The sequence below is a fragment of the Ursus arctos genome, unplaced genomic scaffold (assembly GCF_023065955.2).
Source record: "Ursus arctos isolate Adak ecotype North America unplaced genomic scaffold, UrsArc2.0 scaffold_5, whole genome shotgun sequence".
Lineage (NCBI taxonomy): Eukaryota > Metazoa > Chordata > Mammalia > Carnivora > Ursidae > Ursus > Ursus arctos.
In genome coordinates, this window is record NW_026623067.1 from 20,599,767 (window position 1) to 20,671,855 (window position 72,089).

Below are 72,089 nucleotides of genomic sequence, written 5' to 3' on the forward strand. Positions count from 1 at the left end.
TTTAGATTTTATTTATTTATTCGACAGAGATAGACAGCGAGAGAGGGAACACAAGCAGGGGGAGTGGGAGAGGAAGAAACAGGCTCCCAGTGGAGGAGCCTGATGTGGGGCTCGATCCCGTAACGCCGGGACCACGCCCTGAGCCGAAGGCAGACGCCTAACCACTGTGCCACCCAGGCGCCCCTTTCTTTTTCTTTTTTATCATTATGTTTAAGGTGGGTGACAGTTGTTGGATTTTTGGTTTTTATTTCAGTCTGAATACATTTGTTTTTAAATGAAGCATTTCCTTCATTTACATTTATTATTATAATTACTCTTATTTTAGATATTTTTCTGCCATCTTATTTCATATTTCCTATTCATTCTGCCTTTTGTATGTTTTCTTTGCTTTTTTTTTCTTTTTCTTCTTGCACTGCAATTTGGTTTGTGTGGTTTTTTTTCTTTCAATTTTTATGATGCTCTTTATGTAAAAGCTATATATTCTGTGTGCTTTTTAGTTATAGTCATCCTAGACATTTTAACATCCATACTGAATATTTCAAAATCAAGTCAGTTAACAATTTTACACTCTTCCTGAACAATTTGAAGATCTTAGAACATATTAATACTCAACACACTTCTCCCCCCACATATGACTTTTATTTGTACCCCATTTGTGTTTAACTCCACATAACAGTGTTATTTATGTTTTATACGGTCAGTGTTTGCTTTGATTAACCTGTGTCTTTATCTTGTTTTCAGTTTAGTACTCCTTCATGTAGTTCAGATATGCATTTTGGAATACTTTCCCTATGCTTGAAAAAATTTAAATTTCCTGGTTCTGTTGGTGGCAAACTCTTAAGGTTTTGTGTGACTGAAAATGCTTATATTTTACCCTAGTGCTTAGAAGTTATTTTCTCTGGGAATATAATTCAAGGTTGACACTTACTGTTTCTAAGCACATTGATTTTTTGTCTGGGTTTCATCCCTGCTGTCGAGAAGCCAGCTTTTAGTCTCATTGTTATTCCTGCATTGGGAATCTGTCTTTTTTTTTTTTTTTCTTCCTGTTCTTAAATTCTTCTCCTTATTTTTATTGCACTGAAGTTTTTCACTATGTTAAGTCATAGTATGGATTTTTATTTATTTGTTTATTCTGATTCACCTGAATCAGCAGAATAGCACCCTTTCATATTTGTGGAAAAGTCTTCAGTAATTATTTTTTCAAATCCATTCCATCTTTTCTCCCATTCTAGAAATTTAATGTTGCAGAATCTTCTCTGTTCTTCATGTCTGTTAAAGTGTTTTTTGTATCTTCATTTCTTTGTCTCTGTTTGCATTATACACAGACATACACACACACATACACATACACACACACTAGTGAAATATATAGAGAGCTGATAATGTAGATCAGTGATTTAATTCAGCCATCAGTTTTAAAATTTAATTTATTATATTTTTATTTCTGTAAGGCACATCTGGTTATTTTTATAATTTATTTCTTATTTATGTTGCCAGTTCTGCCTTTTATTCTTAATGTTTATTTTATGTTCTTATTTTTCATGTTTGAATATTTTACACTTCATATTTTAAAATATATTTTAAAACATATTAGACTTGCCTGTGTTAATACAAAGTCCTTGATGGCAGGGGTTTTGATTATTTTCCTTATTACTGTATTTCCAGAGCAAAGAAGACTGCCAAAATTGAAGACACCCAGTAATCCTTTGTTGAATAAATTAATGATAAAATATATTCGGTCTGATATTTTCAATCTTGAAGTCTTTACGTGTCTGACTCCCTGCCTGCTTTTTCTCTTGGTTTTGCTCATAGTGCTTTGTTTCCAGTTAAGTTCTGTTATTTTTTATTCAAGCTTGTTTTTCTTGAAACTTTGTTTGTAAAAGATGTTTTCCTCCAGAGAGGACTTGGGTTAATTTTTGCCAGCTTCTTGGATTCACTACCAATTTGGAACAACTATAAACTAAATTACTGGCTTTATGTTTTTCAGACTACCTATGTCATATGAATTCAGGTTGCAGAATCTATATGCAGTAGGTTTATATTGATTATTTTCTTTTTCCCTTCTCTTCCCATCATCAAAGTTCAAGGCAGACAACTTCCTTAGTAGTGGTTTTGGGAAGACATATTTTTTTCAGTCTATTTCTACATTGGCAGTTAATTTTCTAGATTAGTCTTGTTCGGCGGAAATGTAATGTGAGCTGTAATACATAATGTAAAATATTCTAGTAGCAACATTAAAAAATAAAAACAAGCAAGTGAAATTGTTTAGTCATATTTTATTTAATGTTATTCTAATAGGCAATACAGAAAACATTAGTGAGACTTTTACGTTCTTTTTTTTCACACCAAGTCTTTGAAATGTGAACACATCAATTAGAACCCTTCAATTCAGACAAGGGTTTTCTTGAAAAAACTTCACGTGTGTTTATGTTTTTAGAAATTTTCACTCATATATGGAATTTAGAAACAAAACAGATGAACAGATGGGAAGGGGCAGGGGGAAGAGAGAGGGAAACAAACCATGAGAGACTCCTGAAGACAGAGAACAAACTGAGGGTTGATGGAGGGAGGTGGGTGGGGGATGGGCTTAAATGGGTGGTGAATATTAAGGAGGGCACTTGGTGTGATGAGCACTGGGTGTTGTACGTAAGTGACGAATCACTAAATTCCACTCCTGAAACCAGTATTACACTATAGGTTAACTAGAATTTAAATAAAAATTTGAAAAAATAATTAGGTTGTTGTTATAATTAAAAACCAAAGAGATAAAGACAAAATCCTGGCAAGTTTCTTCTGCACCTGCCCCCCAAATCAAAAAAGTAAATTTGAATACACAAGTTTCCCAACAAAACTGTATGTTTTCAGATAACTGAATTATCAGAGGCCCCTGCATGGTTCAGTCAGTTAAGTGACCGACTCTTGATTTCCGCTCCGGTCAGATCTCTGGGGTCATGACATCAAGCCCTGTTTTGGTTTCTGTGCTCAGCCTGGAGTCAGCTTGTAATTCTCTGTCTCTCTCTGCCCCTCCCCCTGCTTGCCCCCACACACTGTCTCTCAAATAAATACATAAATAAAATCTTAAAAATAAAATAAAAACAAGAAAGGGGGAGTCCCTGGGTGGCTCAGTCGGTTAAGCTTAAGACTCATGATTTTGGCTCAGGTCCTGGTTTCGAGGTGGTGGGATCCAGCCCCTCGACAGGCTCCGCGCTCAGTGTGGCATCTGCTGGGGATTCTGTCTCCCTCTCCCTCTGCCCCTCGCCCCAACTCCCCCCTAAAATAAGTAATTAAATCTTAAAACAAAAACAACGGAATTACCAGTTTTTAAAATAAACTAAAATTAAGTACAAATAAAAATTCAGTTTCTCAGTCTCCCTAGACAGATTTCAAGTACTCCATAACCACATTGGGCTAGTGGCTAATGTATGGATAGCACAGCTTTATGGCCTTCATTTATGGGTCCTCTTATTTTTTTTATTATTATTTTTTTATAATAATATTTTTTTTATTATATTATGTTAGTCACCATACAGTACATCCCTGGTTTTTGATGTAAAGTTCCATGATTCATTAGTTGCGTATAACACCCAGTGCTCCATGCAATACGTGCCCTCCTTACTATATGGGTCCTCTTAAATGGGACATCCACCTGGTGGGCAGCCGCTACTTTTTTTCTTGTATCCCTGAACACCATGTGATTGATAACCAGATTTCAAAGCCAACCAGTTTATGACAGTTGCCCTTGTAGAATATTTGCATTTATTTTTCTTCTTTCCTATTCATATTCAGGCTTTTCTTTTTTTTAGAAGGTAAGACGGGTTGAACTATATGAAAATTTTTTTTGGTTAGGTTATTAATATTAAATAATATGCTGCATTAAAAATACATTATTTCACACCCACACAAAAACCATTGTTTTGGTGGGATAGTCCATGATAGTACCTGGTCTTCAATTTTCCCTGAAAAGGAAGTTTGTTTGAGTCGTTTGATCCTCGAGTATTCCTCAAAAATACTTAACTGTAGGGGAGCAGTTGGATGGCTCAGTCAGTTAAGCATCTGATTCTTGATTTTGGCTCCAGTCATGATCTCAGGGTTGTGAGATGGAGACCCCGCCTTGGGGCTGTGCTCTCAGCAGGGAGCCTCCTGGGGATTCTCTCTCTCCCTCTGCCCCTCCACCTGATTGTGTGCTCTCCCTCTCTCTCTTATAAATAAATAAATAAATAAATAAATAAATAAATAAATAAATCTGTCTTTAAAAGAGCACTTGACTGTAACCTCTCAAGTAATTCTAGGGCTAAAGGGGGAAAAGGTGATTTAATTAATAAAAAGAAAAAAGGACATACCATTTAAATGGGTATTTCATACCGAAGTTTACTGTAAGATATGATAGTTCTCCTCTTATTGTTAAGGTTAATAATGGGTATCCTATTTGCTACACTTGAAATACTGAACAAGTGGGAAATTGTAAATGCTTTAAAATAAAAATAGCCTCCACCATGAAAGGTTTATCTAGACTCTTTGAGAAATAGTACAGCAGTCTTTCTTAAGGGCGACTTTGGTAGACTTTCTGTTTCATGGAAGTAATAAATGTGATTGAGGATAAGTTTTTTATAATCTCTTGTATAGCTCTCAGACTGATTGGTGTTGCTCTTTATGTTTTAATGCTAACATTCTTTCATTTCTCATACGCACAACTCTTCTTTATTTGTGGCTCATGGTACACAGGGAGGCAGGGAAGTTTCTGTTTCTAAAATGAGGTTAATTGTCTATTTACCCAAATGGAAAAAAGTTGACAGCTTCATTATAAAACTCCGTGTAACGTAAAATGTACAATGCCTGAGCTCTTGGACATCCAGTGTTCTTAATAAATACATGGAGTTTTTATAGGTTGAAAAACTAGCAATAGAGTATCATAAAGCATTTGACAGTTAATTTATTTGCCTAACGTATAACTTAGTATAAGTAAACTGATGTTTATTGTGGAAGTATCCAGTCTCTCGGTACAGTTTGTCTCATTTATTTATGCCATTCAAAATTGTTCCATGAAGTAGGTTTACATTAAATAATCCATTTGTTTAGCAGTAATTTATTGAGCAGCTACTGTACAAGGTGCATATTTGTAAGAGACACATAAATGAAAAGACATATTTTTTTTGTTTTTTTTTTTCCCCTTATGGAGCAAAGTGAAAATGTGCATTTTATGGTTTCCTAAATGCAAGAAAGGCCATAAACACTTTTTTATAACCTGTGTCAGGAAGGAAGACCTTCCATCGCCTTAAGGTTCTTCTAGCTGGACTTAGAATCAGGTTGACATGAGACAGATGAACAAAAGAAAACCAAATTTAGTGGGTGTACGTACAGGGAATCCACACAGACGTGAAATTCCACACACAGTGAGGCAACATGAAGCTTATATGAGCTTAGGAGAGGGCTAGGAGCCCAAGGATTCAGAGGGGATAAAAGTCTTTAACAAGAAGGTGGAAGGAGATGTTTGGAAAAACAAGATGGTTCTATTATGCAGATTAGTTCCTTCTTAGGTAAAGGGGAGTCTCTGTTGGTACTGCTCTTCCTGGTAGAGGGTCTCTTTTCCAGTATAAATTGAGACATTTATGGGGGAGGCGGAGTGCCTTTCCTGCACCTGCTGGATTTTTATTTTAACCCGAAATAATCTGTATGCCAAAGTGGCACATTTTAGGGCAGCCTGCCTGGGACCCCTACACTTGAATGTATACTGTGAAGTTTTCTTTTCTTTTTTTCTTCAAATTTGGGTGTCTTTAAGCTTAATATCCAGTTCCTTCCCATCTGCTGAGGCCATATGCAAACAATACTAGTATAAGCATCTTCTGATTTTCTCTGCTTTGCCCCTTAGCCAGAAACCATCTTTTTCTTTTTTCTTTCAATTTCTATAGCACGTACCCATGTCTCTCTTAGGCCATATTTCTTATTTTGTATTATCTTTGTCTGTGTACTCATTTAACTTACTTAGCAGCTTTTGAAGATCTTAAAGTCAAGATCCATTTTCAGCTCTTGACACTGCGACTTTTCTGTCAATGAGAAGTATTCCAACATTGACAAAATGGAAAAGCACCAGGAACATATTTTGTATATTTTCCATTACACGTAGGCAAATATTGCTCTTTCAGTTAAACAGTACAAGTTAGCTTATCTAGCATTTTTATCAGCAGGAAAATTGCAAAAGTTGGCAGTTCTGGTCTCACCCAATACCAGCTTTTAATCCAGTAAAAAATAAGTAGGCTTGTGGAAGCTAGAAGTAAATATGTACGTTATTGTCGTCAGATAACTATTATTTTTTGTTCCTGTATTTCTTCACTAAAATTGCTAGGACAATACCTCATAGAAATGTTAAAAACCAAACTTTTTACATATGGTAAAAATTACTATATGTATGTTTACAGCAATGTTCTTTTATTCATTGAATGATTTCTAAGAAGCAGGAAAAGGAGAATTGCTTAGAAAGGGGTAGTCATTGGAGATAGCAGAAATTAAATCTTGGTAACAAGCTAACACCAATATTTCACTTTGATGAAATAGCTTTTAAAAATATGTAACTTTTTTTCTTATTTATTGGTGCTTAATTTAAACATGCTGCTTCTGTTACAGTTTCAAAAGATACTGATTATCAATATGTATGCAGTAATTCAGTGTCTGTGAGATCTGTGAATAGATCAAAAATATAATAAATTTTAGATATTTTGAGGAATTTGAAGCATCATCAAAATATACAGAGCTGTGAATTACCTTAATGGAAATAATACACATTTATACTTTCAAAACTGGCATTTATAACAAGCTTGTACTTAAAGTTAGGCCCTGGCTACATTGTACTTATCATCAACTTGGTAGTCTTATTCTTAGAGTCATTATTTTATCTAAAACTTCTTTTTAGCCACAAAATATAATTTAAAATCAGAAAATGTACTTTGTATTCTCGTATTCAAATTTCCTAATATTCGTCAGGTTTAAGAAATATTGTGCAAACACTTTAGTCTTGCTCTAAGCAATTTGTCATGGAAAAAGCTACTTTTCTCTGATTATTGGGAGGTATTTTCTGTTAATGTGATGACTAAGCTTTTCACATATTCACTGGGAGGAGGAAAAATTTACATGTTGCTGATAATAGACCTATTCTTCAAAATGCCAAAGGAAGTTGTGGTATCTGATGAACATTTTATTAAAACGTGGAGAGGAATAATATACAACAGCTTTTCTCTGCATCCTGGGTTCAAGTTTTCTGTTTTCCCACTTAAAATTTTCCGGGGGAAGTCCTTAACTTGGATTATCCTTGTATCCCTGAGCCCTTTACATTGTTTAACTGCAGGTACTGAGGCCAATATGTTGTGTCCAAGACTGTTTCAACTCTTGGGTGTCACAACTTTGTATCAGATTAAGGAGTTTAGGCAGAATCTAGACATTTTGGAACATATCACGCATAGCTGTGTGAAAGGTGGAAGGGCTACATGCTATCTGAAATATGGAGCCAGTTTCCAAGTCATTGCAAAAGTAAATATGTTGGTAGGCGTGGCTTTTGGTTTTGGCCAGATCTCTGCTAAATTTTGTTTATTTGAATATTCTTCCGGAGTTCTATATTTATCAGAGAGCATAGACATTGATTGAAAATGTTTGGGAAGGAAATTGACCTGATGTAAGACTAAACTAATCTAATACCACAGGGTCGAAACTAAACAATGTATTGGTCACTGTGAATTTGTATGTACATGTTTTCAGTGAGGTGGTGGAAAAGTTACAAAAATCAGTCTGTATAAACACCGGTCTTCCAAAATTATGTTTCATCAATATGTATTATTAACTATATTTTTCAGTACCGTAAAACATAGAAAAGGAGTTTTATAATGTAGTTTTTTGTAGCATTTTCAGTAATTATTGCATAAAAGCTTAATATGAAATTTGTTCATTATATAAGCTATTATTAAATATACCTGTCACTTGTTGAAATATTCACTGAATTCACACACTGAAGATGAAAAACAGTTTTTAATAATTTGACAGAAGACTAAGTGAATATAATATTTAAGATGATCATAATTTCTCCTTTTTAAATGAATTGTCTCTCATTAATATTGAACAAAAAAGGTCTTATCTTTATCAATCAAAACAGCTTTAAACTTGGAAATTAATTAAATTTGTTTCATAGTGATACAATTCAACATTGAAACAATTTTGGAAATTTTATTTCCAAACTTCCTGTTTTTGACCTTGCTCCAGCAATAGATTCTACAGACAGTACTAGGAAAAAAGTGAGTTTATTGCTTAACCAAATGCACATGTAGGGCTCATTAAAAATAACAGAAGATCTATATTTGATTTTTCTTTCACATAATTTTTAAAAATTGAATTTTATTCATTAAAAAGGAAGGTGGGGGGCAGTAAATGAATTTTTTTGACTGTAAGGGCTTGGTTTCACCATCGTTCACCATAATAATATTCTCCTCTATTCTGTAGGTTAATATGTAATTTAACTTCTTGAAATGTTACCTCTATCTCTAATTTAATTTCAAGTTTCTGTATGCAACCTATTATGAAATTACTTTTTAGTGTTGTAGTAATCAGAATTAAATATACGGCTAATGAAGTGTGAAGAGTTCTATGAACTTGAGACATTTCTTTTATATATTACTTTTATATGCAATTAGGAGTCTTGTGAAGTTTTGGTGCTTAATAAATGATTTCTGTAAATCAAGTGTGTTTCTGAAAGTTAAGTAAATAAATATTACCAAATATTTATTTGGTAGTTAAGGGCACATTTCAATTTGATAAGACTAAAATTTGTTGTCTGAAACACTATATATTGCTATAATATCTTCTCAAATTAGCCTATGTAGTAAAGACATCGTCTATATTAGTGACTTGGTATATGTTTGTTAACTTATGTAGAACTGGATTATTTTCTGTCATATATATATATATATTTTGGAAGATTTATTAATTTATTTTAGAGAGAGAGAGAGCACGGGGGGAGGAGCAGAGGGAGAGAGAAACTCAAGCAGATGACCCTTGCAATCACCACCTGAGAGGAAACCAAGAGTTGGACGTTTAACCGACTGTGCCACCCGGTTACCCCTGGTTTTTGTTTTTGTTTTTGTTTTTCAAATTGCTTGTAATGTTAGTTGAAAAGAGTAGAATTTAGTATTAAATTATACAGTTTCGTCGAATAGCTAGATAGAGCGATTAGATAGACAATAGGTAGATAGAAAAATGGAGAGAGGAATGTACACTGCTTAGCACAATGCCTGGTGTATAGTGTGTCCGCAGTGAATATTAATTAGGTATTGTTTTATAGACGTTTATTAATAATTATTGTATGTACCATGGGGTATATTCATCTTAACAATGAAATAGTTATTGGACAGTTGCAACATTAAACAGAAGATTTTTAAAATGTATGGTATCCTTGTTCACAAAAGAGGACTCAGTCTCAGAAATTTTTAGCAGCTGCAATAGAGTATATTTTAGTTAAAATATATTTGCTACAAAATACTTTGAATTTAGGATTTGGAAAGGTGGTGGCAAAATTATAGTTGTCAAAATGGTGATTTTCAATAAGTACTGTAATTAGCATCCACTGCTTCCAGAATGCATGTGCTTCTCAGAAATGGGCCAGGACTCACTTGTATTTGCACAGAACCAGTGCATGTTAGATATAAATGCCCATTTATCTTCAGAATAAAAAGAAAGAAAATTTGGCTTAAATTGCTCCATTAATTGAAAGACCTTATTAGACTATATATTCTAAATAAAATGTTGGTTTTGGGTTCTGCGGAGAACACAATTCCATGTTAATATTTCTGTTATGTGGCTGTTTCAAACCTAGCTTCTGTCAGTTTGTGAAAACAACTGGAGAGTTCCTCCTTTCCCCTGATTCCTGGAAAAACAGACGAAGGATCCTCTTTAAGCGTTTGGCAAATGTGTGTGACTCCTTTTGGGTCCACCTCCCACAGCCATACCTTTGTAAATAAAGCACCACACTTCTTCACCCACTCGTAAGTGTCCAGAGATGCCCATACTTAGCAGTTCTACTAATCACTCAGGATCTCCACAGCACATCATTTGTGCCGAAGTGCTTTGCCTTTGCTCTCAGCAGCTCGTGCTTAGAAGCTTATTATGGTGCCTGAGCTTTCATATCAACCTTTGGTTTCCTCTAACTTGGGGAGCTTTGCAGGCTCCTCTCATGCCTCTTTGGGTCATGTCTGTCTTGTGTAATTTTTGACAAGCACCTTCTTTGAATTTTAATACATCAGATTTGCTACACCCAGAGAGTACTCCTACCTCTAGATCCGGAAAATAAACTTGTTCTCTGAGAGACCAACGTTTTGTCTTCCCATGATGAGAGTTTGTATGGCTTCCAAATGAATATTGGGCATTTCTCGGCTATCAGAGCTCTTCCAAACCAGTAACTCATCAGTTTATTTGTCCTGCAAAATACACAGTTTTCTAATCTTTGACAAAAGGTCAACACAGGTTTTTTTTTTCCTTTTCTCTTAACATGTTATTGACAATTTCAGTTCATTGAATTTTCTTCCTGAACTCTATTCTGTCGGTCTATTTATCTTTATACCAATCCCACACTATATTGATTACTGTCACTATTGCTGTGTAATAAGTCGTGAGATCAGATAGTGTAAGAAATCCACTTTTGTTCTCCCTTTTCAAAGAAGTTTGGACTATTTTTGGTCTTGCATTTTTGCATGAATATTGGGATCAGCTTGTCAATTTTAACAAAAAAAAGTATGAAATTTCTCATTGGAGTTGGGTTGAATTTACAGATCAATGTGGCAAGAAGTGACAATATGTAGTGGGTTGGTATGTTAACACACCATTTATCTTCGTTTGTTTGGGTCATCTTTAATTTCTCTCAGCAGGATTTTGTACTTTTCAGGCATCAGATCTTGTACATCTTTTGAAGAGTGAGCTTGAACATTACATATTTGGAATTCCACTATAAATGGTATTGTTTTGCAATTTCAGTTTCTGATTGGTTATTGTTAGAATAAAGAAATACAACTGACTTTTGTGTGTTGATCTTGTATCTGCCAGCATTGCTAAATTCCCTTTGTAATTTTACTCTTTGTCGATTCCACAGAACTTTTAGATGATATTCTGTGCAAATATAGCTTTAGTTTTTCCCTTTCTATCATTCTTCTTTGTTCATCTGCATGTAATGTATTTTTTTTCTCTTTTTTTTAAGATTTACTTTTTTATTGGTTTCAATAAATTATTATGTGCTATGGTGCTTTTTTTTCCTTTTTTTTGTACTTAGAGGTTTGTTGAGTTTCTAGGTTCTGTTGGGTTTATAGGTTTCATCAAATATGTAATATTTTTGGCAATTATCTTTTCAATTATTTGTCTTCACGTCACTCCTCTTCTTTGGAAATTATAATCACACTTATGTTGGGCTACTTAGTATTTTCCCATAGCTTAGTAAGGGTCTGATTATTTTTAAAGCATTTCTCCCCTCTCTCATTTTGGATAGTTCCTCCTTCTGTCTATAAGTTTACTAATTTTCGTCTGCATTGTTTCATCTGATGTTAATCCCATCCACTTTATTTTCCTCCTCAGGCATTGTAGTTTTTAATCTTTAGAAATTCAATTTAAATATTCTTACATTTCCCATGTTTCTGCTTAATATGTTTAATCTTGCATTTTAGCTTTTTGAACATATATAATTCAGCAATAATGTCCTTGTCTACTAACTCAATCATCTATGTAATTTTAGGGTCGATTTTGATGGATTGATATTTCTATTCACGGAGTCTTATTTTCCTACTTCTTTGTATGCCTGATAATTTTTTTTATTGGATACCAAAAATTGTGAATTTTACCTTGTTGGGAGATGGTTATTTTTTTATTCTATTTTTTTTTTAAGATTTTATTTATTTATTTGATAGAGAGAGAGACAGCCAGTGAGAGAGGGAACACAAGCAGGGGGAGTGGGAGAGGAAGAAGCAGGCTCCCAGCAGAGGAGCCTGATGTGGGGCTCGATCCCAGAACGCTGGTATCAAGCCCTGAGCCAAAGGCAGCCGCTTAAGGACTAAGCCACCCAGGCGCCCCTATTTTTCTATTCTTATGCATCTTCTTGGCCTTTGTTTTCTGACCTTGTCAAACGTTATTACAGCTAAGTGACTTGGAAGTAGGTTGATTATTTTGGGTCTTGCTTTTAACCTGTTAGGTGGGATGCGTGCAGCATTTATTTGGGGACTGATAGTGCTCCACAATTGAGGCAGTTTCCTTGTGCACTCTCTGTCTGATGACCCATGAATTATTTCTATTTTGGCTGCTAAGAATAGGAAATATTGCTGGCCTTATGTGAATTCCATAGATTTATCTCTTGAATCTTTTTTTGTTGGCTTTTCCTCAAGGAGATCCATCACATGCATGTACTGGTACGTACTCGGCTGGAGATTTGAGGGTAACCTTTTGAAAACCTCCCAAACTCTCTTTCCTTGAAGTTCTCTCCTCTCGTGTACTCTGGCTGTGATTTGTGGCCAGTGTTGCCTCCTCAGACTTCCATATTGATCCCCACAACTCAGGGAGATTCCATGGCCTCTGTGAACCTCTGCCTGGACTCTCTGTCCCTGAACTGTGGCCTGCAAACCATCGGCAGGCAGTAAAACGGAGAGTTGCAGTGTTCTCATGGTTCATTTCCTAGCTTTTGGGATCGCTGGCTTTTTTCTCGCTTGCTACTTCAGTTTTGAAAACCATTGCTCCAGTTATTCTGTGTGGTGCTTTAATTGATTGCTGGCCAACAGGATAACTCTGGCCCTTGTTACTCCGTTTTGGCCAGAAGTAGATTTCCTTGACTTTATACTTGGATTCTGTTGTTGGGTCTTGATAGAGAACCAACGCAACGTCTTTATCCATTACATATATTTCTAGCACCATTGAATCTTCAGGATCATTTGGCCCAAGATACAGGGACGCTTGCACAATAGCCTGGACTTGTTGCAAAACCTTTTCTGAAGCTCCGCTCAAAATGGATGTAGTTCGGATCATCCCAGAAATGAGTCAAAACAACATTCCCATATGCCAGCATATTCTTCCGCAAAAATTGACTCAAGCTCGCCAAATACTTTGCCACTTTCATAGTGGTCAGAGGCATGAATTCAACAATCTACCTTTTTTTTTTTTTTCCCTTTAATTAGGGCCATCCTGGAATTCCTCCGTCGGGTGGACCTATAAATACGTTGCTGATATGACAAGCCCCTGAATCTTCACAGTATTTAGTCTCAGATTCTGTAGCATGTAAACACTAGAGCATATAAGTTACTGCACATCTGCTACTAACCGTGTGCAATTTGCACGATATTATCAGTGTAATGGGTCAACCTGGTGTTATGGGGGCCCATTAAATTAATTAAGGTCCCTGCTGTCTGTATTATGTATTACAGTAAACATGAGAGATCATATAGTTTTGTAGCAAAAAAATGTTAATATTTACTATTGTTCTTGATTTTGGTCATCTCTATTCATAGATATGGAAATAAACATTTGCCCCATCAGTAGTTACATATGGAAAAGAATCCATTTTTCCCTTTCATAGTGTGCAGTTACCCTAGTCAATGGCTGCCCGTTACGATGATAACCACATCCATTTTGCCTTGGATGGTCAAGTACTGCCATGTCCTTTGGGTATTCCAGAATTTCTACATTCTTGCAAATACTAGGGGGTCCACTTTCATGGCAGCAATCTTATTTTTGTATTCATATTGCTTGTAGTTCTTGGCCATAATTTGATTTTTTAAAATAAACTTTTTATTTTTGAATACATTTTGATTTACAGGGATGTTGCAAAGATAGAACAGGGACTTTCTCCACAGCCCTATTCGGTTTCCCCCATCACTGTTACCTTACATTACCGTGATACATTTGTCAAAACTGGGAATCTGACACTGGTATGCTAATGTTAAATGCACCCCAGAATTTGTTTGGATTCCATCAGGTTTTCCATTGATGTGTTTTTTCTGTTGCAGGATCCAAACCAGGTGACCCTGCCGTATGTAGTGTCATGTGTCTCCATTCTTTTGTTCTGCGACATCTCAGTCTTCTCGTATTTTAAGACCTTGACAGTTTTAAGGAATAGTGGCTAGATGTAGTAGAATTGTTCCACCAGTCTGGGAATGTCTGATGTTTTTGTCACCATTAGACTGGGATTACTGGCTTTTAGGAAGAGTACCGCAAAGGTACAAGGCTCTTCTTGTTACCTCCTATCAGAGGCTATGTGATAACCACCTGAGGTCAGTGGTATTGTTAACCTTCCTCCCTTGGTCCAAATACTATTTGCCAGGTTTCTTTACTCTCAAGTTACTCTTTTCCCCTTTTCCTCGGAAATCACTGTCTAACCCACCGTTAGGGAGGGCAATTCCGTTATTTCCTGGGTAGGGCAGTATCTACATACATTATTTAGAATTCTTCTGTAAGGAAGATTTGTCTGTTCTCTCTCATTTATGTATGTATTCAACTATTTATTTACATGCATATACACGTGTACATTTACTTTATGGTTTGAGTTATAATCTAATACCACAAATAACCTTATTTTATTATTTATTATTATTATTAATCAATTTATTTATTTATTTTTACAAATAGCTTTATTTCAAAATCCTGTCACACGTGTAATTATGTATACATGTGGAGGCCATACTGGCTATCCCTGACATGTTCCTTGTCCAGTCATACCAGGCCCTTTGAACGTAGGGAGCGCTGCGGTTTCCACGTGGCCCTTGGGCATCGGATTATTTGACGAGGCTGGAGTGTCGTTCTGTGCCTGGGATTCTGTGCCTGTAGACTCACCCCACAGACATTACCCGGGAAATTGCAGGAATGTAAACCTGAGATTACACATTTTTTTATAAAACCTGGGGAATGTTATTCCTTTTCCGGTGTTAGTGCCTTTCTGTCCTGGTGCTTCCACCTTTTAGAAGCAAAGCTCTTTAACTTCAAATTGCTGGAATTGATATTAATTAGCTTGCCTGGCAGTAGCTCTTTAAGATCATTTGTTACCTTCCCATGTCATTCTTGTAATGGTATAGGCTTCAAGTTTTCCTATTGGGCTGCACCTTGAAGCTACTGTTGGATTACTAGGAATAATTTATTTTATTTAATCATTTCTGAGGGTCCTGAACTTTTGAATGAAAAAGTACAGATGGTCTGATACATCTCTAAGCGGCTAGAATAGAAGCAAGTGCCTGGATGAGGGTGTTATTTTACTTTGAGGAACTGGTTTCTGACATCCGATGTACACGTGTCCCATTTAAAAATAATTACAATTTATGGACGTGAAGAAAAAATGCCATTGTTTGACGGTTATAACTCTTTCAAGATCAGACTCTCTTGTCAGATACATAGAAAAGTTCAAAACTTCCGACTTTACGCTTTTTCTAAACAGGCTTTGATCTCTTTGGATTATGGTGTTTCTCTCTCTGTAAACAAAAATTTTTCTGACACCTGCTGAATTTTGCTAAACTTGAGCTGGAAGTATCAGGTGTTCCAATTCCTTGCAATTCAGTTCTTGGCAGTTTCGCTCTTCCGATAGGTGGCACTTGGAATGAATAGCACTTCACCCTACCTAGTTTGAGCCCGCTCATTTTCCTCTTGTTTTACTTGCCATTCTAGCAACCTCTTCACTTCGGTAGCATCAATCAAAGATGCGGAAACTAGTAAAAGCTACCGTGCTGAAGAGAACCTTTTGCTTTATTCCTGGCTTCAACTTCCGCTATTAGTTTTGTTTTTGGTGTATATTTAGGAAATACCTATTAAAGTAAGCCACCTTTATAGGAATTCACCCACAGCATCGGTTGTGAAGCTTTTCTTTCTTTTTAAGTGTGTTGTACATAAAATTCACGTATTGATATAATATGTTGAATCAAGAGACTGTGACTGTGTGAGAGTCCAAAAGAAGAATTATGTAAAACGCAAAGTTTGATATGACTCTGACATAGTCCATCTGTGGGAAAGTCACTCTGTCTACTAGACCTCTTTGGGTTATGTCACCTTACCTAATCGATTATTTTAAGGATCAAATTAATATAATTTGAAAAATTGATTAATGGTGTGATGCTGGGGGTGTTTTGATCAGGGTAACTAAAGTCTCAAAGTAAAACAAGGATGCAGACTCAGAATTCACTATCATTTCCATATTCGAAAGTCTTTATATATTTAACATTCCATCATCATCATCATCATTATTTTTTATAATTATTATTACTATCTATGTGAACGTCAGCATTTTTTTTCTCTGTAGAATGCTAGTAGTACCTACCTCCCAGTGTATGGGGAAAATTTAAATTTAAAATTGCCGAGCACAGTCGGTTTAGTATGTGTTATCTTTAAATTTCTCTCTCTGCTCCCCCTCAACCTTGAAGGTAAGGTCATTACTTCTGAGATCTTTTGTCTTAACCTCTCAGCTTGTGTTACTCTTATAATGAATGACATCATTTAGTTGTGGAAAGTCTTCGATGATGGAGTGAAAGGCATGAATCCATTAAGATAAATTCCAAAACGGACAAAATAGAAAACAGAAGGCAGACTCGCTCATCGATGGACTGCACTGTCTGTGGGATTGAGAGTCAAGTTCATTCCTTTTAAATATCATAGCTCACTAAGCCTTTTCCTTTCTCCTCTGCTACCATTACTCACCTTAGGCTCCTAAAGTCTCCTGCCAGAACTTTCTGTGAGGTTTTTTTTTTAAAGTGTTCTTGCTGCCAACCTTTTTATTCTGTCTGCATTACTGAAAATTTAGTTTTCCTAAAGCAGTTCTTTCATGCGTAGTTCCCTCGCCCCCAAACATTTATTGATTCTTCATTCCCAACAGAATAAAGTCTAGATAACTTAGCCTCACACTCATGACCTCACAGGACATCCTAGTGCCTCCCCTCCTCCATTTGCTTCTCGAAATTCGTTCTCTACCCTTCTTCAACTACTCTCTGGCCCTGGTGGCTGATCTCTGTGAGCCACATGAGTAAGAACCCTGGTGGGAAGGAGGAGAATGACATCAGGGAATTTATTCCCTAAGATTCCTCCTTTCTACTCAGTCTTTTATCTTGTCTGGCATCTCTCGCCATAAGACTCTGTCCTTTTGCGGTTTGGTAACTCCCACTCTCCACTCTACCCCAAAGGGTGGAAATGGTTTTACTAGTGTTGGGATACTGCCTTATTCTGGTGGCTTTTCTATACCTTGCATACACCTTTGTAAATATTCTCTGTATCAAACTCAACTTGAATAACCCAATTGAATGTGCCATCTGTTGCCCGGCTGTTACACTTCCTAAATTTATCTCATGCCATACACTGCATCCTTTAAAGACAGATGGTTTATTATTGTTGGCATGGTGGCTCAGAACACCTACTTTGGAATGATGAAGCATTGGGTTTGAATCCTGATTTTACTACTTCTCAGTTCAGTGACTTGGATCAAATGAGTCAGCCTCTCTCAGCCTCAATATCCTCATCTATTAAATAGAAATAATAATAGTAACCACCGTGCGGAGTTATGTGGGAACCAAAGAAGTATGGATAAGTTCTGTTATGTCGCAGATGCAAAAGAAATGTGGTTTTGGCCATGAGTACGTTTTGAGCTTATATACCTCTTGCATTCATACTACCAAACCTCTTTTTCTGTTACTCCTGTTGTCTGCTTCTGTCTGTCCTTTCTAGGCTTAATTAAAGTCCTTGTTCTTTTGTAATCTCTGAATGTTTCTCACTTCTTATAATACCTACTCCCTGGAACTCTCTTTTATGTTTTTATCTGTATATGTCTCCTCTTCCCAATTATATTGTTAACTATTTGATGATAGGAGCAAGGAATTTTCATTTCATTGTATTTGCACCTAAAGTGGTATTATGCCCCAGCTCACTGTTGGGGGCATAGTGGAAGCTCAACAAGTATTTGCTTAATTATTTAATTTTAATCATTTAATTTTAATTATGGTAGGCAAATTTTATAATGCAAGTAATTTCAATTAAGTTAGATAGACAAAATGCATAATACAAGTCTCCGGGATAGATTTTTTACTATCATAGTGCCCATTTCAGAGTAGATACTTATTGAATATTTGATGATTTGGGGTAATTATTTTACAGACAGATTATCTGTAATACTGTCTAAGCACCCCAGTGACTACTGTGTAGACGTTGTCTATACATGTAATGAGATACTTTATATTAATCACCAAAGGTTAATGATCTAAGCAGGTTAAAAAGTACAGGAAGCAAATAGTATTAACAGAACTAGTATTAATGGCACTATACCAGTATCCCAATATTTTTGTTATTTTTTTTTTTTTAAGTAGGCTCCACACCCAGCCCAGAGCCCAACATGGGGCTTGAGCTCATGACCCCGAGATCAAGACCCAAGATGAGATCAGGAGTCAGTCACTTAACCGACTGAGCCATCCAGGCACCCCTTTCTGTCATCTTTTAACCCTACCAGCTTGGACAGTCTTACCACAATACTGGAGAATAGATAATCCATTTTGTCTGATAATAATACAAAAACTTTGGTTTCTGTTATATTTTATTTTATTATTTATTTTTTAAAAAGATTTTATTTATTTGAGAGAGAGAGAGTGAGCAGGAGTGGGGATGAGGGGCAGAGGGAGAGGGAGAAGAAGACTCCCCACTAAGCAGGGAGCCCGAGGGTGTGGGGCTCCATCCCAGGACCCTGGGATCATGACCTGAGCTGAAGGCAGCCCCTTGACCGACAGAGCCACCCAGGCGCCCCTCTGTTATATTTTAAATTAGACCCATTCAGGAGTCATTAATTATTGGTCTTCAAAATAAAGGCAACTGCAGGAGGGCCAAAGTGTAAGAGTGGGCTTTAGCTTCTGGTGAGCAGTGTAATTCATCACCTCTCAGGTGCATCGTCTTTTTGTCCTGAGAAAAGAATGAAATAAAGGTATAGCCTGTAGGTGGCGCTGGAGTCCACTGATCGCTCTCCTGCGGTCTCAAGTACCGCTGCAGGGTTATAATTGGTGTTGGCTTCTCTGCACAGCGATGAGGTCCAGTGATGTCTTGGACTTTGGGCAACTGTGGAAAATCCTCGGTGAGCCTTGCCAGGTTCCTGTGTGAATGTGGCAGCTCCCCAAACTTCTGTCCTGTTAGTAGAAATGAAGTATAGTGCAGAGGGAACAGTGAGGATTATCTGAATGTGATGTGCACCTCTCTGAAAGTGATCTTGGTGATAAGTGTGCTGTGGGAATTAAAAGTTAATTGATTGTAAACTGTGCTGGTTGATGATCAGAAAGGATTGGGGATTGTTTCTTTTGAGACTGTCTTAGAACACGGTAAGATGAGTCTTGTTAATTTTTTGCCTTAACACATTAAAAGTGTTGGGATTTTTCAAATTAGGACATTAGTTTTCCTAATCACCCAGGGTAGTATATATATATATATTTACCCAGGGTAATATTTTTAAGCAAAAGCGAATGTAAAAGTGAGAATTAAAATATGTATTTCAGTAACTATTTATATGCAAGATAATTCAATGAAGATAGTTTTATTTTGTTCTTTTTATCAACGTGACTCATATGTAGCATGTAAATGAAAGAGAGATGGCTTGGGCCTTGGACGTACAAATCCTCCTTTTCAGGTTCACATGGGATGTGACAAAGGAGGCTCTGGGCAAAATTACATTTTAGTTGCTTTTCTACTGTCACCTTTACTCACTCTTTACATGTTCAGAATGTCTGGAGTTGGGGGGATAGTGGGTGCATGTAGAGTGACCTTCCTTTCACTTTCCTACTCCCCAGTGGAGAAAATACTGCCACAGTATTTCTAGGGCTTTGACTCCAAAGACCTAGACGACTTCCCTGGCCTTAGTGAGCTGGGTGCATGTGTTTCTTCTTGCCTGACATAAAAGCCATCTCTTTGGTTAGGGTTAGGGTCACATCCAAATCTTGGTCCTGGTACTCTTAGTATTCAGAAGGTCAGCAAAACAAGAACAACAACCAAAAGTAGGTCAAAGCAATAGGGTATCTTTTCAGGGTTCCTCCTAAAATCTAGAGCAGGATTTAGAAGCAGCTCATCTGGAGGCCTTTCTTGGATGGGAGATGACAGCCAGGTGGAAGACGGACCTGCCCAGTGCCTAATAGTAACCCCATTAAAACATCAAGAGGCAGAACACCCCAAAGAGAAAATATACTCCAGAAAGTCTACAAAACAGACTTCAAAGGCTAAGTGTGAATTGTATCGCTGAGAAAGGAAGCATACTAAGTAGAGGGGAGGAAATATAAAAGATTAAGTAATAGGTAAAAGTACGATATATTTGCTCAGAGGTTTTGCTAATGGAAAGGTAAAATTATGTGGCCAAGTATGTTTTTATTTCTGTCTTATGCTTGTTTAGTTGAAATAGAATGTGATAAGTCACTGAATTCTGGAAACCAGGAACTACTCTGCAAGATATGAAAAGAACAACAACAAAAGGAAGCTAAAGAGAAGTCTTCGGGCAGTGTTGACATTACTGGTACCACAGGAGCACTGGTAAGAACCTGATAACACTTCACATAAATTTTGAAGTAGGTTTATTTGAAATGCTTAAACCCATTTGATTGTCGGTGGCTTGTTTCATTGAGATATTCAGAAGCATTAAGTCTACAAAACTTGTTCCTTTGGGACATCCTGCTGCCAATCTATAATCCTAAACCAAGTTTTTGCTTATTTCTAGAGGATATTTGTTTCCATGTCTTTTCTAGTAATGAACATTAAGTCCACAAATGTAGTGACTTTTCTAGTAAAGCCTTGGATTCAGGTAGATAAGAGGCCATGACCTGACAATATTGAACAGTTGTCTATTCATTTCTGTGGTAGGTTAAGCATCAGATACAGTGGTGATATTTTAATCAACAGCAATCTCTGGTCGCTCTTGGCCCCCGATGATATTTCATGCACTTAAGCTGCTGTTCGAACAAGTATCTACCGATGTGGCTGTTGTCTGTTCTTGTTTTTTTTGTTTTTTTTTTAATTGATTTGATTTCTCTCCTGCTTAAACAACTGGTACATGTGCCATTTTTGAATATCATCTTTGGATATACTGAGGGCAGAAAATGATCCTTTACTTTTTTTTTTTTAAAGATTTTATTTATTTATTCGACAGAGATAGAGACAGCCAGCGAGAGAGGGAACACAAGCAGGGGGAGTGGGAGAGGAAGAAGCAGGCTCACAGCGGAGGAGCCTGATGTGGGGCTCGATCCCATAATGCCGGGATCACGCCCTGAGCCGAAGGCAGACGCTTAACCGCTGTGCCACCCAGGCGCCCCGATCCTTTACTTTTTAAATAGTCTTCATGATATGGGAACCTCAGATATTTAGATCAGAATTACCGACTATTAATCTACACAGTATGCATCTAGTTTTGTCTGCTGTTGTTGTTTCCAGTTTTGTGAATTGCATTTTTAGCTGATGAGGCTGTGAACGCTTTGAAAATATGGGTTTTCAGTTTCTGACATGTTGTACAGTGGACTAGATGTCCTCAAAACACCTTTCACTTCAAAATGAAGACACTAAAAATATTAGCTGTATTTAAAATGCATTATTGAATAAACAAAAAAGTAAGGAAAATTTTCAGAGGCTGAAAATGGAGTATTAACAGGAATCCAGAAAGTTAAGCAAGCACAAAATAGCTGGTTATCCTGGGGTAACTATCAATGAAGGAGAACCCTAAAGGCCCATTTAAAAAATCTTTAGAAAATCACAGAAAAGAATGTAATGCCTAGCCTGCATACACTGGGAAATCTAAAGGGAGACTCTCACCCATACCCAGGACCCCAAAAAGCTATAGCCCCAGTGAAAGGAAAAGTTCATCTATCGAGAGAGAGGAATGAAACTTCCTGCCTTCAACATGATAGTTTAAGAAGGAGAAAATCCTGTCCTCATGTGTGTGGTTTAGGGTCAAAATTCACACCACCCATCTGGGAACAAAAACCCTCATCTGAAGTTTTATTTTAGTTCATACTTGATTAGGAGTGCTCCTGAACACCTGACTGAAACAAGAACGATTCTTTCTTAAGGAACACACTTTTAACCCAAGCTCTAAGAATTCCTCAAAATCAAAGTACAGTGCTGATTTGCAAAGAAATAAATCACAAAACACAAGACCCTCTAAAGCCAAAGAATAAGGGCTAGCAAAAACAAATGAGAAAAATGAGACTCTCAAATAACTTAGTTATTGAAAGTAATAGCAACAGCACAGAAAAGAACTTTGTTTAATATGTTAAAAACAACAGTGTATCAAAATATTAATGAAAATATTATGAAACTTACCAAGCAGATTAAAAATAACCCAACTAACATGTTTAGTAATAAAATATAATACTCAAAATTTTTAATGGATAGGTTAAAATTTTCACCTGTGTCTTATTCCATGCACAAATAAAGATGAATCATTATATACTCATGACCTTGGAGATAGTCAAAGATATTTTGACTGACTGGGAAAAGACCTAACTCAAAAAGAAAAAAAATTAAATTGGGCCTTCTCAAAATTAAATATTTTGCTAATTAAAACATATCATTCAGAAAATGAAAATCCAACCCAGAGCCTGTGAGAGAATGTTTGCGAAACATGTATCTAGATGATAAAGACCTGTGTCCAGAAAATATAAAAATTCCCTATAATAAAAATCGAGACCGTAAACTCAATTTTTGAAATGGGCAAAAAAGAGACATTATCCCAAAAAATCTGATTTCTAAAAGCTGTAAACTAGAAACGGCCTTAATATCTATCAATAGAGGAATGGATAAACAAGTTGTGACATATTCAGATGCTAGAATACTACTTGGCCATGAAAAGGAACAGCCTGCTGGTGATCTGTGTGACAGTGCGGACACAGGACAATATATACTGTAATTTTACATTTATGTGAAGTCCAAGAACAGGCAGAACTAATCCATTGTGAAAGATACCAGAACATAGGGCACCTCTGGGAGGGAGACCAAAGAAAAGGGCCTGATAGAATATTCTAGCGTGATGGACACATTCTGGATCTCGACGAATTATGTTAAGTGGGCATATACAGTTGTCAACATATCAGAATGAAAACTGAAGATTTATGCATTTTCTTCTGTGAAATTATACAACAATAAAAAAGTAAATTAAAGCTATCTTTCTAGGTCAGTTTATTACCTAAGATGAATGTATTCAAGAAGAGGTAAGACGGGAAATTAAACATTAAACTTAAGAAATTAGAGAATCTATAAAATAAGCAGTTAAAAACCAGTAGAACAAACTCAGAGTAAATCATAAATATAGGAGCAGAAATGAAAGAGAAGAAAAGAAAAATACAATAGAAAAGGTAGAAAGTGGTGACCTGAAAAGTCTAAGAGATACAACAATCCTTGTGCGAAATTCATTAAGCAAAATGAAGAAGACACAATTATCAGTGCCAGGTGTGAAAAAGAGGACGTAAGTGTGGATGCAATAAAGATTAAAAAGATGAAAGGACAATTTTTTTTTCTTTTCAAATTTTTATTTAAATTCTAATTGATTAACATACAGCATATAGTGCAGTATTGGTTTCTGGAGTAGAATTCAGTGACTCATCACTGGCATACAACACCCAGTGCTCATCATATCAAGTGCCCTCATTAAAAGCCATCACCCATCTAGCCCATCCCCCACCCACCTCCCTCCATCAACCTTCAGTTTGTTCTCTGTCTTTAAGAGTCTCTTATGGTTTGTTTCCCTCTCCCTTCTTTGTTCTCCCCTCCCCCAATATGTTCATCTGTTTTGTTTTTTAAATCGTATGAGTGAAATCATACGGTATTTGTCTCTCTCTGACTGACTGATTTCGCTTAGCCTAATACACTCTAGCTGCATCCGCATCATTGCAAATGGTAGGATTTCATTCTTTTTGATAGCTGAGTGATTTTTCATTCTATGTATACACCACATCTTCTGTATCTGTTCATCTGTCGATGGTCATTTGCGCTCTTTCCATACTTTGTCTATTGTTGATAATGCTGCTGTAAACATTGGGTTGCACGTGCCCCTTCCAATCTGTTTTTTTTTTTTTTTATCCTTTGGGTAAACACCCAGTAGTGGAGTTGCTGGATTGTAAGGTAGTTCTATTTTTAACTTTTTGAGGAATCTCCGTTCTGTTCTCCAGAGTGGCTGCACCAGTTTGCATTCCCACCAACAGTGCGAGAGGGTTCACCTTTCTCCGCACCCTGGGTAACACCTGAAGCCTGTTGTTTGTTTGTTTGTTTCTTTCTTTTTTAAAGATTTTATTTATTTATTCGACAGAGTTAGAGACAGCCAGCGAGAGAGGGAACACAAGCAGGGGGAGTGGGAGAGGAAGAAGCAGGCTCATAGCGGAGGAGCCTGATGTGGGACTCGATCCCAGAACGCTGGGATCACGCCCTGAGCCAAAGGCAGACGCTTAACCGCTGTGCCACCCAGGTGCCCCTGAAACCTGTTGTTTCTTGTGTTGTTAATTTCAGCCATTTTGACAGGTGTGAGGTGGTGTCTCATTATGGTTTTGATTTGCATTTCCCTGGTGTTGAGTGATGTTGAGCATCTTTTCATGTGTCTGTTAGCCATTTGGATGTCTTCTTTGGAAAAGTATTCATGAAAGATAATATTTCATAAAGAAATTTATATTTAAATGACATGGGAAATTTGTTGAAAAGTAGAACTTTTTTTCCAAAAAATGGTCACCAAAATTGACTCAAGTATGTGAAACTCTGAGTCCTGTAATTATCAGCAAGTTACAATCAGTGATTTAAAACTTCTTTCCACAAAGAATACCTCAGGTCCAAATGATTTTATAGGCAAATTTCATCAAACATTAGTGAAACAGTTTATTGCTGTCTTACACAAACTTTTCCAGGGCATAATTAAAGAGGCAACACTCTCCAGCTCTTCTTATGTGGCTAATACAAAGTTGATACATACCAGAAAATGTATACAGCAGGAAAAAAATGACAGGCTGATCTCATGCATGAACAAAGATGCAAAAATTCAGATAACTTATTAACAAATTGTGTCCAGCAGCATGTAAACAAGATAATTCATGAGGATCAAGTTGCGTTTAGCGCAGAAGTACAAGGTTGGTTTAATATTAGAAAATCTATTTCTATTACATAAATAAATTTAAGGAGGAAACACCTTCTCAATAAATGAAGAAAAACATGCAATATAATTTATAGTACACTATACTAACAGCTCTTAGGAAATTGGTAATAGAGGAAACTTACAAGAGAATTTTGTGAAAGAAAAGTCTCAAAAGATTGTACATAATAATGAAATATTAAAACCATTTCCTTTAAAATTAAAATCAAATCAAAGACTCTATCATCTTTACTCATCATTGCCACTGGAAATCCTAAATAACAAAAGGAAGTCAAGAGAAAAAAATACAAGCTCTGAGTATGAGAAGAGAAAAAACAAAAATAGTATCCTTTAAACGTAGGTTATGATTCTCTACGTGAAAAAACAAAATTATGCTTAGAAAATTAGAAGAACATATGACATTTTAGCAAACTTTTCAGGTGCAAAATCCAGATAAAAAGTTAATTATGTACACCAGGAAGAAATAGAAATTTAATTTAAAATTAGTTACCTTTTAAAATAAGGTAAAAAAAAAAAAGTAAGATACCTAAGAATAAATTTAACAAAAGATGTACAAAGCTGTTATGTAGAGAGAAATAAAAAGTCCTTTAAAATGTAGTAATAAATACCAAAATAAATGGAGAGATGTACCATATTTATGGAGGGAAGATTAATATTCATCTCCATATTGATCTGTAGGGTGTAGATAATCTGAATCAAAATTGCAAAGGTTTCATAGATGAAAATCTCACTCACCCTGCTTGTGTTCCCTCTCTCGCTGGCTATCTCTGTCAAATAAATAAATAAAAAATGTTAAAAAAAAAAAAAGAAAGAAAAGTAATTCTTTAAAAAAAAAAAAAATTTTCCTCTCCAAAATGCGAGGGGATAGTTTCCTATCACCTCCTGGCACGGCATGAGACTGGCTTGGTTTTTCTTCTCTTGCAGGTTACTGGCTTTTGTTTGTTCTTGCCTTTATCCTCATAATTTAATACTCTAAATTATAATTTGTGTCTAAATTACAGGATGTGTCTAAATATAGAATGCTTTTCTCAGTGACTTTTCTGGAACATGATGAGTTCTTTCAAACTCTTCATGAACATCTTTCTTTGGTCCCCCCCCCCCCCAAAAAAAGAAAATCTCATTCTAAAATAATTATGAAATAGTAAAAGATTAAGATTAGCTAAAATAGTGAGGCATATGAACAATAACACAGGAGCTTTTTTTTTTAACCACAAACAAGACTTATTAAAACCTACAGTCAATTAGGTAGTATTATATTCACTCACACAAAGACAGATTGAACAGTAAATCAGAAGAGTCCAGAGCCCCCTCCTGTGTATATGAAAACGTGATTCATGATGGAGGTGGCTTGCTAATCAGTGGGTAAAGAATGGATTTTTTAGTAAATAGTGCTGGGATCGATTATCTATGTGAAAAATATAAAATTGGATCTCTAACTTATATAATTCAGAAGAGTCAGTTCCAGAAGGAAAACCCTTGAGTGAGAAAGAAAAGCAGAAATATTTGTAGACGTACGTTTAGGAGAGTACGTTTACTACCTTCGGATTTAGGAGACTTTTTTTTTAAAGAAGACAAAAGGAGGACCCACCAAAAAGAAACTCATCGATAAATTCATTTACTTTAAAATTAAGAACTTTGTAAAAGAAAGAATCAAGATGGGGAAAAAGGCATAAACTGAGGGAAATACATAAAGCTAGCAAAAGAACATTTTCGTAGAATACGAAATTGACGTGATAATTAACAATGATTATAAAATGAATAAAAGTGTAACAAGGCAAGTGACACAAGAGGAAGTGGCAAAAAAATTAAAAAGATATTTCAAAGAACATGAACTACTTATGACCAATTCAATAAATAGAAATTTGATCAACCTCAAGTACAAATGATAACTACAATGAAATAATAGTTTAAATCTACCAGATTGGCAAAAGTTAAAATGCCTATTAATATCAGTGTCGATGAAGATGTAGAAGAATAGGAACTTTTTTTTTTTAATGATTTTTTATTATATTATGTTAGTCACCATACAGTACATCCCTGGTTTCTGATGTAAAGTTCGATGATTCATTACTTGCGTATAACACCCAGTGCACCATGCAATACGTGCCCTCCTTACTACCCATCACCGGCCTATCCCATTCCCCCACCCCCCTCCCCTCTGAGGCCCTCAGTTTGTTTCTCAGAGTCCATAGTCTCTCATGTAGGAATAGGAACTTTTATATACACCGTTGGGCGGGAATATAAACTATTTCAGTTTGGAACTGTCTTTGGTATTATTCAGTAACGTTGAAGAGATACATACTCCATGACAGAAATCGTTTTCCTGATACATATCCTTGAAAAGTTACTGCCACTGTCAGTTGGCAGGTTCAAAGTGGCATTGATTATTATAGCAAAAGACGGAAAATAACATAAATGTTGTCAGTACCAGATGGATAAATATACCGGTGTAATTACATGATAAGATCATATGCAACAATTAAAATGAGTTAATTACACTTATGCGTCCACGTGATGTTGATGTTAATCATAGTGCTGAGCTTAAAAAAGACAGTAAGACTATATACAGAATTATTCCATCATGTAAAATGCAAAACGGTGTGGTTGAGAGGTTCATAGTTATGTGTTTTTTTTTTTTTTAAGATTTTATTTATTTATTCGACAGAGATAGAGACAGCCAGCGAGAGAGGGAACACAAGCAGGGGGAGTGGGAGAGGAAGAAGCAGGCTCATAGCAGAGGAGCCTGAGGTGGGGCTCGATCCCATAACGCTGGGATCACGCCTTGAGCCGAAGGCAGATGCTTAACCGCTGTGCCACCCAGGCGCCCCCACAGTTATGTGTTAAAACTATGAAGATTAGTAAGGGAATGAGAAATATATAATTCAGGTTGGCGGTTACCTTAAACGTTAAGGAAAAAACAGGTTCGGTCTGGGAAGTGAACAGGGGACTTCAGAGGTGTTTGTTCTGTTTTCTTTCTAAGCTGGTATGCCTTGTTCATTTTATTGTTACTTAAAACATACATACCTGTAAGTTTTTCTAGTATGTATTTATCAAAATATTTTTTATAAACAAAAACGGAAGTCATGATGTGTTTTTCTTTCCAAGGCTGATGGAATTGGACAATCGTTAAATACAGGTTTTCAGAGTTGTATGAGGCATTGCTGGAAATTCTTAGTCATTATCGGAGATAAAAAGATATTTTAAGATCCGTTAGAGGGTACATAAGGGTCAAGAAAATATTTTTAATTTTCGACAAGTGGTGAAAATGGTATGTAACTTTGAATACTTTGTGTCAGATTGCTGGATTTTTTTGCTCTGGTTCCAAGTGGTCAATGAGAATGGCTGCAGTCATTATCAAAACAGAGGATGAATTGTTTGTTGGTTTATGCTGTCTGCTGTTTGAAATGTCACACTAGAACTCTAACCTTCTGTGCTGGAACTGTGCCAGGATTGTTGGTCAGGGTTCTCTAATCAGCCATCAGCACCCTGTTTTCCCAGTGCCGTGCCCAGACGCCTCCCCACTGTAGTGATTGCTCTGGGGCAATCAGTCCCCAGTGGGAGAGCCCTGCAGATGGGACTCTGGCCAGATTGGAAGTCTTCCTAATCTCCCCCACCAGGAAGCTGCCCAAGGAAAGTGGGTAGCTTGAAAGAATTGTTTCAGCGCGAAGCTATACAGGGTTGTTTGGGCTGTCCCAGGGCTAGTGAGTGAAAGGACATTTCCAGAAAAGACATTTTCCAAGCCTTTGAATAGCTTTGCCATAACAACACAATCAGCCTCAGATTGTCTGGCTAAAGAGAAACCACTATCATTTGCAGAAAACAATAAATAGGGCTTATACTTTCTCTGTGTTAGAGTCCATTTCTTTGAAAATTATCAATTTGTTTGGCCATTTGCAAACAGTTTCTCCGATTCAATTGCTTCTTTGGCTCTCCGGAGTGGTGATTGCTGTAATAGATAACTCCCCTCCAAAGGGCCTGAACTAACCTCACTTGGGATCAATACTGAGCAAAATTAAAATTGAATTTATTTGGTGAGGTTTAAATTGAATTGATGTCTGCGAGGAAGCTCATGGAGCCCTGCACAGCGTGTCCTACACACTGAGTATATCTTTACATTTGAACTTTCCAGCATTCCGATGTTATTTTTAAAATATGCACTTATAACATATATGGCATCTTATATAAAAATGATTTGTTTTCTATAAATTAAAAATAAATAGAAAAGAAAACTAAATAAAGTCAGGAAAAAGAAAAAGAGGAAAAAAAGGAATCCAGGAACAATACTGGAATCTATCCCGTGAACTTTTAGAGAAGATTCCCTTTCCCCCCACCCTCAGGCCAGGATTAAAAAGCTTTTCAAATAATCTCAAAATGTCCTAAATCCTTATGAGGAAATGTTGTATAATCACGGATTATCACCTTCTTTCTGATTTGTTATGTGATTGTAGATAAAGCCATTTAAGCTGTCCTGTGCTCTCCTATTCTGTCCCTTTGAACAGGGTCTAGAATTTATTGACACGGATGGTTGACCGTTGAAAAAGGTGAATAATTTTGTAGTACTCTGTGGTGCTCTTGATTTAAAGGAAAATCTTCTTAAACCTCTGTGAGGCTGTAGAGTATTTGTCCTCTCTGGCTTCTGTCATGATCTGACCCTCTTTGTAGATTTAACCCTCTCAATGCCAAGTTGGTGGTAATAATAAATGAGCAGGCATTTCATTCTTTGGAAGCGCAAATACTATGCATTTTTTGCATGTTTCAGGAAGTGAAACAGCTGAGATATTAAACATTGATTTGAGGATTCTACAAAAGCAATCTCCATGAACATCGTTTAAGAACAGTTTTAGGGGCACCTGGATGGTGCAGTCAGTTGAGCGTCCAGCTCTTGGTTTCCACTCAGGCCGTGATCTCGGTCCTGGGCTCAAGGGCCACGTTGGGCTCCAAGCTCTGCAGGGAGTCTGCTTGGATTTCTCTTTCCCTCTCCCTCTGCCCCTCCCCCGACTTGCACTCTAGCTCCTTCCCTCTCTCTCTCAAATGAATAAATAAATCTTTAAAAAAATAAAACAATTTTATACTTAGATATATTTATTGTCTCTACTACTAACAAAAAATGTGCAGTGTTACTTTATCAAATTTTTAGGGAATTGGGTTTCACTTTAAATATATTCAATTGTAATCACCCCAAAATGTACTTATTTCTATCTTTACAGAGTTCATAATGGACTCATGAGGGGGTCAAGCTGTTACAGGAGATTAATTATATAATAAATGTGATAAACTGCAGAGTTTATTGAAAGCTCTACGGACACATAGAGGAACAGTTGAGTCTTCTCAGAGGAGGAGGAACCAGGGAGAGTTACAGAAATGTGATATTTGAAGATGATCTTAATAGACACCAGGAGATGCTGGAAGAATGAAGGGGCAATCATAAAAGAACTGTTTTAAATCTTTTGCTTTCTTTCATTTGCAAATGAACAAGCCAGAATAAGGAGGGGCACAGTGCAAAGGAGGCTGGAAGTTCCCTGAGGCTCTGCTGCACTTTTTATTATAGGGGGAGTCCCTGGGGTTCCACCTGTCTGACTCTGCTAGAGGCAGAAATTCCAGTCTCCTCAGCTTGTTGAGCCTAGTGATTTGAACCTAGCAAGAGCTCATAAACTACTTTGTCATTGATCACCAAGTATTACATCCGCAACGTAGGCCACGTTACACTTTATATGACCTAAAAAGAAAAAAATTTGTAACAAGTAAACCAGATATATTAAAATATAAAGTCAGTTGGAAAACATTTGTTATAGTAACTGAAAAAGCAGGGTATAATGTTTCATATTTAGTATATCAACGATGGAAAAATATGCATAGAAAATAGAAGCGAGAAATGACATTATTACTAGTGGTTGCCTCTGGGAGGTATAGAGTTACGTTTTTTTTTCCCCATACTTTTCTGAACTTTATAATTTTTCTACTAACAACACTAATTTCTTTTAGAGTAATAGAAACTATATTTTAAAAATAGAGCCTTTTCAGTTCAACAACATCATGTAATTATTTCTGTCCTGAAAATGGGAGTGATTTTATATCTCCATTAGATGGTGGTAGTGGCAGAATTTCAGATCCTCATAAAGCAGCATCGTTTTACATCATTTTGCTTACACTCATTTGCAAAGGCACAACTGTTTTTCCTTGGTGAGTTTTGTTTTGTTTTCTCTACCCTCTGTGCTTCCGAAGCTTATTTTGGGGTTAAAGTGTTCCCCTTCCTAATGGGTTGGTTGTGATAACGTGACTCTAACACTTACACCCTGAGTTGATCTGAATCTTGACTCAAAAGAGGCAACCACATTCCAGAGGCTGCTCCCAAGTCTGTTGGTTCCCTGGCTACCCAGCAAAGCCTACACTGGTGTTGCAGGGGATCCATTCTGCTGCCTTCCTTTCTACAATTACACCTGTTGATCTCATTTTATCTCGACTGCCAAGGTGGCCTCTTTCTCTTGACCCTTTGCCCACACTCAGCTCCGTGGGTAGGATTCCTCTCAATCTCCAGTCACTTCAGCAAAGCTCACCTGGTGTGGGGGAAGGTATTACTTTCCCTGTTTGATGTTTGAAGAATTCCCTGTAGGGCAAGTGGTTAATGTCTCACCCGTGTAGAGGTAATTAGGAAGCGATGGTATCAGAGCCCTTCACTTGGGAGGGTGTCTTGATGCCTCTTGTCACATTACAGCCAGGTTATGTTATGCCCCTCAGCCTGCCTATGGAGATGCCAGAACCCTGGTTTTAATTCTTTCCCTCCTTGATTATACAAATACCATCTGGCCAGTGTGCAGACGTAGTAGCCAAATTCAGTGGCCTCTTTGCCATATGCCGTTAAACATTTTTCATTCTAAGGGACCTGGGAATTTCCAGACCTGCAGCCTCTTCATTCCCCTCAACCATAATGGTTTTTGACTGTCTTCTCCCATTAACTTCAGAGGAATTTTGTTGTTTCTTTGGGGGAGGTTTGCAATTATAAATATATTTCTTTACCATTTCTCAACCTTGTCATTGGCCAGTGATACTGTTCTTAGGAGATAAATCCTCCCAACTCACTGAATTTATTACTTTTGTTTTTTGTGGGTCCGCAGTTGGAAAGCATGCAGGAGGAAGAATTCTGTGTTCAAAAATCTTTGTGTTTTTTTACCTTATATATTCTTGATACCATCACATTACGAGAATAACGTTGAAAGCTGCCTGCCATAAAAGGAAGTTACGTTAAAAAAAATGAGCCTTTGGTCATGAGCACAATGACATTGAGTGAATCTCCTCACTCTTCTGCCTCATCCATCTCTGTGATCTGGAGGGTCATTCCACTGTTCAGGAGCTGCCTCTGGGATGGGCCGTGCCTCCTGCGACATGGTGTAGTCTCCAGCTGTTACCTGCAGCCCCCAAACCCCATCACACTGACATAGTCCATACTCTCAGGGGCTGCTATTCCTGGAGGCTCCTTATGGAGCTGAGTAATGGGTTGTCCTCTCTCAGCACCAGGACTGTGAGGACAAACCCCTCCTGCCTCTCATCCCTGTTTGTCTCGGTTACCATCACAAGGACAAGCCTCTCCCTCTGTCCCCATTACCTGGAATCTTTTCCCTCCACTGCTCTGCACAGCTCTCATCTGACTGCTCTGTGTACCAAAGCCCTTCCATGGACTTCCTGCTCAGGTCAGCAAATTCTCTCCATCCTTTTGTTGCAAAGCCTTCCTTTGCCTTCCTGACCCAAACTGAAACCCAGCTGTCATCAGAGGGCACTGCTTGCCTGTAGTTCGCTCCTGTGGTGTTGGTGTCCGCTCTTGTATCCTCCACACCCCCCCACCCCATCAGGGCTTGAAAGGAGTTTCCTTATCCACCTAGTTACTCACTGTCGCTTCTCTCAAGCTGAAAACCAGAGACCCGTCCGTGTCAGAGGTGAAGCGTCTATGTGGGATCAGAGAATTGCAGTTCGGGGTACACAGATTTAGATAGAAACCCAAATGAGTGTCCCAGTTACAGGAGGTAGATTCAGGAGGTTTTAAAGAAAAAAGGAGGCTTAGGTGGGTTGTTTTTCAGAGGAGTTCATTGATGCTGACAAGCAGGGCTAGGTTTGTACTTCATTGAACCGCAGAAGTTCGCTTTTATCATTTTCAAATAGGACCTTCGTAGTCTTGCTGACATCTTGGAATGTTGGCAGTTTGTCCCAGATCACAGGTTTAGAAAACAACAAGCACGGTAGTTACTCTGAAAGAGCTGTTCCAGCTCTATTTTAAAAATGGTTCCTGGGGCCCTGGGGTGGCTCAGTTGGTTAAGCATCCAACTCTTGATTTCGGCTTGGGTCATGATCTCAGGGTCATGGGATCCAGCCCCACATCAGGCTCTGTGCTCAGCTGGGAGTCTCCTTAAGATTCTCTCTCCTTCTGCCCTTCCCTTCTTGCTCTCACATGCGTGCGCACACACACACACTCTCTCTCAAAAACCGAAAAACAAATGGCTCTAGTTATGTCATTTTTCATGCTTTTAAATTGTTTTCTGTCACTGTGCTTTCGGTCCTTATCCCTTGGCCACCCTGAACCTTTTTTTCTTTTTCTTAAACCATCTTAAGCTCTTTCCTATCTTGTAGCCTTAGACAGTTGATCCTTGAACCACACAGGTTTGAACTGCACAAGTCCACTTATACGCAGATTTTTTGTTTTTGTTTTTTGGTAAATACAGTACAGCACTATGAATGTATTTTCTCTTCCTTATAATTGTCTTAATAGCATTTTCTTTTCTTTAACTTACCTTATTGTAAGAATACAGTTTATAATACATATAGTATCGAAAATAGGTGTTTATTGACTGTTATGTTACTGGTAAGTCTTCCGGTCAACAATAAACTATTGTAGTAGTTTTGGGGAGTCAAAATTATATGTGGATTTTCACTTGCACAGCAGGTGAACCCCATCCCCTGCGTGGTTCCAGCGTCAACTGTGTATGCAGTTCCTTCTTGCTCTAGGTTCTCTCTGCTGTCCTTCAGTAGCGAGCTCCTCCTCATGCATTATTCTTGAGCCTAAACTTCACCACCTCACACGATCCCTCCATGGACCTTGCCTTCTAAAATAGCTATCCTGCCTCCTATTCTCTACCCTCGACCCTGTTACTTTAAGTTACTTTATCAGTTCCTTGTGAGTTTCATGGAGGCAGGTACATCTGTTTTCTTTCTGCATTGTGTCCTGATGCCTAGCACAGTGCCAGTCACTCATAGGCACACAATATTTGAGGGGTGAAGCAAAATGCACCATGACTGTTAGAATAACGATATACATTCCACAGTCCTAGAAATTGAGCATATGATAGTAAAACAAATCTGTGGAAGCGTTTTCATCGGAAGCTTCAATAATGTGTTTTAGGAGTGACCTAATAAAGGAATAGTTAGAATTTGGAGAATCTGGTGAATTTAAAATAGTGGGAGATGAAGTGGTATAGGCAAATAGCTCATCTTCTGAGAGGAAGTAGCTGGAAATAGTTTGTACAGTTTGAATATATTCAAAATATATTGATTCTAATTTGGCAACAACAGAAAGCAAAGATTTTTATAAATATCTTTGACTCGTATGAACACACGAGTTATAGGAGGAAGCATGGAAGGAGGCATAGAGTTAAAGAGTAAAGCACACTGGTTGACTATGATTCTCAGATATTGTGTCATCCAGTCTTTTCTTTGGAAACACATGGCTCTTAGTTCTAGATTGAAATCTGGAGAATGCTCTAAATGTAAATATTTGGTGTTTCTGAATGTTTTACTTAAGCTATCAGGACAGATTTGGCATTTTTAGGATACAAAATTACGGGGGACAGATTTGGCATTTTTAGGATGCAAAATTAAAGTACCTGACTTCCCATGGAGAACCATTCATCTGTGCATAAAGATAAGCTCAAGATATGGGCATTGAATAGCATTTGGATTTCTTTTGGCAGGGTTGTAAAACATTTTCAGGTTCGTTATCCATCTTTACCTATCTTGGCAAGGGTGGGGATGTAACTATTGAATGCATATTAGGTCTCTAAGTGTCCTTTGTTAGAGCCAAGAGAGAAGATCAATAGTGTGTGTATGTGTGTAAATTGTAAATTGGTTCCAAACACAGCATATCAGAGAAAATGCCAATGAGGGTTTTGTTGAACAAGATGACTGGAGAGCATAAGTCAGGATTCTGCCTGTTTTAAGAGCTTCATCTCCCACGTGTCTAAAAGTCATACATGTGTTATCATGTTTTATCATTACTGTATGATGATGATGTTATCATTATGGTCATTTTACAGATGACAAATCTGAGGTTCAGAGAGGTGAAGTAAAATTTTCAAAGTGAGTGGCATAGCTGGTACTTAGCCTTTAGTTTCGCCAGTTCCACCTCCAGTGTTTTATTTTCTATCTGAATTGCAAGAGATACTGAAAACATCAGAGACAAATTATAGCTTATAGGAAGGTTTGGCATCCTGTCCATCCTAAGGTGCGGGGAGTGATCAGAGGATTTGACACCTTTCTGTTGTGGATTTTGTAGCTGCATTAATCTCCTGGGAATGTGCGCTACAGGGCATCGACTGTTTCAAAGAGGATGCACTGTGAGGATGGCATTGTTTAAGCTTGTCAGTACCTAGGGAGGAAGCCCTTTATGGCTAAGAATCAGGATTTTTTTTTTCCTGCAAGATAAACTCTTAGAAGATGACAATGATGGTGGTAAATGTAGTTGATATGGGCCCATCCACATGGTGTTAGTGCCCCTAGAGTGGTTCAGTTTTCAGGATGTGAGTCCCATTATTTTCTAAGCACAGTATAGGCCACAAGAGAACTAACAGTTTTAATTAGGTACTGGTGCTGCCCCGTGGTTCTCGTACAGAAGAAACAAGACACCTATGTTTCCCCACACATTATTCAGTCATCACTTCTACATTCATGACTTGTCTTTGGTTCATTTGATATTATATTCCTTATGATTGTCCCAGTATTGTGTAATAAAGAATATGAATGGCCTTTGTCCTTGGATCCTGGGAGGGAGACTCTAAGTCCTTGGGATTTCCTGAGTAATAAGAGTGGCTTTGTTATTCTTGAGCCCCTTGGATCACGCCTGAGTTTACGCTAATGAAGTGACTCCTGGGTCCCTAGGTAGCTTTAGAAAGGAGGCTGGACACAAGGTAATCACGTGATTAGAGAGTTGGAAGTTTGAGCCAGCCTAAACTTTGGGGTGGGGTGGAGGACTACAGATTGATTTCACTCCTGTTCAAGGATATAATCTAGCTACAATAAAAACTCTGGACACAAGGCTTAGTGGACCTTCCTGGTTGGTGAACACAACAGTGTGCTTGGAGGGTAATGTACTCTGAGTCCATGGGTTGAGGGACACTCCCAGTGCTTGTACTGTGTGTCTTCTCATTAGGCTGCTTCTGAGTTGTATCCATCATCGTAATACTGCAATTCTAAGTATATAGCATTCATGAGTTCTGTGTTGTTCTAGAAAATTATTAAGTGTGAGGGGAGTCTTGGGAACCATCTGATTTGTAGCCATTTGTCAATATTGCTGAAGGCCTAAGGATCACTTGAATTTGTCACTGGCATCTAAAGTAGGGTCAGTCTTCAGAAGACTCAGCCCTTAACTTGTGGGGTTTACACTAATTCCAGATAGTTAATGCCAGAACTGCATTTCAGGGGTGCCTGGGTGGCTCATTCGGTTGGGCATCTGACTCTTGGTTTCAGCTCAGGTCATGATCTCGGGGCTGTGAGATTGAGCTCTAGGTCGGGCTCCATGCTGAGCATGGAGCCTGCTGGAGATTCTCTCTCCCTCTACCCCCCACCCCGCCCTCCCTGACTCCTGAGCCTGCATTCTCTCGCTCTTAAAAAAAAAAAACACACCTGAATTTCAGTATGCTAGTTGATGTTAGACAAATGGGGATTGAAACAGAGAACCCCATAAGGGATGATGTATTATTAAATTATGCACTGACACATCTTTTGTGAATTAAAAGAAGCAACACACTTAGCAGATATAGTTATTTCTTCAATCTTAGAACTGTGTATTTCTCTGATCTCAGTTATTTACTGAGATAAATTTTGTCTACAGGACTAACTCCCCCTGGGTATAGCTGGGATAGTTTCATATGAACTGATTCCTCGGTCAGCATTATGAGAGTGGCCAGCATCAGGTAAAGTGCCCATGGAACTCTCTGCAGTGTTTAGTAACTGGGTAAAGGGATGGCAGTGACAGGAGTTTGGTCCTTGGCATTTGATGGTGATGGGACTGTATGATGGATTCTTTTAACTCTCCAGATGAGCAAGGAAGCCTGGAAAGATGGATACAGGCCATGCAGTCTCCACACACCTGTAGATCGTCCTATAGTGGTCTCATGGTTATGTGTTCAAACTCAGTAAATCACAAGCCTGAAGTAGACATCTTTTCAGAAGAATCTGCTTCATGTTTAGTATTTCTGTGTCTAAATGGCTTTTTTTTTTTTTTAAAGATTTTATTTATTTATTTGACAGAGAGAGACAGCCAGCGAGAGAGGGAACACAAGCAGGGGGAGTGGGAGAGGAAGAAGCAGGCTCCTAGCGGAGGAGCCTGATGTAGGCCTCGATCCCAGAACGCTGGGATCACGCCCTGAGCCGAAGGCAGACGCTTAACGACTGCGCCACCCAGGTGCCCCTAAATGGCTTTTTAATCTACTGTCAGTTGCCAGAGATCCCAAGAATGCTTCATTGTCTATGCTCTCCTTTTGAGTTCTCTTTAATGCAATTCTTTTTCCCTTTTATAAGATAGAAAACTCCATTTACCTTATAGCAGTTGTTGGCAATTTATGAACTGGCCACTCAAAGGCAATAATAATAATAATTAATTAATAATTAATAATTTCTTTACTTCTCTTGTATACTTTATGTTTAGTATACAGTATGAAAATAGTTTGCATAAGTTCCGAGTTAATATATATTTAGTTTCTATGTTTGTTTAATTCAGAAAGGGATGCATGAGGGTGAAAGGTTCTAGAGGAGTTGGGAAGTGGAAATTAGGGAAGTTAGTGAGGAAGATAGAAGGAGCTAGGAAATTCAGAATTGATGTCCTCGTTGTTTTACTACTTCTCCATGAACTAAATTGGGAATGTGATTTAAAACACTCTCCCAGCCCAGTCTCCCACAAAAAACTGAAGCAAAGTGAGGAAATGCAGAGCACTGTATCATCTTAAATGGTTTCAGGACTGCATGTTAGCTTGTCACTTCAGCTGTGCACTAAGATAACCGTAACATAGAAGTTGTCCCTTCAGGATGTCACGCTGTTACTGCAATGAATCTTCCTTTCAGACACTGTGTGATGGAGATCAGAACTTCTGAGTCCTATAGCATTTGCTTGTCTTACATTTCTTTTAAGGCAAACACATTTTTCATCACATTCATAATGTACGTCTTTAAGTTAGTTGTTTTGTTGATGTGTCATTGATAATTCACATCATACAGGTGCAGACTGGAAACGAAATCGACTCGAATGTTCAGGTTCACCGTCTGCTCCCTGGTATTACTTAAGAGTAAAGAGTATTCTGAATTCCATGTGCTGTTTCACTGTGTTTTGAGGGTTATGAAATGATTGGGGGCAGGGGTGGGGTTGAGCAAAGGGGATTAAGATGTGCTGAAAACTAACTTAAATGCCAGATGGTTTATAGTCACTATTTCATTTATCTTAATAGCTTAATGCTAGGTGATCTTATGCCCATGTTATATAGAAAGGACCTGTGAGTCAGCTTAAGTAACTTCTGGTGTCATAGAATTGCAACATAGAATTCAAGACTCATACACATGCAGTGCTTAGTTTATCACATGTTGAAGCCTGCTGTTCCTCCTCTTTCTTTTCCTCCTTCTCTGATTCTCTCTCTCTATCTCTCTTTTCTTTTCCTTTCTATGTATGAAACCAGTCAAAATCAGTTAAATGATCTCTGCTAATCCTGGGAATCAGTGGAGTGAAGAAAAATAGACCTGGGGCTTCTTCAACTTCCAATTGATATGATTTCCTGACATGTCTGGTGGCTGGGTTTTCATTATGCTACTTTGTTATGCTTCACCAAGCTATTATTTTTGCTTTTATTACCATACAGCAACTATGTTGAAGTGTAATTACCAATTCCAGTCACTAATTATCTAATCAGTAGTAATTATTAGTTGGTTGGGTTTTCACGCTGCATATGATCCAGTGTTGTGTTAAATGCTCTAGCATACAAACTCCATGTCTGTGTTTACATTAATAAAATTATAGTGTATTGGAAAACTATGTACTTTGGCTTTGTTAAAAAAATTCGGGGTGTCTGAGTGGCTCAGTCAGTTAAGCGTCTGTTTTTAGCTCAGGTCATGATCCCAGGGTCCTGGGATCGAGTCCTGCATTGGGCTCCTTGCTCCGTGGGGAGCCCGCTTCTCCCTCTCCCTCTGTCTCCTGGCTCGTGCTCTCGACCTTACTCTCTCTCTCTCAAATAAATAAATAAAATCTTAAAAAAAAAATTCAACTAAATACATTTTAAAGATCTTATTGGCTTTATTCAGTGATTCATGAATCAGGCAAAACCTGTCTAGAGTATAGAAAGGGGCTTCAGAGAGCTGTACATGAGACTTTTATAGGCTGAACCACTATAGTCAGGACAAGGAAGTTATTTAGGCAAAGAGCTGTTTGTTTCAGGCAAGGTCACCTATCTTTGGGGGAAAGCAGGGTATCTCTCAGGGAGAATTACCTCACTAGTGCTGACCAGGTAATTCCAGGTTGACTAGCTAAGATTATATAGGTGGGAGAAGTTGAAACTGTGACTAGGATAGGTATTAAGTCTCAGTTTGGTGACAGGGGCGTAGCACGCGTGACTCCATTTGGGGGTTGTTGTCTCTTTTTTTTAACAGTTTCAACAATCATGAGTTTACATTATTAGTGGTGCCACTGTAGGCCAACTACTTAACTTTTCTGGGCCTCAGTTTCTCCATCTGTAAAATTGGGGAATAGTAATAACAGCTCTTAAAGAATTACTTCTCTAAAAAGATGATATGTGAGTCACACAAATATAAAAGGGATTTGTGCCAAAGATTTTACTTACTCATTAATTATTGAGGAAACCAGAAAGATATCATAATAGGTTTAAAGGAGAATTTAAAATATTGTACAGATAAAGGTAATCAGGAATGTTTTATATATAAACAAAATAATAGTTATTGACACATGAAACAAAAATTTGTATCAATTCATTGAGACAGCTAATGTGTTAAAGAAAAAATTACTCATGGGGCGCCTGGGTGGCTCAGTCGTTAAGTGTCTGCCTTCGGCTCAGGGCGTGATCCTGGAGTTCTGGGATCGAGCCCCACGTCAGGCTCTTCCGCTGGGAGCCTGCTTCTTCCTCTCCCACTCCTCCTGCTTGTGTTCCCTCTCTCACTGGCTGTCTCTCTCTCTGTCAAATGAATAAATAACATCTTAAAAAAAAAAAGAAAAAATTACTCATGACGCTTGTCAAAGAATGCTAAGCTAGACCTTTTCAGGGAGACTAGTATAAAGGGGTTTTGTAGAAGTGAGAGAGATTGGGCTCAGCTCTGACTGCAAGAAGGACAAGTGGAGATTTATCATTAAGAAGTGTGTGTGGGGGGGTCAGTGAATGGAAATTTACTGAGAGGAAATGTCACAGATAAAGGGGTGATTTTGGCTAAAGCGGCTTGACAGAATTATAGCTGAAGGCAGGTTAGGGTGATAAGACCTCCAGGGTAGAGGATAAGGAATTTGATCAGATATGGAGGGTGGTCAGATACTGAGCCTGGTAGTGAGGAATTTTACTAGATATCAAGGGTATGGGATTTTTGCTAAATTATCCCAGCAGTACTCTTTTATTAAACTAGACTAAATAGTCCAAGGACAGAGCCCAAGAGCAAGTCCTGGCCAAAAAGAGAAGTGAGAAGAGCCTGACAAAAGCTTGGTTAAGGAGAGCGTCTTTATCTAATATCAAGATTTAGAGTGATCCATTGAGGTTATTTGCTGATTGAGTGTAAAACTCTTTGGTTTAAAGTGGGTCTTGGAATTATGAATCACCCTAAAGATGAGAGAATAGAAAATGACCCAAAATAAAGCGAACCACCACTCTGTTTGTGAAGCCATCACCAAAAATGTTCAAGGGCTCATCAGACTTTGACACCTGTGTCTTTTGCACGAACAAATTGACAACCTCGATTTATTAGGCTTGTGGCATTTTTTAATAACCAAGAATTTTCTTCCTCTTGACTATGATTTGGAATAGTAAAAAAAGAAATATGTGTCTCAAAATAAAGGCTTATACTCCACTGATCAAAAGCCCAGAAGATATCAGATGTGACACAGCTGTCACAGTAGGTCTCTCCTAAAAATAAAAACAGACTTGGCGTGGGTGAGGGACTGAGGAAGTAACGCAGTGAGCAAAATAAAAGCTTTTGGCTAAGACTGTTTCTGAGGAATAAGGAGTTTGATCTAATTATTCAATTATTATTTGGTCTGGTCATTTCTTCTTCCCCCCCAGATCCATTCTCTGACCTGCCTGTGGTGGAGCTCTGAGGGGCTGATTCCAATGGACTCCAGCACCTTGACTTCCTTGCCCTCTGCTTTCTTGTTGGGGTTGGTGAGTTGAAAATAGAGATTTTTCTCTCCTCCTCTTTCCATGCCGTGGTTCTGTGTCCCTTTATGACACCATCCTCCCCCTGCTTGCCTCTACAGACCTCCCTGTAATAATGATTTGTGAGTCTTGTCAGTCCCCAGGTCCTTCAATATCTCTTCTCTTTCCTTTCCTTGCCCACACCACTGAATGTAGTCCCAACGTTAAATTCTCTTTATAGTCCCAGATGATTGTATTTTCTGTTTATATTTGCACTCTAATGAATTCAAGAAAGAATCATAGCAATCAACAGTTATTGAGAAATAACTATATTCTCGACAGTTATATACCTTATATATATTAACTTATTTGAACCTTAAAACTGTGTGGTAAATATCGCTATTGGCATTTAGCAGACAAAGAAACTGAGGCACAGGGACTGTTCGTGATTGCCAGAGGCACATCTGACCAAAAAAAGGCATGTTAGTGATTATGCTGTGTTTTGAAATTAGCATAAGTTTTATACAAACTTTACAAAGTAGAGGCCCTCTTTCTTTGCATGCTGTGTTTTTCTCTCCTAAATAACCCTACACTCCTATCATAAATTGTTTTATCTTTCTTGAATGGGGGTCAAGTATGTGCTGTTCTACCTGTCTTTGATTGCATAAATCATCTCATTTTGTCCTACTTATAATGCTTCAAGTTATAGAACTCATAACATTATCACATTTAGTACTAGCTAAGAGAGCATTAATCATAGATGGTCATAAAGGCTAGAGAAACTAACATTACAGTTTGCTGGAAATGGTGTTAATCATGTGAAATCTTGAAAATGTCAGATTACAAAAATGCTGCTCTTTCTTGCTAATACAAGTCAATAAAATTGTGGTAGAGAAAGAAGATCAAACAAAATTAATGTTATTATTGAAAACTCATCTCACGCAATTACATAGTGCAGATCTGGACCAAGCAGGCCGTGTTCTAGGTAATTTATATGTGCCACCGAATTTAACCTTCCCAGCGACCCTGTAAGTTATATTCAACCATCCATTACTCATACATGGAAACCCAGATTTTCGAACAGCTTCAAGGTCATATAACTATTGGATAGCAGAACTAGAATCCGGATAGCAGTCTGTCTTGACTCCAAATACTACAACTTCCTGTTTAAGGGAAAAAACCCACAGTAGTCTGTTGTGTAGGTTGGTTAGATTCCATTTCAGTTGTTGAGAGCTCATGTTTCGAGTTAGATGTATTTGAACCCTTTTTCCCTTGGGCATAGTCCAGTCCTAGTCAACATCTTTTGGTGGCCTATGGAGCTGAGGGCTCTGCCCCAAAGACAGCTTATAAAAACCTGCAATACAGAGTATCAGTGGGAGGCATGCAGTGTTAAGGCTGGGATTTATGAACTATTGGTAGGTCCTTTCAGTGTTAATATAAGAAAGAGACCTGTGCTTGGCTAAAAACATAAAACACATTGGCCTTAAGTACAGACCTATATTTATTATGTAGAACTTTATATGTTCTTTTATTTTGATTGTTTTGAGGTGTAAGTCTTGCCGGTGGCAGTTTACAGCAGTGTGGCTATTGGGAGCAGTCAGATCAGCTGGAGAGAAGCCATGTGTCTCCATTTTTTCTCAGTAACATGTAAGTGAATTCTAGTGTATTTCATCAGATTTCCTCTCATATTGTTAGTTCATAATTAAAAACATACCCTTGTGTGTACTCTAAAGATTCCTGGCTTCGTATTTTGAAATAAATTATCAAAAGCTAGACCCCAATTTCCATGACCACTAAAAAATGAAAGTGCTCTTATGGAGAAGAGAGCAGAGAATAATTCATAACCTTTATTTTTAAGTGATACCTGATAAAACTGGCAGGTCCTAGACCATGTTGTGTTTCTTTCTCTTCTAATTTTCTGGCTGCTCCTCCTTGTTTTCTCTCCTTGGTTTCACCAGATTCTGCTGACTCCAAAGGTGGATGAATCCTAAAATTACATTCCTGGCTCCCTGCTGTTCTTTTTTGCACCTCTTCCTTAATGTTTTCTATCTTGTCCCCAAATATACACCAACACTGCCTTCTAGGTCTCGTCTATAAATGCCTGCGGCAAGGAGAGGCATTTAGAATGCCTAAAATGCTATGCTTTCTCCCTCTCCGGCCCTGGCTCTGTTCTGAATGTTTTGCCATTGACATCTTATGTAGCCGTGGGCACTTGGAACTGAGAACTTGGGGCCCAACTTAGTCCCCCTTTTCTCACTCTCTCATATTGTTTTTCACAGTCTTATAAGTTCTTCATTACACCAGTTCATCTCCCGACTTTCCGTCTTTGCTGCTTCTGCTCTAATTTAGGCATCCATCACCTTCAAACTGCAGCCGCAGCCTTGTCAATACTCTAAGGAAGCCTTTTAAAAAAAAATTCTTGTTTTGAATATTGTTTAGGAATGGAAGCCCCAATTTCCTGATCAGGACAATAAACGAATGACCTAGTCTGTTGTATCTCCTACATGGTCTTCTTAGGTCCATTCTCTTTAACATCCCTCTCACTATTTCCCTTGTTTGTGTTCTCAGAGCCTTTATACATAATCCTTTTTAGTAATTGGCACATGTATTGTGCTGCTGGTGCTGGTGGGGTGAACTTTAAACTCTCCCCCCCAACCACAAGGAGCTCTTCAAAGGCAGGGCCATATCTTACTCATCGTTGCCTCTCTGTTGTCAAGCATAGTGCCTGGTGTATAGTAGAGAACTGAAAAAAAAAAAAGGCTGTTTACTTGAATCCAAAGATATGGAGTTGGATTAAGTTTCTCTATAAAATACGAAACAAAACATTATCTGTCAGAGAACCTGAGTAGGCTTTCTAGGCTACTTCCTGATAGTCAGTGAATAGGAAACCACAAAAGGTGAAGGGCCCAGGTTGAGAGGAAACTTTGATACACACTTTAGATTTGCTCATATGCAGACATTGTGTTTTAGAGGTATTAGTCTGGCAGTGTTCTACTAAATGAGAAGAAAAAAAGGACTTTAGGAAGGTAAAGAGGTATTGAAATGACTCAGGTGCGAGGTTATTAGAATCTCAGGTTTGGTAATGGAAGAGGAAACAGATGTATTGATAAAGGGAGGTTGAGTTAAGGGAAGAAAAAAATGTCAAAAATAGGAACAATAAAAGGTGACTGCAAGACTTGAGGCAGGAGAAATAAGAGTTCTCTTTGGGATGGTCTGAGTCTCTTCATTCTCATTGCAGTTGGAACCACCATTCAGTAAAGTGTAAAGGATGGACTTTTGGGACTTTAAAAGCCACCTAAGATCTGCTCACAGGCTGCAACTCTTGAGGGAGGTTTGGAGATGGAAATGATGTTGGCGTATTTTCATCAGAATGTTTTTCCTTCAGCTGTTTTCTCTCCCCTGGGAGAATAAAATAACTTAGAGCTTAGCACTTACATATTTCCAAATGCCAAGGCAGTTTGAGAACAAAACTTCTATACGAGTTCTACCCTCAGAACAGCTGGAAGATAGCATCTTATGATCTTGCAGGCATTTAGAAATTGTTGGTTTTATGAAGTTAGGTTGATAATCTTACTTAAAATTCTTCAATGAATCTTTTCTAACAATCTCTGTCTTTATTGAGTCTCTAGGGGCAAAACCATCTTAGAAAGATGATTGAATGCAGTTCCAGAGGGTGCGTTGAAGGCATGAATTGTCCAAAGCGTTGTCTAACTTGAAAGGATTTATTAAAAAATAGTTGAAGAGCTGTGATATGAGTGCCACGGCACCAGAATGTGTATTACTCACACTGTAATTTGGATTTCAGAGAAAATGGCAGTTTTGTGATTCCCTCTATAATAAATCTGGCAACCTTTGGGGTTCGTTTGTTGGGATTAGGGAAGGGGAAGCAGTGAAGTAATTAAATATAAAATTTAGCATGAACCAAGTATGATGTGGCCAATATACAGGTCAGTTGGATAATGCTTGGTACTCAGATTGCTATCCTAATTGCTCACTCTTCTCTCTCAGACAGTGTTGCTTTTATGGGGGAGCGAAGGGAAGAATATGTAGTATTAAATACCTTATCTCGTCCTTGGAAGTAATCTTTCCTGGTCCCTGGGCCTTGTCCCCGAGGGACAGGGCCAGCTTCATGAGTGTGCCTTTGCACAGGGTCTCCCGATCAGAAGTGTTCACAGTTGGTTTAATCGTCTGCTGCTCTTCATTTGACCTCCTTAATGATTCTGTCTTTGAACATGTATTTTGTAAGCCAGTTCATCTGGGACAATGGAGCATATGTATGAGGAAAGAAAGAGGCACATGACATGTGCATCTGTCCCTGTTCCTTGCTGCTCCATTCGCACAGCACTGGCGAGTCTCCGTGAGCACAGAGTTCTAGGGGACTCATGTATGAGTTATGTAGACTGCACCATAATTACCACACACTCAGTGGTAGAAGACAATACACACTTTTATCCAGCGGTTTCTGTGTGTCAGGAGTCTGGGCATTGCCCAACTGGGTCCTCTGTGTGGGGACTCGCAAGGCTGCATGCAAGGCTGGCTGGTTGTGTTCTCATTCGGGGGCTTGATGGAGGAAGGATCTGTTTCTCAGCTCCCTCGGATTGTTGGCTGAATTCATTTCCTTGTGAGAGTAGAGTTTACTTCCACTTGTTTCTTTAGAGCTGCAGAGCAATGAAGGGTGGGGAAGGAGGAGGAAGGGAGAGAGGAGAGAGATTTTGTTGTTACTTGGAGTTTCTGACTTCTAAACCCTCCTGCAAAGGGCTTGTCTGATTAGGTCAGGCCCACCTATGATAATCATGATTTTGATGAGCTTGAAGTCAACTGATTTGGGACATTAATTGCATCTGCAAAGTTCCTTTGCCTTTGCCATATAATGTAACACAATCCTGGGAAAAATATCATTTCACACTTACAGGTCCTACAGTATTCAAGTGAGGGAATTCCATGGGCTACATAGGCCAGAGGCAGCCCGTCTTACTGGTCTGCCTACCACAATCTGCACTACGTAGAAGTTCAGCAAGACTCAAAGTTAGTTTACCATGTTACACCTATAAACGAGGAAGCCTTAGCAGCCCCGAGAGGCATGTGTTCTTTTCTGAACAGGACTTGCTTTGATTGTGGAAATAAATCAGCGAGGGGACGCTAAGAAACACAGCCAGGAACCCCATCATGTCCTTTCTTGCTTGTGTTAACGTTCCTGTGTTCACCAACCACTTATGTTGAAAGTGATGAGAAAAGGAAAGATATAGTCCAACCCCAAATTCCTTTTCGTTTCAAAAAGTCTTTCCTTATTTGTCAATCAGCCACGGTAAAGAATATTGGTAGAACATGCCTGTATGAAGAAACGAAATACAAACCTTCGTGTTAGTTTTGTACAGATTTTCTGCCATGCTGGTGAGAATGTAATGCATACTCACATAGAAGCTATGAAAAATATAATTCTGTAATTTTAGGAATTCCGCATATGAGTTAAAAGCTTTTATATTTGCATTAAGACTGGCATTGCACTATATAAAGATAATTGGTGAAATTTATACTAACAATTCAGATTTTTAATTTTTTCCTTTTTAGGATATCATTTGCTTTACCTAGCAAGTAAAAATACCATGACAGATTGAGGGAGAGGTTGGAGAAGGAAGGAATAAGCTTTCTGTTTTAGAGTTTAAAATACTTTATATTTTAGTACTTTTAATGACACTTTCTTTAGCATTTTGAGACCCACATTTTCATTTTGCACTGGGCCTTTCAAATTTTATCACCATCCTGTACTTGGATACTGGCTGTTGGGAACTCTGCTGGCTTCCAGAAACATCTATAACTTGTGGACTCTTGTTTTTTTTTTTTTTTTTTCTGGTGGTCACCCTCTGAGTGGGATTGGCTGGCTGATCTGAGTTCCTCTCAGCTTTTTCTGGTGCCGTGGACTTTTCTGAGATTGGGCTGTGATAACTTTTTAGAGTTCAGAATCTCTGTCTGACTCTTTCATTATCATTATCATTGTTTGTCTAACCATTTCCTTTCCTCAGCTCTCTTTTTTGTCTCCCTTATTCGTGTGTGCTTCGACTGATACCATCTAGCTTCCCCACTGTGGCTTTGTTGTATTCCTTAAAACCTGCTAAATTAACTGGCCCACATTCATTTTTATGCTTGACTTTGCTGTTTCTGGACTTTATTCCTCAGCGTGTATTTTAGAGACTATTTTAAGTTCCTCAAGAAAATTCAACTTCACTTTCCCTGGGATTTCATTGAATTTGCACATTACGTTGGAGTTATTTGAAACTCCAAAAGTACATGGGATATCTTTTCATTTATTCTAATCATCTTCTATGTATTAGGAAATACTTTTCACAATATTACCATTTCTCTGCATTAGGGTTTGGTGATTTGGTATGAATGGCGAATTCTGTCTTTAAGAATAACAGAAAATTTTAATCCTCTTTTAGGTCAGTACCTTACATGTAAAAATTGCTTTCAGTGTCTGCATTTGTGTAGGTTATAAAAATCTTTGCTAAATTTACTCAATCCACAGAGGTTTGGGAGATTAAATTAATTTGGATTGACTGTAAAATCATTGGTTATACCAGAATTATCTGTTATTTAGTTTAAATGACATAAATGGAATCATATTTCTTGATATCTTAGAATGAAGAATGTATGTGAAGATTTTATTTTATTATTTTATTTTATTTTTTAAAGATTCTATTTGTTCATTTGGGAGAGAGACAGAGCATAAGTAGGGGGAGAGGCAGAGGGAGAAGCAGACTTCCCACTGAGCTGGGAGCCCAACTTGGGGCTCAATCCCAGGACCTGGAGATCATGACCTGAGCCGAAGGCAGACACTTAACTCTCTAAGCCATGCAGGTGCCCCAAGATTTTATTTTTTAATCAAGAGTTCATTGACATGGATAAAGATGAATTTGTGAAGATAGGTCTATACACCTATTACAGGATGGGTCAGGACTTTTAAGTAGACTTTGCTAATATTTTTGGAATTAATATATTTATTCTTTAACTTCTCTTGCATTTCTCTAGCTAAAATTTTATCTTTGAGACAGATTTTCTTGAAGCATTTGTTTCTGTTGTATCAAAACATTTAAAAGTTGGTAGCTATTTAAGAGTAAAAACTTAAACATATATTTTACTCATTATATGGCTTTTTTCTCCTTAAGAAATTAGTAGTCGAGGGAAGGATAAAAATCTGTGGTATCGTCTTGAGAAGCAACAGATTTGAAAAGCTGATTAATATTGCTATTACACATTCTGTATAAGAAATATTTTCAGACTTCATCAAATGTCAAAACAGGGAGACTCTGGTCTTTAATCACCCACCACACATACAGGCTGCTACTGCAGCAAGAAATGAACTGTCATCAGTTAGTGTGATAGACCAGCGTTATCTCAAAATACATTTTAAAATGTGAATTATAAGTAGTATATGGCGTAGTTTCTAACTTTGTACTTTCAGTCTTCACAGAGTGCGGTGTTTGGTGCAGTTTCTTGGTATGAGGTCAGTGTCGTAATTGCTGTTGCCTTGGAGAAAGCTCCCATCAGTGCCTGCGTTTTATTTCTATCATTTGTCCAGTGACCTTGGAATGTGGTCATCCCTGGACGTTTATCAAATGATCAAGCATGAATGTCACTATGTTGTGCTAACTTAAGCCTCTTGCCTTCTTTACATCTATTCCTCCCATCCTACTGTCTTCAGATTTTCTTTGCTTTTATTGACTCTATTCCCTATGTTGTCCTTTTCATCTTTGTGAATTATTTTCTTTATAATAGGAAGTTTGTACCTCTTCATCCTCTTCATCAATTTCGCTCATCCCCACACCCCCCCCCCAGCAACCGTCAGTTGTTTTGTTTTTTAAATTCCACATGTAGGTGAAATCATGTCTTTCTCTGCCTGACTTGTTTCACTGAGCATAATGCCCTCTAATTCCATCCATGTTGTCATAAATGGCAAGATACTATTTTTTTTTTATGGCTGAGTAGCATTCTATTGTGTATATATGTATATGTATATATATCATATATATACACATATATATTTACACATACGTATGATGTATATTTGTGTGTGTATTTATATATACATATATATATATAAATCAATCACATCTTTATTGATTCATCTATCAATGCACACATGAGTTGTTTTCATAGCTTGGCTATTGTAAATAATGCTGAAATCAACATAGGGGTGCATGTCTTTAGAATTGGTGTTTTTGTTTTCTTTGGGTAAAATACCCAATAGCGGAATTACTGGATCATATGGTAGTTCCATTTTTTTTTTTTTTTTTTCCTGAGGAAACTTCGTACTGTTTTTCACAGTGGCTGCACCAATTTACATTTCCACCAACGGTCCGCGAAGATTTCCTTCTTTCTACATCCTTGCCAACCCTTGTTATTTCTTGTCTTTTTGATACTGGCTGTTCTGAGTGGTGTGAGGTGCTGTCTCACTGTGGTTTTGGTTTGCATTTCCCTGATGATGAGTGAAGATGAGCAGCTTTTCATGTGTCTGTTGGCCATCTGTGAGTTTTCTCTGGAAAAGTGTGTATTCAGGTCCTCTGTCCTTTTTTAAAATTGGATTGCTTGTGTGTGTGTGTGTGTGTGTGTGTGTGTGTGTTGAGTTGTGTAAGTTCTTTCTATATTTTGGATATCAGCCTGTTCCTGGAGGCATCATTTGCAAATATCTTTTCACATTCACTAAGTTGGCTTTTCATGTTGTTGGTTGTTTCCTTTGCTGTTCAGAAGCTTTTTATTGTGGTGTAGTGCCAAAGGTTTATTTTGGCTTTGATTTTCTTTGCCTGGGAAGACATATCCAGAAATATGTGGCTAAGGCTGATGTCCAAGAGATTATTGCCTATGTTTTCTTTTAGGAGCTTATTGCTTCAAGTCTTACATTTAGGTCTCTGATCCATTTTGAGTTTATTTTTACATGTGGTATAAGAAAGTGGTCCAGTTTCATTCTTCTGCATGTAGCTATCCAGTTTTTCCAAACATCATTGATTAGAAAGACTGTTGTTTCCCCACTGTATATTCTTGCCTCCTTTGTCATAGATTAATTGGCCATATAGGCATGGGTTTATTTCTGGGCTCTCAATCCTGTTCCATTCATCTGTGTGTCTGTTTTTGTGCCAGTACTAAAATGTTTTGATTATTATAGCTCTGTAGTATATTTTGACATCTGGAATTGTGATACCTCCAGCTTTGATCTGAAATTCTTGAATTAATTCTTAGCCACATAATTACAGGTTCGAGGTTTGAGATACACAAAGCGTGACATTGGTTTCAAAGGAAGAAATGCTGAGTTTTTGGTTTTGAGAAGTTGGTATGTATAACATGAATTACATTTTTCTCTAGTGTATACACAACCTTGAGGAATCATCCTTTTGTGCGTGGCTTACTGGACAATTGTCAAGGCGAAGGAGAAACGAGTGCTATATGCTATTCCCGTGGTCCGTCCTGAGCTGTATTTCTTCACCTTTATACCATAACTGAAAGAATTTTCTTCAAGTCCCTTTAGGATTGAGGCATACTCAACGGATTTCTCTAGTGATTCCACCCTGTTCTAAACCAATTTGCTATGCTTCTCATGAAATCCCATTGAACAGATGAATGATATGGTGATTTGTTCATCCTGGATAGCTTTGTGGGTTTCAGGATGCTCCGTGAGGCTTTTTGTCATATGAAGCTGGCAATCTTCTGACCGGGTAAAGAAATGGTTTGTGGTATTTATGGTCATATTTATTCTTTCTTTCTCCATATAGCCTTTATAAGTTTTGAGTAATTTGACCTATAATTTAATAACAATGTCACACTTTTCTGTTATCCTTCATGATTTATAATAGCTTTTATGAAGTACTTATATATTTCTACTTTATTATCATTCACTCAGAAAAATTAAAAGCTCCTTATGTTAAAATAGTAAAAGAATAAACAAATGAGCAGGAAAAAAGCTTTATTCATTTTGCATTGGATAATGTAAAGAATGAGGAATGCCATGCTAGGTATAAAGATGGTAAAAGCCATGGTCTCTGACCTCTCAGGCTATACCATAAGAGATACATTAGGGGAATTTTTGTCTTTGATTTATATTATTTTTTAATTTTAAATGATTTCACTTTCCTGACATAACGACGTGGTCCATTATGAGGAAGGCAATGTATTTCAGAAGTAGTTGGTTAGTCTGGAAAACATTACAACGTCTGAAGATATTTATTTGACTTAGGCATGCTCGTGAGTTTAAGCCTAAGGCAGAATCTGAGAATACAAATATTTGAATTTGAATATTTTTGATTGGGAATATACTTCCTGTTTTACACTTCACTGCTCGCAGCTCTCTTCTGTACTTGCTGGCTTTTTACTCCTGCCTTGCACCTGTAGCATTTAGCTTTGCTTCTCCCTGTTTACACTGCAAATACCGACAAAGATTGCAGAATTACAGAACTTCCTGGTTGCGAGTTACGACATTTGAATTTTAAAGTAAATTAAAGATGAGGAGAATAAATCATATTCTTCAAAGCTAATATTCAGTCAGAATTTATCAGTATATCAGCAGACTATGCTCTTCTGATTTAGGTATTTCTTTCTTTTTTTTTTTTTTTAAGATTTTATTTATTTATTTGACAGAGAGACAGCCAGAGAGAGAGGGAACACAAGCAGGGGGAGTGGGAGAGGAAGAAGCAGGCTCCCAGCGCAGGAGCCTGATGTGGGGCTCGATCAGGACTCTGGGATCATACCCTGAGCCGAAGGCAGACGTTTAACGACTGAGCCACCCAGGCACCCCTGATTTAGGTATTTCATTCATTCTGATAGTTAGGTCCATGCTGAACTAGTTGTTACGTATTTTGAATATCAGCTCTGATTAACATAATCCCAGTGTGGCGGGGTGTGTGTGTATGTGTGTGTGTGTGTGTGTGTGTGTATGTTTTCCATTTCTGTCCATTGCAAGCACCCTGCGATGCCATGGTTCCTATGAGACAGAATCCTTCACTATCAGGAGACTCCTTGTTTAATTTTGCTTCTTGCACTCACAGATGACTTTTTGTTCAAGGATGACAAGAGATCAATTAAGGAGAAAGAAGAATGTTAATCCAAGATGGAATAGGCCCACCCTAATTGAAGAATGGTGAACACGAATCTAGTCAATGAGTTATAACCTCATTTTAAAATTCATTCATCCATTTGATAATTAATCCTGATGGCATCTTACATAATCATCAGAGGCTTTCCCTACAAAGTACATGAAGGTAAATGAACCTCCACTTTAAGCTTGACATGTATCTTTGGCTCCCTGTTGAAGAATACATTATAATGAAGCAGCAGACAGGATGCCTGATCATTCAAGTTTGGTGAAGAAGCAGGCAAGATTAATATCACTTCTGTGTAATGAAATAATTTTCAGGTATGAAACACTGTGCCCTTTACTCTTTTTTTTTTTTTTTAAAGATTTTTATTTATTTATTTGACAGAGACAGACAGACAGCGAGAGAGGGAACACAAGCAGGGGGAGTGGGAGAGGAAGAAGCAGGCTCCCAGCAGAGGAGCCTGATGTGGGGATCGATCCCAGAACGCTGGGATCACGCCCTGAGCCGAAGGCAGACGCTTAACAACTGAGCCACCCAGGCGCCCCATGTCCTCTACTCTTGAAAGAGCTCTTTAGTCCTGTGGATTTACAAATACTGCACTTTCATTTTTGTAATTAGAAAAATACTAAATTCTCGTTTGAATATGATTTCTAACTTTTTTTTTTTTTTAAGATTTTATTTATTTATTTGACAGAGAGAGAGGCAGCGAGAGAGGGAACACAAGCAGGGGGAGTGGGAGAGGGAGAAGCAGGCTTCCTGCCGAGCAGGGGGCCCGATGCGGGGCTTGATTCCAGGACCCCGGGATCACGCCCTGGGCCGAAGGCAGATGCTTAACGACTGAGCCAGCCAGCTGCTCCGAGTATGTTTTCTAACTTTTGCAAAGGTAGAGGGAAGGGGTTAACAAGAATTCCTGTTGCTGGGAAAAGCTTGTTGTTGGAGGTGCCCCTTCACCTGGTTGGGTTTCACAAACAAATAGTGAAAATGGCCGGCTGCACTCTCAGAATGTGAAGGCAATCCATAAACAGAAATCAGGGGCTGATCCAAGAGTCTCCAGACAAGTTTCACCAAATACAGGAATAGTCTTTGCAATCTCTGAAGTTGGTCCCTGTTGTTTATAGATCCTCATGCAATAATAGAAGCCCCTTGGGGAGCACAGAGCTTTGTGTACTAAGTGCACTGCTGACCTCATTGGCATGTGGTACCAAAAATTAAATTAAGCCACCGTGCTGATGAGTTTTGACGGTGCTCCAACAAATTTTCCAATCAGAAGCCTCCTTTGCTTCAGTCTGTGTAAGCCAAGGCATATAGGCAAATGCAATCACTCACTTTTCTCAGTATTTGGATAAGACCCTTTCCTGTTGGAGTATCGATTGATGCTAATATACAGAATGCAAAGTGGGATCATCCAGTTTGCTCTTTTCCCTGCAGGGATAAATCTATTTTCAGGCAGGGGCCAGTGGTCAGCATCTAGGTGCCATGGCCAGGGCTGCGACACTCAGTAATTTCAGTGGGCAGAATCCGTGACCCTAACATTCATCCAGAGGTGGGAGGAGTTGTGTTCAATCTGCAGCAAGCTCCCGAACAACAGGATGGGCTCTTCGGTGCAGCTCTGCTCCTTTTACAGGTTTTGGTCTTATTTGAGTGTCTTTTTCTACTTCAGTCACCAGAAGTGGGAGATATATTTTTTATATCAGCTCATTAACTTCTGACTTCTTAGTGAGGTGAAATACAGCCCTACTAGAAACGAACACATTTTCGTTGTTAGGAATTGCCAACAAATGCAAGCATATGCCTGTTTACTTAAAGCAATATATTTAGCACTAAAATCAACTTGACAACTCAAAACTCCCCGATCTTTTATTAAGGCAAGATATACACAAACAAAACATATGCTATATAAACATATTTGACAACTGGCTATTCCCGTTTCTGGTGTTCTGAAGGCAAAGTAATCACAAACCAAAGTTTTAAAGAAAATCCCCATACATTCATGTGAGGTTCAAGGATTGCCTTGGATAGCACATTGGATCAGTGGAGTGAGGGAGGAGAGAAAGTGCAAAAGGACCCGGATTTTTTCTGTTCTTAGAGATTTTTAAAAAAATTCTTGACAACTCAGAATTATCCTTAGATCATTTATTTTCCTGTCTAGTTTTCTCCTTGTAATATTAATTATCTATGCTGCTGCCTATGTCTCTTACCTTTTTAACGTGATGTCTTAATATTTAAGATACGCTTTTGGAGGGATGGATGCAAGCTTCAGTTACAAAGTCATCATTCGTAGTACAGGGAATCACGTAGTTGAACCCCAAGATATCAAATAGAAAATTAATTTATGATATATATGATATATATATATATATAAAGCTCTTATAGGTAAAGCATATATATATATATATATAATGCTTGGCCAATAACTTTTATGGGGAGCAAAGATGAAAGATTTATTTTTAAAATTCTCTACTTAAAAATGACCTAATAATTTAAAATAGATACAGAGAAGGGAAGTAAAAGTGAAGTGCTCGTATAATCCAAATCTGAGACTTCTAAAACATGTTAAAATATTGGTTCATCTTTTGTAGACATACACTTCTATCTCTAGAGCTAGTAATTGCACCTTGGTTTTGAATGAGATGAGATGCCTTCCATGAGATGGAAGGCATTAATCATTATCAAATTCATCACTTTCTTTTCTTTTTTTTTTTGAAGTATAATTGACATACAATATCCTATAGCTTCAGGTATACGTGATCGTGATTTAATATTTTTATACATTATAAAATGTTCCCCATGATAAATCTGGTTACCATCTGTCACCAACACAAAGTTATTACAACATTATTGAGTATATTAAATCCCCATGACTTATTTATTTTATAGCTGGAAGTTCATACCCCTTAATCCTGTTTACCTGTTTTCCGGGCCCCTCCCTCGTCCCTCCTCCTTCTGGGAACCAGCAGTTTATTTCTTGCATCTATGAGTCTGTTTCTGTTTTGTTGGTTTGTTTTGTTTTCTTAGATCCCACATATCAGTGAAATCATATATTGTCTTTCTCTGACTAATTTCACTTAACATAATACCCTCTACGTCCATTTATCATCATTTTATTTTTATAGCAAGTAATATTCATATCAGTTATTCCTATCCCACTAAGAAAGTCTCATTATTTCATATAAATGAAACACAATATAATAAGACTTTAAATCCTATAAAACAAAACTTCGACTTTTGAATATATGATCACTCAAGGCCAGTGGATGATAATTTTTCCTTATGATTCTACAGGTAGCTAATTTATTATTTTCTCATATACTTGACTTATTATAGGACCCTACAACCCATTCAGAGCAGCATCATTTAATATATTTGTCAGACCATTAATCTGAAGTTGTAAAAGCTGTTAGGTCTTCTGTATCATCTGCTTGAGCAATTACACAGGTATGAACCACATTTTTGTATCACTTTGCATGGGACCTCCTGCATTCATAGCCCTGATACATCGCGGATACAGAGGTCTTACTCTTTACCCAAACCCTTGTCATTGGTCTTTCAAATGTCAGAATTCTTGTTAATGACTCATGATCCCTCTGATCCCACTGGTCTCTTGGGTCTTCACTCGAATCATCTCAATGTGTTCTTCATTCGGCATCCAGAGCTTGTCATCAGATGTCAGCCATCAGAGATCTGGAACACTGAAGTCTCCTCCCTGACTGCACTTCCTCTTCCTCAGGTGCATCATGATGTCATTCTCCCTGCCTCAGTATTTCCAACCTATTCCCTTCTACCATTATTTGCTTCCCTTTGTCAATTCTGAACCCATGTAAGTTCTGAACAATTTGTAGTTGTGCTTGTTAACCATAAAGTCACAGATATATAGCTCCAACTTAAACTCTTCTCCTGAGTCACAAACACATATATCCAAATTTTTCCTGGATTTCTCAAATATACTTCCAAACCAAAGATCTCTCATAAATCTCCTCCATCTTGTTTTCTCTATTATGCTGAAAGTCACTCAGAATAGAAACCCTATCATCTCTGTTTCTCTCCTACCTTCTAATTATTTAACACTAAGATTTTTAAATTCCTCTTTCTCTGACTATATCAAGCTTATACCTCTTTAAAAAAATCTCTTACAGTTAAGGACCGCATAATCCCTCATACAGAAAATTGCAAAACTTTCCACAATACACTCTTTGTTTCTCTTCTCTACATACTCCAGTATATAACCCCAGTTTAGTTTTATCTTTTCTGTTTTTAAAATCCTCTATCAGCTCCATACTGCATATAGAATATTGCCTGAACTTTGCTTGTCATGTTAAAATCAGTTGACTCTAAAATCCTATTCTGGTTTTCCAGCATTGTGTCTCAAGTTTTCCTGCTCCCAAAGTCTATATTCTAGCCAACCCAAGACACTTTCCACCTCATATGTATATTCTGTGAGTTTTTTTTTTTTGGTTCAGTTTTTGATGAGTCTTTTATCTTATTCTGGAATGTTTTCTTCCCATCATCACCACTTAAAAAAAAAATTTTACCTGCCTGCTAAACTCTGCCTCACTTTCTACATGTTTATAAAGCTTTGGTCAGTGCTTCTAGGAGAAACAAAATCTCCTTTTTCCTTGCCTGTGGACTATTCTATTTAGCCTTTAAAAAAATACATACCCCATGTTAGCATAATTTTTTAGGATCCTAGATTTAACTCAATTGAACAGATATTTGTTGGGCATATACTCTATGCTCGGCATTTTTGGAAGGTTTGGGGTACATTGGTGAACAAAACAAAAATCCCTGGGAGAGGAAACAGATAAGAAGTAATACACATGATAAATAACTTAGTTATGTGATATATTAGAAGATGTGTAGTGAATAGAAGAAAAAAACGAGGGCAGGGCAAAGGGAATCAGAAATCTGCTCTGGTATTGGGAAGCAGATTAAATTTGAAATAACATGGTAAAATAGGCCTCCTTGAGGAGATAATTTGAGCGAAAATACGAAGGAAGTGAGGGGATTAGCCATGTGGTAATCTGGAGTGTGAACTTCTAAGGAAAGGGAACAGACCACGCAAGACCGTAGTTTGGAGTGTGTCTGTCTTGTAGCAGGGGACAGAAAATTAGGAGATGATGTCAGAGAGATAGGGGGGCTGTGCCATGTAAGTCGGTAGAGGCCATCAGGAACATTGGATTTTTCTCTGAGAAAAGTGGGGAACCATTGGAGGATTTTGAACAGAGGAACGATAGGTATTACATGACTTAGGTTTTACAAGGATCATTCTGGCTCCTAGATTGAGAACAGACAGAGGAGTAAAAGGAAAAACAGAAAACCATGCTAAGAATGATACAGAATGGAACTGGGGTGGTAGCAATAAATTTAGAAGTGGTCAGAGTCTAGTTATATTTTGAGGGGAGAGCCAATAGAATATGCTGGAATTTTGGATATGGGCTGTGACGGAAAGGAGAGAAGCAACCGTGACTCTAGGAATGTTGAACTGAGTAACTGTAAGTATAGAGTTGCCTTCAACTGAGAAAAGAGAAGTTGTAGATAGAGTAAGTATGGAGGATAAGATCCACAGTTTGATTCTGGGTATGGTAACTTTAAGATAAGATACCTACTAGACAGCCAAGTAAATCTGTTGAGAGGATTATTGAATATATGTGATTGGAATGCAGGGGTGAGATCTGAGCTGAGACGGAGAGATATATCCATAATTTACAGCCATGAAACTCTGAAACTCTGATGAAAAGAAAAAAAATATCAATGGAAATGGAGAAGAAATGATCAATGACGTTGGAGGAAAACCAGGGGAGGATGACATTTTGGAATCCAAGTGAAATAAATACATTGATCAAGAGCATATGACCGACTCCAAGAGTGGCCGAGACGTGACAGAAAATGAAGGCTAAGAATGAGCACTGGATTTACTAACATGACGTCACAGGGAGAATGGCACAGAAGTGGCAGTGAGAACCAGGCAAACGTCCAAGTCCAATGCTATAACACTGTAGGCAAGGGGTGCCTGGGTGGCTCAGTCAGTTAAATGTCTGACTCTTGATTTTGGCTCAGGTCACGATGTCAGGGTCCTGAGATCGAGTGCCTCCTCAGTCTCTGTGTTCAGCACATTTCTCTCTCCCTCTGCCCCCCCCCACCCCTGCCTGCTCGTGTGAACTTTCTCTCTCTTTGAAAATAAATAGATAAAATCTTAAAAAAAAAAAAAAAAGGAAAAAGACTGTAGGAAGGAAAAAAAAAAAACCAAGCGCTTTATCCTTGTGAGGGAAAGAGTATCCCAAGGGGATACTTAGCTCTTCACCAGAGCCAGGAGATGAAGTAAGCATTCAGAAATATTAAGGCAGGGGATTTGATGATGATGAATGGTGAACTTCAGAGGGCAGAGTGGAAGAGTTTTAGACATTGAGGTGGAGGTGGGGGAAAGAATTAGGGGATGCAGTTTCCACCTCCTAGTGGAGATTAGGGTGCAGGTGATGGATGATATCCTGGGAATCTGCCTGCCATAATAACATTATACAGGATAAAGGGATAATGCTATTAGTCAACACAGAGACAGCAAGGGTGTGAGTTTTGGTGATAGGGACTGTTTGGATTTTGGGGTTTCCTGGTGGACCCACTGGTAGAGGGTCAAGATGGTACTTATAAGCCATCTTGAAATGTGGTCTTAGTCTCATTTTATATAGTCTTCCTCTTGACCTTTGATAAAGGGTGTGGAAGATGTAGAAAGAGGCACGATCTTATTTCCAGTCATGTAGTTGAGGAATGAGGTCATTCCTCAGCGTAGAGGCTCTACCTTAACTCTGTTCATGAGGCTGATAATTCTGGGGATGCTGAGTATCACTCTGTGTTGCACCCCCTGTCCCCAACTCCTGATGACAGCTCTAAAAGGCCTGGAGGTGCCGTGGTCAGAATAAGCAGAGACCAACCATGCTGGGTTCAGTGTGTAGCCAGCCAGTTAGATGACCTGGTAGCCCACATCTGCTTGCTTGGGGCCTGGGTACCTCTCTGGAGAGCGCTCCTGCTGAGGAGAGAAGGAGCCAGACACAATAAGCGAGGTCAGTAACAGACTTGGTTATACAAAAAAACCTGAAGGAACCATGTTCCCTGTGTGAGATTGCAGTGCCTGCCAGGAACTGTAGAACCCCAGTGCCCCCTGAGAGGGACAGAGCAGAGTACTTGACAGACACCACTGCAGTGGTGGGATGATTAGTGGGAGCTCAGCACGGAGTTGAAGGCCGTGCTTCAGTGATCAGATAAGAATTTGTGAAATTAGCAGTATTGCTATTAATGTGAAAGCCCTTTATTACCAATAGACTGATGAAGCCTGGATACATTTGTGTTATATAATCACGAAAGCAAATTGCTCTGCTAGTCCGTGAGCTCAGAGGGACAAGGCTATGCTTATCTTTCCCAGTGGGTACCGCTTAATGAATGTGTTGAGGTGGTTACATAAAATGATTAGAAATACGTCCTACACCTCGACCTGATGTTGCAGAGGCATTGTTAGTGTTCACAAGTCTCCCATAACAATTTTGAGCCAGAGAGGAAGAAGAAAAGAAACCAGGTTATGTTCCTGAAACAAAGTAGCCTCACTAATGGATTCATTATTTTTTTCAATCAAAAACAATTCTGGTCAAATAAAATGTTACAGGATATGCTCTGACCCTTGTTCCACATCTCAAACGGTATATAATAGAAAAGTCTAGTACAATGTGGCTAAAGTTTTGAACAGGAGGTTGGTGGTGACTAAAGATTTGACTTAAATATATCGATATACCAGAGAAAAACGATGGGTATCTTTAAGACTTTTTTGCTGAGAGGCCACATAAACAGGGACCAAGACGAGAGGGACTAAAAGTGTAGAACAAATTAATAATGTGACCAAATAAATATAGATGAGGAAGATAACAAAAAAGCAAAAGGGTACAACATTTGAGATTAGAAATTTAGTCAATGGGAAAGAGAGAGAGCAAGAATTTAAGGGTAGTAACGAAAAGTAGGGCAAGTAGGAACTTACTTTCCCTTTGGGTCTTGACTTAAATGTCACCTTCTCCAAGGACCTCCTCAGACCACTCCATCTAAATGTGTGCCCATTTTATTTTGTAGTGACTCAGACCATAGCCTTGCATCTGAGGTTTGTTTACTTGTTTGTGGTCTGTCTCTTTCACTAAGCAGAAAGTTTTATGAGGGCAGAAGCCAGGCTGGGCTTTATTTATCATATGATTTTATAATGGATCACAGTGCCTAGTACATCGTAGGCACAAATGAATGAACAAATGGACAAAAGGGTAGAAAGAATATGAGTTATAAATTTGTGATTTTCCATATTGGAAGTGGATCAGTACCACCGGCAATCTTCAAAAGTAATTTATTCAAATACAGTTATGCCTCTGTGTCCCAGGAATCAACACCAATACTCTTGAGATAAACCAAGAATTTCTGATAGGTCATTAGTGAGGAAAGTGACTTTATTTATAGAATTCTGGGATTGAGAGATGAGCTCTTGCTGGGTGTATCAGAGAGAGGACCTTGGGTTACATGAATAGGCTTGGAGACACAAAAGATTCTAGAGTGTGGATACCCATATAGAAGATAAACTGTATTTAAGGATAAATAATTGGCAAATTATACTAGATTTCCCCAAAGCATTCCTGTAAAGTCACAATTTCTAGAGAAGTGAGTTGGCAAAACCTGTTCTTGCAGAGTCTGCTATTCCTCCCACATGGTGTGGTTGTTCCTTTATGGGAATTGCATGTCTCATGAGTTGATGTCATACTCACCCTAAACTCCCTAGTTATTAACTGAGAGAGCCTATGAGTGATCTGCCTGCATCTGGGGGAGGGAAACGGCGTGTGTCGGAGACGTGGCAGCTGGGGTCTCTTTCCTCAGTGGCTACCATCTCTAGCAGCTTGAGCAGTTGAGGGTACGCGTGGCTCAGCCATGAGCCCGTACACATTGAATGTATCTGCTCACATTGTGACAGCACTTTTTCTTTCTCTTTTGGCATTGCATTTTTGTTCTGTGCTGCAAGAGAAGCAGATATCCCAGAGTCTGCATTTCAGGTAGTTTGAAGAGGCAGCTGGGGTGACCATCAGTTGATGCTTGCTCATTTCTTTTTTTTTTTTTTTTTTTTTTTTAAAGATTTTATTTATTTATTCGACAGAGAAAGACAGCCAGCGAGAGAGGGAACACAAGCAGGGGGAGTGGGAGAGGAAGAAGCAGGCTCATAGCGGAAGAGCCTGATGTGGGACTCGATCCCGTAATGCCAGGATCACGCCCTGAGCCGAAGGCAGACGATTAACCGCTGTGCCACCCAGGCGCCCCATGCTTGCTCATTTCTGACTCTTGCTTTGGCGTATTTATTATTAGCTCCTCCTTTTGGTCTCAAGAGTATCCTGGGGTGGATTATAAATTAGTCCTAATAGGGAGTCATTCCTCAAGAGACTGCTCTGGTTTCCAAAATCTAGAAAGGAGTCACTAATGAGTCCTAAATCATAGCAGGCCCTGGCAAGGTACGTGCAAAACAGAAATATCAGTGCAGGTGATTAGCACTCAGTTTTGGTAGGGCTTTTTACAGTAGGTTTCTAAATATTCCTGACTTACATGTTCGCTTGACTGTTCTTAGGGATCTGCGTTGGTGGACGTCAGGACTTCCCAGCAGTGTATATGTGCAACTGTTCGGTCTCCTGACAATCGTAGTGCTAATTCTTCAGAATCTCCATGCCATATATATCTCTCTAATAAAACAAAATGTAAATGAAATGTCCAAGGAACCTCATAAATAAAGGAACAAGGTAGTTTATGAAGTTTAAAATCACATTGCCACTAGCAACATAAATCTTCTCATGTCTTACATTTCATCATTATTATAATATTAACCTTCAACCTCCTTGAATGCACGGGGTGAAAGAACTGATGGATGAGTAGGGCTGTGGCTGGGTAGTAACCACGACGTGTGTGTGTGTTTGTGTGCATGTGCATGTGCGTGTGTGTGTGTGTGTGTGTGTGTGTGAAGGCATTTTCCTCCAACAGACACTGAGCTCTGGTTCTGGGCCACAACCCTGCCCTTCTGTGAGAGAGCAATTCTACAGAAATGCGGTTACTTTTTTTTTTTTTTTAATGTTAACTTCATATTATACACAGCACAAAATATTTCTATACGTTTCCTTATCATCACGCTGCTAAAGGTTGAAAAGAACTGGTTCAGGCACCTGGCTTTCTAAAGATCCACGTCTTTGACTAAAGGCACACGTCTCCTGTGCATATTTTCACACCATAAATTAAGCAGATTTTACCTTTCATCACAATTTTCTTTCTCCCTTGATGAGTAAGAAGGGCGTTGGCGGAAATAATTTGATGAATCTTCTTTTCTTATTTTGAGCTGGAGCAAATATAGATAGTAAGCTTCAAAGGAGCAGGAATCATGCCCATTTTATTCAACATCTATACTTAGAACCCATCAGGAAGGCTTGTACATGCTAGGTGTTCTATTAGTATGTATTTAATGAATGAAGTATCTGGTGGTTCTAAAAATCATAGATTTAAGCCACAGTCATGTTTTATACTCCAGCTTTTGATACTTATACATTTCTTGAAAAAGTTCTATTTTCTAAGCGAAGATGATCTTTTTCTTAAACTATGTCACAGGAGCTATTTTCTGTGCCACTGTGGGCAAAGAAAATTGAGATCGCAGATGGAGAAGGATGTTGAATGGTTCGCTAGCTCATTTGTTAGCTACTGTGATTCAAACTCTTGACTCAGCAAATTGTTATATTCCATGAACCTTCATAATCATTCAATGGTGAGATTTACCTTCAGGCTCATAAAGGCTACGATGCAGGTATTTACTGACACTGAAGGAGGGTTTCATTCCCTGTTCTTTGGTGCAAGTGGGAGGGATAGTAACAGAAACCTACTAACATTCAAGTTACGTGTTCAAATTTAACTTTTGACTGTGTCACCAAGATGCAGGGACGCTGCACACTGAGGAAAGGTGCTCTAGGGAAATGAAAAAATTCAAAGTAAATGGACAAATTTGTTTTTAGACTCTAGGACTCCTCTCAGGGACCATGACCTGGTCAGTTGTATAAAGGATCCAGGGAAGAAAAAATGGATTTGCGAATTCTTGCCTTGATTCCCACTTCTTGGGAAAGAGGAGGTGAGAGTTGTGCCACCTGAACGTGACAACTTGGGAAACGTAAGCTGTATCTGTTGGTTCAGGTGAGAGGCTGGTGCTCTCAGCCAGTGGTTGCAGGGCAAAGAAAGAGAAGAGAGGAGTGTTCGAAACATCTCCTGCTCCCAGCGACACCTGTGTAAAGAACGCATGCTTCCCGGGCGTCCAGGGCGGACCTCCCAGGAAAGACAGAACTGGTGGAGCTGTTCATAATTCCATCCAAGAGAACCCCTGGAGAGGTTTTCCAAGAGGGCATTTTGTGTGGCGAGGATCACCCAGAATACTAGGGGTTGACCAGGAAAGGGCTACCAGAAGAACATGTGTATTTATGACCTGGAAGGAATTGCAGCCAGGGGGACATAGCATGCAATGAGGGGAATATCTCCGGAAAGTTCACAAAGATTCTGATGAGATAGAATCAGCGTTTGTACGTCTGTTGCTCAGAGGACCCCACCGACAGACGATACCTGCACTCAGTATATATGACTTCTCTTGACCCCGAACTCCCTTTCCCTTCTGGATTTCACCGTGGGAGTGTCAGAAACAGCAGTTAGGTAGAGAAGGAAAGATAATGTATCTCCTTTGTTCCTCTCCTTTGCCATTTGCAGGGGGCTGACCTTCAGCCACAACCTCATAGCAAAGTTGAGTTCGGGTTATTATCTAGGCCTGTGTCATAATCTTAATTAGAGAACTGAGACAGTTTTTGGAGATGGAAGTGACTGGAGGACTTTTTTTTACTTTAAATGAGAACAAAAATCTTAGGGGGCTTCCTGGAGTGTTTCTTCCAAGGGCAAGAGAAAGGTTTTCCTTCACTGAGTAAATTTTAAAGGGACAATGGGAGTCGAAGTTGCATTTCGGTTCTATCCCACAAGTCATGCTGGGTTAATTTTTCTGTGATACTAGTTGAAATGGCAAAGGAGAATTTCTGGGTATGGTTTCTTCTGGAGCTCAGCGTCAGCGAAGGTAGATGAATCTCACACGGGGAGGGTACCGAGAACGGGGCAGCTCTCAATAATCTTGTTTACCTTCTCTCAGGTCTTCTCTTGTTTCTTTTCGCATCTCGCTCTCTGTGTAAATCAGCGTGCTCTGCTTTTCCACACACCAGGTGCAGGCAGCCGACAGGTCATCGCAGTTCAGGCACCGAAGATAAGTGGTGGTCCCATTCCAAATTTCCAGTAGGTAGAGAATTGTCTGTGCTTATCTTGTTTAACTGCCCCTTGTGGGTACATGGATATGTGATTCCAACATGACTGCAGGGACCGACCGGTGTGAATGAGCAACACATTCTCTGAAATAGGGCCATTGGTTGGCCAGAAAATCCGTCTTCATTTCCTGCAAAGTCATGCAGCATGGTGGCCATAGGAAGAATGCCGGGAGCTCCAGTATTGACCGTTCATCTGGGGTAGAAGAGCATTAAGTTTTGTAGAATGAAATCTAGTTAGAAATTTCAATGGTTATATGTATATGATATACTGCTTATATGTTTTATAATATTTTCTTCTAATTAAACATCTTCATAAAACTCCCTGGGAAGTATACTTATTCTGTATTTCAGATATGTCTGGGAAAGGGGAACACATCACCCTGCAGTTATCCGAGAAATTTTATACAAGTTTGCATGAATTGATGTGTAATCTTGGTCCATTTGAATCATTTTGCTGCATTTTCTTAATAGAGTCTTGCTCCCAGTTGTAAATATTTTGAACTGAGGAGACAGGAGTTGGCAGTTTGGGAGGCCCAACGAGTCGGGGTTCTCAGGGAAGAGAACTTGCGAGCAGAGAGCTGCATAGAAGGAGAGCTCCAGATGTCTGTGAGCGTCCTTGGGGTCTGGAGCTGACTGCTCAAGGCTGGGAAAGAGCTTCCAGAAGGGAAGAGTCCGAACAATCCCCTGAGCACGGAGTGGGCCAGGCATTGTTGGTACTCCTGCCACTCTGTTGGAGAGTGGGGTAGGGTCCTCAAAGGGTGCTTATTGCCTCAAGAGAGAGGCAGAATTAGCTCTGAAGCTTTTGCTCTTGTCCCTCCTCAGAAAGTTTAAAAGACATCCTTACGAAGTTCAGACCATTTCAAAGTAATTTCATTGTGCCACAGTAAAGAGACTAGGAATACTTTTGGAAAATACAAGAGTATCTGCACCTGATGAGGCAAAATGCACCCCTCCACCTTGTCACTCATCGTGGTAACTGCATACCCCTTGCTTTGAAGCATTGAATTCTGGCCTTTATTATTTTAGGATTATCAAATTCCTGCTACCATCCAGTAGGCCAATACTGTACAGCATCTCTGTACTTCTTCCTGTCTTAGAAAAAATAGCCACCAGTGAGTTTCTCACCATTTCTGGTGTTCATTTCGCATCGCTTCAGTAAACAGAACATTGACCTTCAAGCCTGTCCATAGAACACAGTTGGCCAGTGAGCGGTAGTTCTCTCCTCTCCTCTCCTCTCCTCTCCTCTCCTCTCCTCTCCTCTCCTCTCCTCTCCTCTCCTCTCCTCCCCTCCCCTCCCCTCCCCTCCCCTCCCCTCCCCTCCCCTCTCCTCTCTCTTCCTCCTCTCCTCTCCTCCCCTCCCCTCCTCTCTTGTTTTCCTTCTCTCCCCCCCTCCTCTCCTCTCTCCTCTCCTCTCCTCTCTCCTCTTTTCCTCCTCTCCTCTCCTCTCCTCTCCTCTCCTCTCCTCTCCTCTCCTCTCCTCTCCTCTCCTCTCCTCTCCTCCCTTTCCTCTCCTCTCTTGTTTTCCTCCCCTCCCCTCCCCTCCCCTCCCCTCCCTTCCTTTCCTCTCCTCCTCTCCTCTCCTCTCCTCTCCTCTCCTCTCCTCTCCTCTCCTCTCCTCTCCTCTCCTCTCCTCTCTTCTTCTCCTGTCCCCTCCCCTCTCCTCCCCTCTTTTCTTTCTTTCTTGCCTTTCCTTTTTTTTTTCAAATATGATCCCTGGGATATTTCTGTTCCTGATCATTTTGAGCCCTTCTCTACTGTCATAACTATTCTGACATTTCTTGTTTTCTTAGTGCAGGCCATTGCTTTTTCCGGGCTTCTAGGAGCTATCCTACCTAGGTTAGCACCATCTTTCAGGATTCTTGCCAGATTATTAACTCCTGTGTCAGAGGACAGTGTCACCATATTGATAAGCTCTCTCTTTCCCGACCTTTATGCTCCATACTCCTTGCTCCAGTGCCCTCGGCGTCCAGCCCCGTACATACTGCCCTGGCTCCTGATGAATCACATTTGCCATGGCCTGCAGCTCCTTCCACATGCCCCTTCTCCCCTAGCAGGCCCAGGACTTGCTTGGCTGGGTTGTGCTGTGATTTGAGCCTCACTAATAGTTTTGTAGCCACGAGTGGAGGTGGCGGAGGACTTTAAGGGGTTGTATATTCTTTCTCGAGGCTTTGCATCATCTGCAAGCGAGGACAGAGTGCTAGGGTTTGAGAGGAGACGGCCACTTCAGCAGGGCTAGAGAGTTCAGTGGCATCTGAGCAGTCAAGATTCTCAAGTGTCTCAACCCTGTTGTCCCCACCACGAGTGGCATACCTGCTGGGGTGGAGAATTCAGCTTCCCTTCTCTAGACATTGCCTTATAGAACCCTGTGGGGCCTGATCTTAAGCTTTTTCTGCCCTCTGGTTCCAGTAGATGAGAACCTCTTTATACTTCCAAGGAGGCCCTCTGACTTTTATCAAGGGCCTTTTTCAATTTGGGACTGATCCCCCTCCGAGTGTCATTGGATTTCTACAGGGCACCAGTAGCAGCTGGCAAAAGTTGTTTGGTTCTTTGGTTTTTATAATTTCATTTTCCCTCAGTCTCTCCAGTATCCAGGGCCCTGCGCCTGTCACTGCTTTCTGACACAGCGATGACTCATTCCAGTTTACCACGGGTAGAAATTTTAATAATTGCACCACCACAGCAGTCCAGGAATGAGAAGTATTCCAGCTACTACCACTGAAGGGACCCTCATTATAAGCTCTCTAAAATTCCATCTTATAATTTGCTTCCTAGGATCATTTTTAGTACCAACTATCTGATGGTGGAATCCCCAGAACTCAGACTTGAGGTGGAGATGTGCTGGCAGGAGGATGTGGGGGAATGTCTTGGGCGTAGGACCTGTAAGGCAGTGAGGGAAGCAGGCTGGTGCGGGGTCGGGGTCGGGGTGGGGGTGGGGAGCTGCACTCTATGGGAACATCTGTTGAGACACTGTGGCTGCAGTAGGCACCAAACCCTTGGGTTGCTCTGGGGCTAGGATGATCTTTCAGAGTTGAACCAAACTGGGGCAAGAGCTCTGAGCCCTGGTATCTCGGCATGGGTCGGGAGCTGGAGGCAAGCTTTCTTGGGAAGAAGTGTTTCTTACCTGTCAACTCCCTGCACCTGAGGGTAATTCAGTGAACGGGACTCAGCTGGGAGCCCTCTGCAGCCAGCACGCCCACCAGCTTCGAGAATAAAGCTGGCGAGATCTGAGACTTGGTTTTCAGCGGGAGCTGTGGCTCGTGCAGTCGACCCCTCCAAGCTTGTATATTATACAGTTTGTGGCCAGTTTCGTCTGCTATTATTTTTACTACCTTAAAAGAAGAAAGCAAACGTGGAATTACTTAAATACATATGCCTTGAAAGAACCTTAGAATCACATCGATTTCAACATTCTTGGTTTTCAGGCAAAGAATTGGGTTTGCAGGTAAGTCCAGTGACTTGTGAGGGGATCAGAAGATCCTGATGCTGAGCCTTACCTTCAGGTTCTCTGCCTTCAGTCCAGTGTCTCTTTCCTCATAGAATGTGGCACGTCTGGAGATGCTAAGATTACGAGTCATTTCCCATAATTTAAAGTTTTAGAATCAGGTTTCTTCTGTAACATGCTGTTGACTCTCAAGACAATTTCTTTGTTTCCCTTCATTTTCGGGAGGCGTTGTTTCTTTTTGTAGGACCAGGTTATTACATAGATGAAGGTTTTAAGCGCCGGAAGTTGATTGGTGGTCGTTGATAATATATTGTACTTTTATTGTTGGAAACTTGTTTTGGGTAAAGTTTCTTTTTTACTGAGTTCAACGAACAACAAGAATTTTACCTGGGTAAAAGTGGAAATTCAACAGTAAGTTGCCCAATTTCACTTTGTTTTTTTGAAATGGATTCTTTCCCTGACTCTATGAAGGTTGAACACTAAGGCATTCTTCTCCCACAGGGTTACCCTTGTTTCTAAACAACTAAAACGCTGTTACAAATCTACCTAGTGCCAACAAGGGAGAGTTTTCCCATGACCTGGGGAAAGCTTTACTTTTGCCTTTTTTCACTATTACTTCTCTTTTTAGTTTGGTCTTTCCCAAAAGAATTCCCTCTGAAATGTAATTTCTGTTTCTGGATCGTGCATATGAATTGTCCTCAACTTGATAATTAAGTTCAGTAGCCTTTTTGTGAGCCTCTCTAATGAGCTAAGTATTGGGCTACATGTCAGAATACAAAAATGTTCGAGGTATGCTATCTGCCCGAAAGGAACTTGGTCTAATTGGGAGGAGATAAAGACCTAGAGTAATAATTCCACTGTCAAGTGTGGTGTGTTCAAAGATCTCCATGGGGCTGTACTTTGACAGAGGAAGTTAAATAACTTTATAACCGAGGCGTTGGAGAAAATGTGTTGTCTTCTCACACGGTGTTGTCTTCAGTTCACACGTGTATGGGGTGGTCGCCCAGTTCTCATTAGCATGCTAAACAGGAATGATTTCTAATGCTACTTAACAAATACTGTGAACCATGAAGGAAATGGATACAGAAGGTGAAACTCCGTACAATGCTGTGGGAACTGGGGAGCACAGGGTTGCATAGAACCGGCACGGCACGAGACAAAGATAAGCTTTCTGGGGGAGGTGAAACAAATTGAAACAACAAGTAACACGTGCTTTGATGGCAATCCACTGGAGCTGTGGGAATCATCCAGAAGTGAGGAGAGAAGCCTGGGCATGGAGGATAAACTTGCCCATGTTACAGTTTCCCCTGAGGCCCATCCTGCTTGGTTTAACTTGATACTTTCCTGGAATGTATGTTACATTACCTAACGTGTAACATTACCTAAATGACCTTTGGATTTTGGAGTAAATGCTAATGTCTTGTTAAAGTTATTACTATTGGGTGTTCAGTATGCATTTCTCTAGGAACTGCTCTTAATTAGGACAGTGTTTTAGTTTGCCCATCGTATAGACAAGTAAAATATCCTGTGTTTATAGTATTTACATTTATGCTTCAATTAGTATCAGATGTCAACTGCATGACCCAGGAAATCCCAGAAGGTAGCATTTCGTATTTTCAAAATAAAATACTTGTTTTGAATGCATTATTCATAACGAACTGTATATGCAGTTATGCTTGGTTTTGTCAGAGCAGGTCATTTAGTGTAATTTATTTTCTTGGAGGGAATGTAGTGGTTTTATAAGGTGAGAGAGGTAGAAAATGTCTCTACCTCTCTCACACATTGTGTCTGCTCCTTGCTTTTTGGACTCCCCTTCATTCCTTTTTCCCTTTTCCCATTTTTTTTTTTTTTTTTTTTTTTTTTTTAGAATTTGGAAAATTCTAAAGAACATTTCAACAGCTTCTCCTAGATTTTCTTGCAGTATCATTATGGACGTAGAGAGTTTTAGCAAACTCAGTATGTTATTGTTTGGGAGGAAAAACTTTACCATTCAAGGTTCTGGCTGTTCTAAGAATTAAATTGACAGGAGACAGATGAACAGAAAATCGAATTTAATTATGTACGGATGGGGAATCCACATAAACGTGACGGATTAGAAGCCAGGCAAGAGGAGGTATCTATGTCATTCTGGACCAAGGAGAAGCCGTAGAGGTCTGAGGCTTAAAGGAAAGAAAACTATGGAAAGAGAAACGTTTGGTAAACAGATGTGTGCTGGGCCATTGAGAACTAAGGGAACAGAAAGGGGACTTTGATCAGACAGGACTTGCTGGGTTCCTCCCTGTCTACCCCTCCTAGCTTCTGTTAGACTGTGGTTTTCTCTAGTGATAGCTCCCTTCCTGGAGCAGGTTGTCTACCCAAATTCATTGAGGCCGTTGGGGGAGAGGCAAGAAAAACGTCATGAATCCTCTGTTCCTTAAGAAAAAAATCAGTGTAAAGTAATGAGACAAATGCTCAAAAGACCCATTTTGGGTTGGCAGACTTTGCTCTTCTGCATTATCTGTTATTGTCAGTTTTTGTGTAAATTAAGGAATCGCAATATTACATGTAGATGTAAATACTGTATTTCAGAAGACTTCTATCACCTTTGGTATTAATACCCTAAAAGATGAGGGGGGAAATGGGTAAAGCAAGTCTGGTGTAGTCTAGAAAACCAAAAGCGCATAGGGTACCGTGGAGTGCCAGGGAGTATTGGGGTTACAGAGGACCTAAGAAAATACTGCATTCTATTGCCAAGTGTTTGTACCCACATACAGACCATTTAGAATGCATAGAGCCAACATGTAACACTGCAAGTCTGTAGCTTAATCTGAAGAGGCTCCTGTAAGTAGGAAATGTCTTTGGAATCATGTTTATTTTAAAAAAATACATCTAAGTTTCTTCCTTCACTACATAGAAACTTTTGTTTAATATTTGTATCTAAAACGTGTTAAGTAGAGAAATGAACTTAAGTCCAAGTTAAAGGGTGTTGATTATAGCAGGGTCTACAGCAGAAGGCTGTCAGCAATCTAGATGCCCTTCCATAGAGGACAGGTTAAATAAAGTGTAGCCCTACTATAGAGTTATTATGCAGCCATTCCAAAGTGAGGGGAAAATGTGTGTGCAACCATCTCCAGGAGGTACCGTGTGAAAAAGACAAGGTTTGGAACAGCTTTTACAGGGTAGCTCCCATTTGCATAAGTAAAAATGTTCCTCTGTCAGGAAATTCATACAACAAATGTGTGTAGGGTGCCTACTGTGTGTGGGATTATTCTATAGTGGTGAGTGAAACAAAGTATTCCCATGGAATTTACACTCAAGTGGAAGCAGACAGATAATGAAAAACGTATAATTACGTTACGTAGTGATAGGTAGTGTTATATACAGTATAGCAAGGGAAGTAGGAGAGGGAGAATCAGGGACTGTGGTTGCTCTTGCCCATAAGAGACAAGGATAGAGTGACATTGGAGCAGAGGCTTAAAGTCGGTAGGAACAGATTGGAGGAAATGAGGATGGGGTGATATCTCTAGT

The 72,089-nt window shown here is 38.9% G+C and overlaps 1 long non-coding RNA gene across 1 annotated transcript; it reads left to right on the forward strand.

Moving 5' to 3' along the window:
* The first annotated feature begins 20,380 nt into the window (after window positions 1-20,380).
* LOC123001505 (uncharacterized) lies at window positions 20,381-43,327 on the forward strand. Its single transcript, XR_006410455.2, has 3 exons — window positions 20,381-20,511; window positions 41,614-41,712; window positions 43,233-43,327. It is a non-coding gene; the product is annotated as an uncharacterized LOC123001505 (long non-coding RNA).
* The last annotated feature ends 28,762 nt before the right edge of the window (window positions 43,328-72,089 follow it).